A 50641-nucleotide genomic window follows, 5' to 3' on the forward strand; every position below is an offset into this window, starting at 1 on the left:
TTTCACAATTACTGGTATTAAGCTAACTTTCACACAATCTGTACCCGTGTAGTTGATTTTTCTTGTCTAAGTTTAAAACCTTACTTTTATTTACACTGAGTTTCATTTTGTTAGATAGGGCCCAATGTTCAAATCTGTTGAGATCCTTTTGGATCTTGAGCATATCTTCTGGGATCTTGGCTATTTAATGAGTTTCCTTTCTATTCTCTCATCTAGATAGTTTATAAAGATATTGGGTTGAAAATGGAACATTGTGGTACGCCACTGCTTATTTTCCTCCATGTGGATTTAGTTCCACTAATGATTACACATTGAGTACAGTTTATCAGCCAGTTGTAAACCCAATTTTGTTCTATGCTGAGAGTTTTTTTTTGGTTTTCTTGTTTTTTCCCCAGTGGTATTGAGCTAGACTGGGCTTTTATAATAATATTTTTCAAAGTTTCCCAAGCTTTTTGAGTTGATTTCCCCTTTAAGATTTTCCTCCATGGGATCCTTCCCAAACTCCCTTTGACTTTGTTAAAATCATCTCTTTTAAAGTCTAAGACATTGTTTTGATTATGTTCTGTTGCTTGTATCTGCTTTATATTGAATTCAAATATGAAATGGTCACTCCCCCCAAAGTTCCTGTAACTTGCTTCACACTTCACTCAGTCAAAACCACATAAACCATATTACAATTGAACACAATGTGTGAAGCGATTGAACATGATGCATGTGAATGTGCATATCAGAACCTGAAAGCTCTCCTTATTTAATACTAACAAATTTAGGAAGAACTAATTGGAAGTAGAGAAGCAACCTGCAAAGATGTTTAATCCACCTGTTATTTCTCCACTTCAAACATACTTCATTTCTTTCCGTGGAATTCCAAGTGGGTGCTTACTAACAATGCCTGGATATATAGAGGGCACTTGAGAGGCATGTGGATCGAATATGGTTCCTTTAGTCACATCCCCAAAGGGATGTTGCTGTAAAAAAATTAAAATGACTTCTGCCTTTTCTGCATGGAAGACACAGTGAGCTTTGCGCAGTGAAAGAGATATGATTTTATTTACATTTGTATCAAACTTTCATTATAGAGATTTTGTATTTTATCCATTAAAAATTTTTTTTTAATTTTTTTTTTCATGAAAATCTGTCTTTTTTTTTTTTTTTTTTTTTGCTGATGTTGTCCCCAATTCGGGTCTGAGCCTGGTGCTGAGGAGATGAAGAACACCAGACACGAGGTGCAGATTTTGTTATCTTTTATTGAAGCGCTCCAAGAAAAGGGATCCTGGCCAAATGCCAAGGAACCTCAAACCACAGAATTAGTAAAGTTTTATATATTTTCTCTGAAGTAGAAGATGGGATAAGGTGGGATATATAAGAAATATCACCTAGTAAACATTTCAATAATAATCTAACAGTTGTTCTATTGGTCTCTAGCATTCCCTATTCCTAAACCTTGGTTAATGAATGCTTCAGGAGTTATCTAATACAAATACTATTTGTTCCAGGCCATCTCTATTCCTAGCTTCTAGCTGAGCTTGCAAGATGACTAAGTCTTTTGTTACTTTTATCAGCTTTTTGACCACACAGAATTGTTACAAGCTTTCCACGTGCACATTCCCTGTAAATAAGCATTCTTTGTTCTTGCCAGACAAACTCTCCAATTACAGGCTTCCTTTCAAGTGTATGCCATAATCTTGCTTTGTTTTGACAGGCAGCCCATCACTGGGAAAGCTCATTGTTTTTTTATGCTAATCTGTTAGGTGCTTTTCCTGTCTGAAAGGAGCTGTTTAAGTTCCACCTGTAAAAGTTTAATTTTGGACTATACCAAAATATAATCAAAATGCAAGCAATATATCAAGATAACACTTATTGGGAAATTTGGGGAAACAGAATACTTTTTAACCTACAAGTCCAACTTGAAAATTTGGATAAAAAGCTTGATAAACTTTTAAATCAATTCAAAGATGTTAACCAGATGCAAGTAAACGGCAGTACAACAAGATTTACAATTTGACAGTTTGGAATGTAATTTGCTGTTGTCAGACCTAAAAGATGAACTGGGCTTGGAAAATGCAATTTGGTTGGAGGTCTCTGAGAAAGGTTTGAATTTGGAAGAAAGTCGATAGAATTGACCAGTGATGAACTTGACTTTTTCAAGAAGATTGAGGGATATTGGGGAATGGGTTTATTATACCCAGTTGGAAAACAAGTGTTAAAAGATATTCTGTTATAACTTATGGAAGACTTTTTGTGCAATAAATGCTGTGGAGATATACACAACAGAGACTTATGACTTTCGGGAATAAAATCCAATTGTTATGAAAGATCCTGATTAATATCTTAAGAAAAAGCTTAATTATTAAGAATCAGTTGAGGATATTTGATCCTGGATCAATCAGAGACAATGATTGTGGTAACTTATGGTAGTCCAGAAGCCATTGTGGACTTTCTACGTGTGAAATACAAAAAAATGGCCTGTTAACAGAGAGTTTTGAAGTTTAATTTAGCCATTGGTTTTACCTCTTAATTATGTTTCCATATAGTAGATAGATGTAGGCTAAATGGGTTGGATAAACAGTGTTTTAGACATTTATAAATTGTGTGCCTGCTTTACAGGGGGCGGAGGAATTATTTTTGCAATATATTTATCAGTATTCAACTGAGGGGGGACAATTTATATATATGTCTGTTTTGGTTTTTTTCATTTTATGCACTCTTTTTTGTGTAGTCTTGTTGAGTTGTGTTTTCCGGGGGAGGTGTTGCATTTTTTTTTCTTTTTGGGAGTTTTATTTTAATGTTTTGAATAAAAATAAAAAATGATAAAAATGCCATTTGGAGGTTTACTATATAAATTTTCATGAAAGGTCTAATTCTGTCTTAAAAAATTTCTTTTTCCCAAGTTTTGAGATATATGCTTTTGAGATATATATGGGTCAGGAGGGACCTAATGGATAGATCAATTTCTATAGGACATATTTGGGAGAAATTAAAAATAGTATCTACCCAGGGTCTTATTGAATACCCAAATGTAATTATTTCTCAAGTGTAGATTATAAAATGTCCCATTAATGAATTGCTTACAAGTAAGATATTAATTTTGTAAACCAAACAATAAAATAACCATTTAAATTTGCTTATATATCATTTTAAAAGAAAAAAGTACCTTCAAAATGCCATTACAATTGTAACTTTGGCATTATGGAATATCAGATGCAAGTTTTTTAACCCCTGGAATGTGCTTAATTAAGATTAATTTCAGCCAGGCCTTTCCTGTCCTTTTATTATCTCTGACCAATCTTCATGAATAGCAAATGTGTTCTTCTGAAAAATATTTTCATCCTAATCATGCTGATTTTGTTCATAATTATGCATATGTTCCCATTAATTTGAAATAAAGTGCTCACAAACGCAGTATTATAAAGTTATACTGATTTTAATTGCTCTTCTTATCTAAGTCTGAATGCTGTAAATATTGTATATACATGCAGGGATAGGGAGGAGAGAAATTTGAAATGGGACCTCACAGTAGCTTCAAGGGAAATACTTAGAAAATGAAAAATAGGAATATCCAGAGCTACTGTACTGTATCTGGTGGTAAACATCAAAGTAATTATAGGATGAGTATAAAGAGACCCAGAAATTTCTAACTCTCCTAAACTGCCCTTCCTTCCATTGACAGCAATTCATTAGAAAGAAAGGAAAATATTCCTGTTTGGATGATGCCTTGTTAGAAGAACATACATCTAAGATGTTGCCAACCATAAAAAGGGTAAATATGTATTATGCAGTGAAGCACATTCCTTTATTGCTTGTTGCCCTTCTTTCTTTCTTTCTTTCTTTCTTTCTTTCTTTCTTTCTTTCTTTCTTTCTTTCTTTCTTTCTTTCTTTCCTTTCTTTCCTTTCTTTCTTTCTTTCTTTCTTTCTTCATTAATCTATCTATTCATTTATTCATTTCTTCACTTAGCATTGTCTGCTTCATGAACCATGTTGAACCAAGAGAGAGAAGACAAATAATCCACTGTGCTGTTTAAGGAAGGACCTCATTAATTTCCTCTGAAATTCCCTGCTTGCTCAAACTCCTTCCCCCCCCCCATGTACTGATTAAATATTCCAAGGCTGTGGTCCTTTACAGGGTAATGAATTTCCTTGCAGGTGGCCCCAAACTATTTGGAGCTTTCTCAGAAAATCCAATATATCCCATGACAGGAATAAAAATATTATAATCATCAGTAAGGGGAACTGACAGACCCTGAAGTTCTAAGCTAAGGAATTGTCCTTGAAGACAAGAACCTCTTGTTCTCAATTATGGCTGGGGGGGAGATGCATCTAAATTATTACCATTGTTAAGCATACTATTTTTGAAGCTTCAGAAACTTCCAGAAAACAATCAAGTTGGATATTTAGACAAAAGCCACCCCACATTGTTTATTTCTGATGTCTTCAAATAACCTTTCACCATCATGGCTAAGACTTCAGTGACATACAGAGTGGCTTGCCTGCTTGTTTTGAGAAAACAGTTATTTTACTGGAAAACCAGATATGACTTTGAAGCAGGTGTACAGTATGCGTAACTAAATGATGTATGAGTGATAGCAGCAATGAGGCTGACTATATTTCTCTGGTCCCAGTATGGAGAATCAGTTACTGAAAAAGCAAAAGGCAAGAGAAGGTGATTTCTCAGTATACATATAACAACTCTTATTGCAGGAAAAAAAGTTAAGCTGTCAATTCTGGTCTCACTTGGGAATGCAAACAAACTCTCTGTAGGTGTAAATCCAAGGCAGGGCCATCCAAGAGAGATGCAAAAAACTCAACACTATGCTAGATGGGGATTTTGTTAGAGACTTGAAGTGGAATCTAAATCTATTTGTTGTTTTTAAAGGAAAAGAAACTTAAACACTATATCTACAAATAGAAGACAATTTTTAAGCCCTTTGGAAAGGTAATTGGAAGAGCAGGATCTGTGTTGGCTGTGTGTGTGTTCAAGTGGTATTATAAAGAGTGAGGCTTGTGATTTTAGACAGGTCCTCCTATCTTTTCCTCCAGAATATGATCCTCAATGGCTAGTTCCTTGATAGGTCTTAATAAGCAGAAATGTAGGAAGGGTTTTGTTAGTTTTGTTTGTTTAACAATAATGACAGACTTTATCTTCTTGCAGGAGTGCAGTGGCTCACATGGTTAGAACGTTGGGTTGTAAATTAGCAAGCCTGTGTTCGAGATTCGAGTGCTGGCATGTGTAGGGTGAGCTGCCATCCATTGCTCCAGCTCCTGCCAGGGACATGAAAGGAGCCCCAGACTGGGCATCCCCCAGGCAATGGTGATGTCACCACCTAATTATTTCTACCCAGAAGCACCTCTGTACTTCTGGCATGAGTGTGATGCGATCTTCTCTTTGAGGCAAACCACACTAGAAATCCATGGTCTGGCTGCCTAAGACATTGATTTAATGAATATATAAAGAAGTGTTTCTTTTTAGTTGAGGGCATGCATGTGTGTGTGTGTTTGTGAGAGAGAGACAAGAAAAAAAAAATAGCCATTTCCAGAATTTTTGACACACCAAAAAGTTCACCACCATTGTCTAGCCAGGAAGGGGTGCTGTAGATGCCCATCTTTCACCAGAAAGTCCCCTTAACATGGCCTTCTCAGTAGCAGCTTCTTCACTTTGGAGCAGCTTGATCCCCAAGTTATTATCATTATTTTCTCTGTTGCCTTGCAAGTAAACTGAGTGCTTCAGTATGGAGATACATTCTTTGTGTGTCTAATCACACTTGGCCAAATAAAGTATTCAATTCAATTCATTTCAATTCAACTCAAATGCCTATCATTCAGGAGGAAAGGGAAAACTGTCTTTTAGGGCTTCTGGAATGGGAGACCCCTCATTAGACGGGAATAATTTGCATGGATTTGAAAGGATTGATAAATAAATACATAAATAAATGCAATTTCTAATACTGTTTGTGTTATGTCCCGAGCCTTGCAAACGGCTCGGGCGTTTGCAGGCAGTCCCGGGCAGGTGCAAAGCTGCCCGGGACCAGACAGGCTGTCGCCAGCGCCGTGCGCATGCGCGGGTGCTGGCGCGGGAAAAGTAACCCATTTACCCGGGAGTTGCCTATATAAGAGGCTGTGAGGCGTTTGGGCTGAGCTGAAGCCCTCTTCCTGTAAGCTGAACGCTGAATAAAAGAACCTGAGAACTCCAGCTGCTTCTCGTGTCTGTTTTCCCGCCAAGGACGCAACACTGGCGACGAGGATGGGATGACTTGCACTACCTGGAAAGGAAAAAGTGTAAGCTTACCCAAGGAGTCCTGAGCGGCGGAAAGAGGAACGGCGTCGACTCGGCAGCTGCCCGCCAATCCGGTGCGCATTCGGGGGTAGGCTGGCTGATAGACCCGTCTCCTGAAGATCCGAAGATGGCAAAAATCGGAAGGCTTTCGGAATTCGACGTCTCACATCCAGAGCGGTGGGAGTCCTACGTATCCAGAATGGAGAACTACTTCAAGGCAAACCAAGTGAGGGACGATAGCTTGAAGGCTGCCACCCTGCTTTGCGCTTGCGGCCAAGACGCCTTCGAAATCGCAGAAAACCTTGCAGCACCTGTTCCAGTAGAGTCTGTAAGCTACGCAGACCTGACGAAGCTGCTGAAGGACCACTTTCACCCCAAGGTGTCCGTTATCTCATGGCGCCACACCTTCGAGCAGAGGGATAAACGGTCCGGTGAGTCAGTCAAGGAATACATCGCCGCGTTACGGAAGGCCGCCAAGCCCTGCGAGTTCAAGGACCTCGAGGAACGACTGAGGGACCGATTCGTGTGCGGGTTGATGCATCGAGAGCTACAACAGAGACTTTTCGCTAAGGAAGAATTATCCTTCCAAGACGCTTTAAGGGAAGCCACCGCGGAAGAAGCAGCAGGCGGCGCCGTCAAGAACATGCGGCCGATCAGAAGCAGTGCAGAGGGTGCGTCCGTGCACAAAGAAGACGTCCGACGAAACTCCGAGGAGGATCCGGACGAAGAAGTCGACCGTCTACACCCCGCGAAGGGAGAAAATCAGAAGGAAAGCTCTTCAGCTCCGCTCACGTGCATCGGCTGTGGAGGTCGCCACAGGAGAACCGACTGCAAGTTCCGCTCCGCTACCTGCCGGGCATGCGGCAAACTAGGGCACATTGCAGCTGTGTGTCTGGGCCGACGAAAGGCACAACCTCAAGAAGAACGCCTGAAGGGTACCAGAGTCCCCAGCCAGAATAGGGTAGGTTTTTGCGCTTCGCGTAGAAACATGTGTAGGACAGGCACACACAAGCCCATGAAGAAAAAGCTGTCACTCAACGTGAAGCTACAAGGGTTTCCATTATCTATGGAACTAGACACAGGGGTCTGCCCTTTCCATCATTTCATTGCATACATTTAGGAAGATTTGTTCCAGTAGTGGGACTAAGGCCAAGTTAAGGCCTTCTGATATTGTATTAACTGATTTTCAGAACTCAAGAGTGTGTGTTAATGGGGAGGCCACCCTTAACGTGCAATACAAGAGTTTTGAAGGTCCACTAGACTTATTAGTAGTAGGGGCTTGTGAACGACGAGTCTCATAGGACTCGATTGGTTTGAGGCCCTGGGGATACTACGTCCACAGACTCTAACAGCTACAACCACTCAACCTACAGAAGTCTGCAAAGAATTGACAGATGTTTTCAGCCCCAGCTGGGCACATTCAAAGGACCACCGTGTCCTTAAAGCTAGACCCACTGTTCATCCAGTAGGATAAAGCAGAAGGGTCCCTTGTTGCGTAAAAAGAAGATGACACTGAATTAGAACAAATAAATATCCAACAGGAATCCTAGAACCTGTTGATCCAGCCCGGGGAAACCCCCATTGTCACGCCTCTAAAGGAAATGGGGACATCGCATTGTGCATTACAAAGCACACTCATAAGGCATGCAGAAACATGCCATCCCTGTTCTGTGGTCGTACATCCTGGCCTCTCTCAAGGGGGGGCGTGTTTTTGCAAAGCTTGACCTAGCTCCAGCATATCAACAGCTGCCTGTTGATGATGATGCTGCCATAGTTCAGACCATTGTGACCCACAGGGGAGCCTTTAAAGTAAAAAGGCTACAGTTTGGAGTGAATGTCGCTCCTGGGATTTTCCAAAGCGTAATGGAAAACACACTACGAGGTATACCAGGGGTCTGCCCCTATTTTGACAATGTCTTGATTGCAAGCTCAGAAAAGACAAATGCAAGCTTGGGGTGCCTTCTACTGAATTTATGGATTCAAAATTGATGCTGCTGGGATTCATCCTGCTGAATCAAACTAACTGCTATTTTAGAAGCACCCAGGCCAAAGTCTAAGGCCGAACTTCAGGCCTTCCTAGGCCTCCTGAATTTCTACAATTCTTTTCTTCCACATAAAGCTAGTGTAGCTGAGCCTCTTCACAGGCTACTAGACAAACAAGCTGTGTGGCTGTGGTCACAAGCACATGAGGCTTGCTTTAAAGAAGTCAAGGCCTTGCTCACTTCTAACAGTGTTCTTGCACATTTCAACGAGTCTCTCCTGTGTGCATCGCTTGTGATGCGTCCCCCTACGGGGTTGGAGCTGTCCTGAGTCACCTCAGGTCTGATGGAACTCAGGTTCCTATTGCATACTACTCCAGAACACTGTCTTCTGCCGAGCGCAACTACGCTCAGATAGACAGGGAGGCTCTGGCTGTTGTTGCTGGAATTAAAAAATTCCACGATTTTCTATATGGCAGGCATTTCACGGTCTTCACTGACCATAAGCCTCTGCTGGGACTGTTTACCACACGTAAGCAGACTCCCCACATCATTTCCCCTAGAAGCTTAGGTGGTCTATTTTCTTGTCTGCATATGATTTTTCATTACTCCACAAGCCTGGGAAAGAAATGGGCCATGCTGATGGCCTCAGTAGAGTGCCTCTGCCAGTAGTAGAAGCTGACCCCACGCCAGCTGTCAACATTCTATCAATCCAAGCCTTGCCCGAGCTCCCTCTTAGTGCCAGGGATGTTACCGCTGAAACAGGTACAGATCACACACTTTCACGTGTCCGCTCCTGGGTCCTGTCCGGGTGGCCTGAGCACTTCCCTAGTCCTGAGTTTCAGAGTTTCTGGTCCAAAAGGAACGAACTGTCCCTTTCTCAGGGTTGTCTGCTTTGGGGAAACAGAGTTGTCATTCCCACCTCAATGAGGACTAGGGTCTTAGAATCCCTCCACGAGGGTCATCCTGGCATTGTTCGTATGAAGGCTCTTGCACGCAGCCACTTGTGGTGGCCTGGTTTAGATAAAGATATTGAGGCTAAGGTACACGCATGCCACCTGTGCCAACGATCTCGCCCAGAGATGCCCCAAGCTCCTGTGCATAGATGGGAGGAAACACAGTCCCCATGGTCTAGGGTGCACATTGACTACGCTGGGCCCTTTCAGGGCCAGTTCTTCTTGGTCCTTGTTGACAGCCATTCAAATGGCTTGAGGTTGTGCCTGTCTCTCCACCACCACTGCAAAGACTATTCAGGTACTGAGGGGGATTTTTGCTGCACACGGGCTGCCAGATGTCATTGTGTCCTGACAACGGCCTCAATCACTCCTCCGAATTCCAAGCTTTCTTAAAGGCAAAACCTGATTCGTCATGCCACGTCTGCGCCCTTTCACCCTTCCACCAACGGTATGGCTGAACGCATGGTGCGCATCGCAAAGGACGCCTTGAAAGAGACTCACCTACGGGGACTGGCATCACAGGTTGGCTGACTTTCTCCTTTCTTATCGCACCACACGTCCACTTCTACAGGGAGAAGTCCAGCTGAACTCGTGGGGGCGCAACTTACTACTAGACTTGACACGGTTGCATCCGGACAGACTGCCTTCATCTACCTCACATCCTAGGGCACCTAGACAACTACTTGTGGGTGCCCCGGTTTGGGCTCGCAATTACGGGCCTGGTCATGGTCCCCGCTCATGGGTCCCCGTTCTGTGTCAGGTCACAGGTCCTCTCTCCTACGAGGTGCCCTGGACAACGGTCGTGTCCTGCGTCGGCACATCGACCAACTCCGCTCTAGGCGGGACTTTTCTGATGAGACTCCTGGGTCTTTTCCAGGGGGGAGGGGGGACCCTTTGGAGCAAAGGGAAGGGCAAGAGTTACTGCCCATCTCCACTGAGGGAGCCACAAACGGCCCGTCCCAAGATTCCGCAATTGCTCCGAAAAGGAAGTCATGGAGCTTACCCACAGGCATCCACGCCTACTCCAGCCAGGGAGTCACCCCGGGGGCATACTCACTTTCCACACACGTCACACAGCACTCCAGTCACGGAGGATACCCGGGGGCATCCCAACAAATCATTCCCCGCAAGAGAGCTGGCACACAATCCCCAAAGTTGGCCTGACCTTACCCCAAATCCTACAGAGGGTCCAACATACACAGAGCTAGTCGAGGAACCAAGTCCCGACTACAACACCCCTAGCACAAATCAGGGGACACCTGAGTTTTGGGAGAGTACAGAAACCCACACGAGCCCGAACACAGAATGGGGTTCAGGGAATGGACAGCCTCCTGACAGGTCTTGGACTGACCTAGGAGGTTCTACAGAGACGCCCAGCAGCGGCTATCACTTCAAGGGCCCGAGGGTCTACAGCTAGGTAGGTCAACCAGGTCACAAAGCAACAGAAGCCCTGGCCTGACGAGCCCGGTGGGCAAGCAAGCAGGCCAGGCATCGGGGCACAGTCCTTGGAAGACACCAGGGCACAATAGAGAGAACAGGCTCACGCCTCCCTCCAGTCAGGGGACTTATGCCAGTAATCCACAGCTAAGAAGGTCACAGAGAGCAAAGAAATCTCCTAAGTACCTAGAAGATTACATAACATTGCTGGCAAGGCAAAAGCCAGTAAACAGTGGGAGTACTGGGGAGCAAAATGTCATATAAATAAATGTTGTATGTTGATAGTAGTTTTAGCCCGGGGGAAAGGGGTGTTATGTCCCGAGCCTTTGCAAACGGCTCGGGCGTTTGCAGGCAGTCCCGGGCAGGTGCAAGGCTGCCCGGGACCAGACAGGCTGTCGCCAGCGCCATGCGCATGCGCGGGTGCTGGCGCGGGAAAAAGTAACCCATTTACCCGGGAGTTGCCTACTTAAGAGGCTGCGAGGCGTTTAGGCGAGGCTGAAGCCATCTTCTGTAAGCTGAACGCTGAATAAAAAGAAACTGAGAACTCCAGCTGCTTCTCGTGTCTGTTTCCCGCCACGGACTCAACACAGGAGCCGCCTCAATTCTTGTTCCTTCAAAGTATTGCCTTGATTTTTCCTCTTCTGAAGTGAAGTTGGGGTCTCTGAGCAACAAGGAGGTTAAAATCCCTCCTATTTCCAAACACCCCAAAATAGGCAGCAACTCTGGTCAGAAGAAAACAAAACCATTTATTTTCAGCAAGCAATTTTGGCATTCTTGCACTATGTGTGCAATGATTAGTGGAGAAGCAGCCTGGCTATGCAATCAATCTCACCCTTCATTTTTCCACATCATGAAAATCCCATTAATGGCAATCTGGAAAAAAATCTGAAAAAAAAGTGAATGCTATAGTCGGTATAATGATTGTTTGTCCAACTTGGATGATCAAATATATAGTCCATTAACGATGCAATTTTTATTTTTAAATTAAAATATATTAACTATTTTAAGTCAGATACCTTAGAATGCACTTTAAAGAAATTATTGAAGATTACTGTTATGCATTATACAATAATATAAAAATAATATTTGCTAAGCCCAGTATGATTCATTTTCATTCCATTGTAATGCACGCATAAGATTTTCTTTTCTCCTCTGTTCCTCAGTCGTAGTACAAAATGTTATTGATTCAACGAGAAAAGCAACGAGAAAAGACCCAAATATAGCCTGGTTCCAGCATCTTGTGAAAGGTCCTCAAAGGCTTCTCCTAAGAGTCCAGCTTAATTCAGAAGAAGTTTGATTCCCCTCTTCTTTCCGCTCCCCTTTCTTTTTTCTTGACAATTTTCTATTTCATTCAAAAGATGAAAATACAAAATCCAGAAGAGAAAAATTAGATAAAACAAAGCTAAACAAAAAGATTTGAAAAAAAGTGAATTAAAAAAGGATAAAATCACTAAATATCGCCCCTAGTTCAGTGTTTCTCAACCTTGACAATTTTAAGGCACGTGGACTTCAACTCCCAGAATTTCACAGCCAGCAATGCTGGCTGTGAAATTCTGGGAGTTGAAGTCCACATGCCTTAAAATTGTCAAGGTTGAGAAACACTGTCCTAGTTGAATACTGGGTTCCCCCCTTGCAAAGCAGGTCTGAACTTTATAAGCTTGCACATTTATTTGCAACCTATTTCACCTATCATACATTACATGTATGAAAGAAAACATTGTTAACAGGTTAAACAGCAGTGCAGTTAAAATCCAAAGTGCAAGTATTATATTACTGAAACCTGGTGGGATGAAACTCATGACTGGAATATACTGGTGGAAGAATTCAAACTGTTCAAAGGAAACAGACTTAACCTAAGAGGAGGTGGGGATTGCATTATATGTAAGAGATTACTACACCTCTACAGAAATGCAGAAACCAAGAATGAAAGCCTCCTAAAATGCAATATGGGTCAATATAAGGAAAAAAGAATGACATTGCCCTAGGTCAGTGGTTCTCAACCTGTGGGTCGGGACCCCATTTGGGGTCGAATGACCATTTCACGGGGGTCGCCAAACAATGCAGTCTGCCATTTTTTCCCCCTTTTCCTTAGCTGTGCTACTCCCTTTTATTCTATTGGCTTTTGAAAGCCAGTAGAATAGACTCTCTTGAATAGAGTCTAATTCTATTGGCTTTCAAAAGCCAATAGGAATTGTCCAGGCTGTCTCTGCCCTGCTGAGCCCTCCAAAAGTCCCATTCTGCCAACGGTGCTGCACCAGCTGAGTAGTCCTCGACTTACGACCAGTTGAGTAGTCCTCGACTTACGACCGGTTGGGGTCGCGGCATTAAAAAGGTTGAGAACCACTGCCCTAGGTGTATACTACAGGCCACCCAACCAAGCAGAAGAATTAATTGAACTTTTTGCTAACCAGTTAACAAATGTTATGTAGGAAACACGCCATAGTAGTAACTGGGGACTTTAACTACCCTGACATCAACTGGGAGACGAATTCTGCATCGTGGGAGATTGAATAAGTTACTAACTAACCTAGCTGACAACTTTGTCATCCAAAAGTTAGAGGAAGTAACTAGAAGGACAGCTATACTTATTCTTAGTAACAGAGAAGAAGTGATAGAAGGGGATGAAGATGCCGGAACTTTCAAGTTGAGTGACCATGTCATATTAGAATTCAAAGTCTTTGACTAAAAAAACAGCTTATTTTAACAAATTCAGAAGGACCTTGGGAAGGATTCCATAGATGAAAATCTTAAAGGGAAAAAGAACTCAAGAAACTTGGGAAACTCAGAAAAATATTATTATAAAAGTCCAGTCCAGCTCACTACCACTGAAAAAGAAATGCAAGAACAAACCAACATGGTTACACAAAGAACTCTCTGATGAACTGAAAGACAAGGGAAGGGGGACAGGCCGCCAGCACGACTGGTGGCTGTGCTGCCAGTGGCCATGGCTTGAAAGGCCACTGTATATTGCTGGACAATATACACAGCGTTAAGAGCAGAGTGGCGGGAAGATATTTGTAATGAGGGAGGAAGAAAAACAGGCATCCCTAAACCTGCCTGGGCAGATGCAGAGGCAGCGGCGAACACATGCGCCTAGCATCCCAAGTGACTGTTTTGCCATGTAGGCTGACCGTGTTCAGTGCTTCCCTTTCACCCAGGATGCCAGGGATCAGGCACATGCACTCGCCGCCTCCTCTGTGCATGCCCAGGCAGGTTCAGCTTGTTGCCGGTTCGCCTCATCCGGCCCAGTCTCTCCGCACAGGGAGAACACGCTGCTACCTGCTGAAATTGGGCAGGCTGGGGGAGAGGCTGGGTGGTGTAGCGCAGGTAGCGTACTCTCATGCTGCCACTCTTCCCCAGCTGCGTTTCTTAGTTTGTCGCTACCACCTGTTTGTGCGCCCAGCCTGTTTTTTGTCCTCTCTTCTCTCGTCCATCCTCCTCCTCCTGCTCCTCCACCTCCTCCTCCTCCTTTTACCTTTGGTGCAGCTCCATCTGACTCTTTCTCCTTCTCCCATGGCTGTGTCTTTTTGTCTTTCCCTCTGCCACCCAAACTGCCTCCTTTTATATCCCTTCCTGTCTCCACCCCCCTTCTCCTCCTTTCTGTTCCTGGTGTGCCGGAAGTGCCGATCCGAGGCCTTTGCCTTGCCCCAAGCAGCCCTGCAGCTCCTAAAGACTCTCTCAGGGCAAGTCTGCGCTACTTTGGCTTGTTCCCTCTTCCGCTACCCGGGGCTGAACTGGGCAGGGCTGCGTACCACCTGCTATGTGCCAGGTGCCACAGGTGGTATGTCTACCACCAGTTGAAAAGCCCTGGTGTAGATCATAACCTACTTCTTGATGGCTTGAAGATGAACAGAAGTAGATAAGTTGTATCAGCTCCCATAGGGAAAGGCGATTTTTTTCCCCGTCTCAGAGTTAAAGAAAGGGGAATTTTCGCATCAAAAATTAAAAGGTAGTTTTCAAGGCTCTTTTTTAAAAAAAGAAAAAAAAAACTAGAAAAAAGCAAAATTCATAGTATAATCCTCTGTAGATGTAATGTAAGGCCGTAAATGTCTAGTTAGGCCTTATAAAATAAGTTAGAAGTCAACTAGTCATAAATCAAAAAATTGTAAACATTCAAAAAATGCAATTAAAACCCAGGCATGCTTAAGAAAGACAAGCAGCTGAAGGGAAAAGATGCAAAAAATTACATATCGAGATGGCTCTTTGCAAGCATCCAGACAAACACCCCCCCCCCTCCCCCCGCCGCCGATGATCGTCCAGAAGTCATCCTGGATCTTTCTCCTTCAAAAAACCAGGAGCAAAGCCACCAAATGACCAGCTTTGGTGGCAAAATCAGCTGTTCATCAGAGGGAGAAAAAGAATCCCTGACCGTTCAACATGCCATCTTGAGGGAAGAGTCCTTTCTTCTCTCCTTATGCTGGGACTGTCCATCCGTGCTGCAGAGAGGAGGGAAAAAGCAGGCAGGGTCCGTCTGGGAGGGAGCCAAGAGGAGGAATCCCAATGTCCAGGCTGAGGGATCAGCAAAGTTCAGCCCAGGGAAGGAGCAGAAGCAGCAGCCTCTAGGGCAGTGGTTCTCAACCTTTCTAATGCCGCGACCCCATAATACAGTTCCCCATGTTGTGGTGACCCCCAACCACTTATACATCATCGGGTGCCAGGGGCATGGCCAAAGGGGAAAAAATGGTGGACAGCATTGTTTGGTGACCCCCGTGAAATGGTCGTTCGACCCCAAATGAGGTCCCGACCCACAGGTTGAGAACCACTGCTCTAGGGAGGGATCAGGTGGGTGGGATTTTCAGAGTTACAAGAGGGAAGGGGCAGGGCTGGGAATGGCTCCTGAGGTGGGTGAGAACCTCAGTTCAAGTCAATTTTGCCCCAGAGAAAAGCGCAAAAGGATTCACAGCCTCCAGAGAGCCCAGGTCTTCCTTCAGCATCTGGAGGGTGGTATTCTCAGTCAGGCTAGGATGGGAGAGAAGCCCCCTCTCCATCCATGACTGCAGGACCCTTAAGAAGTCCTTCATTTCCCCCCTCCCTCCCGCTTACACTGGGGACGCTCCAATCTCCCCTCTGTTGTTCTCTGAGCCTCCTCATCCAGTTAGATCCTGGGAGTCTGGCCTTGGAGATTAAAAGTTTGGGGGCAGGCAGACCCCTTCCCACAGCCCCTCTTCTTATTTATTTATTTATTTATGAGACTTATATACCGCTTTAAGTGCAAGCACTCTCTAAGCGGTGTACACCAGTAAGCAATGTGTATATATATATATATATATATATATATATATATATATATATATATATATATATATATATATATATATATATATTTTACATTGCCCCCAACAATCTGAGTCAACCTTGAGCCGGTGAGATTTGAACCGCTGACCTGCTGAACACAGTCAGCTAAAGTGGCCTGCAATGCACTCTAACTGCTGCGCCACCTCGGCTCTTCTCCCCCAAACTCTTCACCCTTCAGTGTTTGAGATGAATAATAGAAAGAAGAGGGATTTCCCCAAAATATCTTCACCATCCTTGGTCATTCAACCTCAAAGCTCTCTCCTCCCCCCCATACAACCCCCAACAGTCCACTCACCTGCGAGGGGGCTGCTAAATGGCCTGGTTGCTCCCTGCATTGGAGAGAAAAACACAGAATGAGTCTCTGCCTGGTCCTCTCTCTCTTCACCATTCGACCTCTAAGCTTCACGCATTTCTCAAAGGAGACCAGGCCGTGCCACCCGAATGGTCTCTAACCGCTGGGGATCTTGGCATTGCCAGCGGTTTGCCTATTTGTGTTGGTCATTACCTTTAAAGCCCTATATGACTCAGGGCCAGGCTATTTGCGAGACCTCCTACTACCTCATAGTTCCCTTCATCCGGTTAGATCCCACAGGCTGGGCCTCCTTCGGGTCCCGTCGGCCAAGCAGTGCCATTTGGCGGGGCCACGGAGGAGGGCCTTCTCTGTGATGGCGCCCACGATTTGGAACCAGCTCCCCTTGGAGATTAGGACCGCTCCCACCCTGTTGGTCTTTCGTAAGCTACTTAAGACCTGGCTTTTCCGGCAGGCCTGGGGTTTATAAAACCTGACCCCTGGATGACTGTCTTTGTACTGTTTGTTTTGTTATGTTTTATGTGTTTTTTATTGTTAGCCGCCCAGGGTCCTTCGAAAGTGGGGCGGCTTATAAATTTTAAAAATAAAATAAAATAAATAAAATATTTCCCTGCCCTAGGACCAAGGGGCTCTTTGCTCCAAAAGGGGGTGCCCTGCAGGCTCTTAGGCTACCTTCTCTGCCTGAATGAAGGAGGGTGGACATCCAACAGGGAGAGAGTTTTTCCCTTTCTCCTCTGCAGGAACAAACCAGGGCGAAGAAAAGTGAATTCTGTAACATGGTTAGAAATCAAGGAAAAAGAGAGGAGGTGAGAATCAAGTGAAGCCCTGGATTTTGTACAGAGTGAAAGGGGGAGCAAGAACAAAGTGAGAACAAAACTATCAGAATTGAAGGAAAATGGAGACTTTGGTGGCCCCTCGGGATAAACAAACAAACAAACAAAAATCAGTATTTTTCCATTTGTCCTTTTTCCATGAGGAACCTTTTCTCCTATACCAGGGTAGGCAACCTTGGCTCTTTTATGACTTGTGGACTTCAATACCCAGAATTCCTGAACCAGCCACGCTGATTCAGGAATTCTGGGAGTTGAAGTCCACAAGTCATAAAAAAGCCAAGGTTGCCTACCCTGTCCTATACTATTCATATGCTGAGGTAAATTAATGCTAATTAATGTTAATGTTAATTCTTCATGAACAATTGTCCTTTGGGGAAAAAAAACACAATTTTCCCATCAATCTCTTAATTATAATGGATGGAAAAATATGAGAAATGACCTTACCAATTTAAGACTCAATCTCAATAGTAGTAGTAGTAGTAGTAGTAGTAGTAGTAGTAGTAGTAGTAGTAGTAGTAGTAGTAGTAGTAGTAGTAGTAGTAGTAACAACAAAACAACAACAATAATAATAAAAGTTGGAAGGGACCTTGGAGATCATCTAGTCCAACCCCATACTCAGGCAGGAAACTCTACACCATTTCAGACAAATGGCTGTCCAGTCTCTTCTAAAAAACCTCCAGTTTTGGAGCATTCACTGCTTCTGGAGGCAGGTTGTTCCACTGGTTAATTGTTTTAACTGTCAGGAAATTTCTCCTTACTTCTAGGTTGCTTCTCTCCTTGGTTAGTTTCCACCCGTTGCTTCTTGTCCTGCCTTCAGGCGCTTTGGAGAATAGCTTGACTCCCTCTTCTTTGGGGCAGCCCCTGAGATATTGGAATACTGCTATCATGTCCCCCCTCGTCCTTCTCTTCGTTAAACTAGACATACCCAATTCTAGCAACCGTTCCTTATATATTTTAGCCTCCAGTCCCCTAATCATCTTTGTTGCTCTTCTCTGTACTCTTTCTAGGGCCTCAACATCTTTTTTACATCGTGGTGACCAAAACTGATTTATAAATCTTTTGTTCCAGTCCTGTCCAAATATATTTGGTTTCACCAGAACTGCTCATAGAAGGAGCACACGGAGGATGTATTAGGAGACCCTCTAAAAATGGGGGGGGCTCTCTCTTTCTCCCCTCCCTGCCAAAAGGTCTTGATAGGAAGCAGAATGGCTCTTTTTATTTCAGGGGGCCTCCCTGTGACTTACCCCAGTCTGAACTGTTGGATCCTTTGTAACTTGCTAGAAATGAAAGAAAAGTGGGAAGGTCAGTCTCTTGGCTGATAGGAGGAAATGAAAAAACTCAAATCTTTCTGACCCCCCCCCCCTCTCTCTCTCTCTCTCACACACACACACACACACACTCAAATACATTCAAAAGGTTTAAAATCAAGCTGCTTTAGCTAAGAGACCTAAGAAAGAATGCTGAATATGTATATGGACAGATTAATATTTATGTGTATATACATATATATGTATGGGATACATGTATGTATGTGTGTGTGTATATATAGGCACACACATACATACATGTATATATATATATATATATATTTGTGTGTCTTGAGTGTTTTCTTTTTTTTTTACAATGCACCCTGTCGGCCCAAATATGGGAAGAAGAAATTTATTTATTTATTTATTTATGAGACTTATATACTGCTTTAAGTGCAAGCACTCTCTAAGCGGTGTACACCAGTAAGAGATGTATATATATATTTACATTGCCCCCAACAATCTGGGTCCTCATTTTACCTACCTCGGAAGGATGGAAGGCTGAGTCAACCTTGAGCCGGTGAGATTTGAACCGCTGACCTGCTGAACACAGTCAGCTAAAGTGGCCTGCAGTACTACACTCTAACTGCTGCGCCACCTCGGCTTATTTATCTTTTGCCTGTATCAGCCCAATCTAGGGCTATCCACAGGCAGCAGTCATTACTGCGACAATCATTTTTATGTTACGTTTGGATTGCTAACAAAGAGTTAAAGGGAGAGTGGCATAGCTATTTCAAGCTACTTAGCTCTCATCATCAATGAGATGGTGAAAGATTTTTCATGAGCCTGAGGTAGATTGGCCTGTGTAGACAACATAATGCTATCTGTTGTAGGAATGGGAGGAGGATTTCCTTTGGCTCATCTTAATGAGATGAATTATCTCTCATGGAGCTTAAAAATGGAAAATGTTGTTGTGGAAGGAGGATTTGTGAACAGTTGTAAGCAATCCTCCAGCACAGTGGTTCTCAACCTGTGGGTCGGGACCCCATTTGGGGTCGAACGATCATTTCACGGGGGTCGCCAAACCACGCTGTCTGCCATTTTTTTCCCTTTTCCCTAGCTGTCCTACTCCCTCTTACTGGTGGCCACACCCACTTGGGGGTCACCACAACATGGGGAACTGTATTATGGGGTCACGGCATTAGAAAGGTTGAGAACCACTGCTCCAGCACATGTCAATGAGGAAGAGCAAAAGCAAAATGAAAAAGCACTACCCAGCACAATTTTCTCCTTGGAAAATAGTCAGCTAATGCATATGCTAGAGAATGCTGGCTTGCCTTACACAGAATTTATGTAACTGAGATGGCAAATAGTAAAATAACTCTCACCAGAAAACTGTACAGAGCCAGGCTACAGTCTGGAGAAAGTTTTGTCAGATCACCTCCAATTCATGAGAAAAAACCTTCTTTTAATTAAAATAGCAAGGAATGGCATTTTCAGAAGCAAACAGAGTGTATGTTGTACTGAGTTCTCTTGATCAAGGCTTTTCAACCAGTGGTACGGGTACCACCTATGGTACATTGGCACCTGGCAGGTGATACGCGACCATCCTAGAAAAGTGGTAGCGGGGGAGGGGAATGAGCTGAACCGGTGGCAGCACCGCACAAGCCTGAGCGAGAGACGGCTGGAGCTGCAGGGCTGTCGGGGCTCAGCGGAAGCGCCAGGATCAGCACCAGGCTCAAGCTGGAGCTCGGCGCTGATCCTGGCGCTTCTGCTGAGCCCTGAAGAAGCACCAATCAGCTGGAATGTTGCAGCCTCTCCAGGGTCTTGTGATTTACATTCAGATGCTTGGCAACTGATTCGTATTTATGACAGTCACAGTGTCCCAGGGTCATGTGAACTGACCAAAACCTGCTGCAACCATCCATCAGATGGGGGGAATAAAAACCAAACACCCCCCCCACCCCACCCCCACTGCCAATCCTCACAACAATGAAAACCTTGGACAGGAGGAAGAGCGCCGCCAGGTGGGCAGGCAGGTGTCTTGCTCGGCTGTGGCTTAGGGGGCACTTTTTTCAGTGCCATTGTAACTTTGAAGAGTCACTAAGCGAACTGTTGTTAGTCGAGGACTACCTGTACTTTATCATTTTTTTCCTTTTTGGGGGGGGGGTCATCAAGTTTTTGACATCTTGCTAGGCGACTGGTGGTACTCGGATATTGCCATATGCTAAAAGTGGTATAATGGGTGAAAAGGTTGAAAAGCCCTGCTCTTGATGACACATGGGATGTATTAATAGCAAGCCTCAGTCCATGAACGAATGTGAGTTAACTATGAGTTATGTAACTGGGAGACTTTTGGAGGAAGAACAGAAAAGATTAGAGAAGCGGGAGAAAAGAGAGATATTTACAGCTTTTGGAGAAAGAACAGAAAAGAGAAGCGGGAGAAATGAGAGCAATTTACAGCTTAGACAGAAAGGAGCCACATTCCAAGGAGAGAACAAGGTGGAAGAGAAAGTGTGTGTAATGAAACGCTGCTTTGCCCGTGGATCCATTCAACATATCCAGAGAAATTGCCCGGGAGGATGACTAAAAGATACAAATAGGAAAGAGACAGCACAATAACTGAAGAAGGGACAGAGATTTCTGTGGTGAAGGCAAAAAACAAAGACACTAAAGACATTTGGTTTTGGGACAGTGGGGAAAGTGAGCATACTGTAAATAATCCATAACTTTTTCCTAGTCTGGAACCAGCTGACCAGGAATATGTAAGCCTGGGAAATGGTAATCATTTGTACAGGGAGAAAGAACAGTATATGTACCATGTATTGGTAAGTCGACCATAAGAAAGGCTGAGCACAAAACACCATAAGAAAAGCTGAGTGCCTTTGAACTATGGTGCTGGAGAAGACTCCTGCGAGTCCCCTGGATTGCAAGGCGATCAAACCGGTCAGTCCTAGAGGAGATCAACCCTGACTGCTCTTTAGAAGGCCAGATCCTGAAGTTGAAACTCAGGTACTTTGGCTACCTAATGAGAAGGAAGGATTCACTGGAGAAGAGCCTAATGCTGGGAAAGATTGAGGGCAATAGAAGAAGGGGATGACAGAGAATGAGATGGATGGATGGAGTCCCTGAAGCAGTAGGTGTGACCTTAAATGGACTCCAGAAGATGGTAGAGGACAGGAAGGCCTGAAGGAACATTGTCCATGGGTCGCGATGGATTGGACACGACTTCACAACTAACAACAACAATTGGTAAGTCGTTTGATAAGGTTTTAGGTGTAGCAGATTTACTACAAATATCACTATTCGCTGAGTGTGTCTTGCTTAGTCAATGAAGGGCAGGAAGTAATTTTTGCAAAGGATACATGCAAGGTCATAAGGAATTAACAGGGTGTGTGCACAAGGTCTGAAACTGAATAATGTATATATTTTGAACCACACGGAAAGTGGTGGCAGTGTGCAGACTATCTTTTCTAATGAACCAATGGGTGTGCACATATATTACACAGGAGGCTGGGTCATGCAAGGTTAAAGTATTGCAGAAAATGCCTGACCTGGCTGTAGGTGTGACTGTGAATGATTGTGACAATTATTTGGATTGTGCTATATGCAAGGAGACAAAATCAAAGACATACCCTGTCAGTAAAAGATGTGATAGGAAATCTGAAAGGATTGTTCAGTTAGTACAGGCTGATTTAATTGGCTCTCTATCTCCATTAATGGGAGGGGCCAAATTTGCTTTCAGTTGCCATATCCACAGCTAAAAAGGAATTCATGGTATTATCAGAATTTTGTTCAGAGACAACATGGTTTATACAATTATTAAAAAATCTGGATAGTGAATTGAAAGGAGCTATACCAGTATTTGAAGATAACACAACGTATACACAAATGGCAACAGGGAGAGAGAATGAAAACCAGAAGCAAGCATGTTGATATAAAATAATGTCAGGGAAGAAGTGAAAGAAAATGTAACAGATTTTATTTATTTTTCATCAGAAAACAATTTAGCTGACCTCATGACAAAACCATTAAGTAGACAAAAACACAAGGATCTAATAAAACAATTTGGTTTAAATGATGTCTGGCTATAAATTGAAGGTGTGTTAGCATATTGAATTTACAGTAGTAGCTGGAATAATAGAATGTACAATAGGCCAGAATACACAGTTATAGTTGATTGGTTGGGGATGCTGACTCATGCATGAGGCAATCTACGCTCTGATTGGTTGCTATAAATATAAAGGGGGAATTTCCCCTTTCCCTCCTTTTTCTTCTGTGTGTTCTGTATACTATTTGATTTGCCTCATGATATTCCTGTATTTCTCACTATCTTGCGTTCCTCTTTCTGGATGAGGGCAAGGACTTCATAAACTTTATTGTCATTGTATGTGTATATACATACAATGAAATTTCCGTGACACCCACAGACCAGGTCCCACACACATAATCCACAAACACACTCCCACCCATCACAATTCCCCACCCCTAAAAGCACCCAAACATCCACCCAACAGACCAAGTAATACTGTCCAACAATTCAGTGATGGTGGCCCTTTAGTTCATTATTAAGTGCAATTATAGCTCTGGGATTAAAAACTATTCAGAAAACGCGTGCTCCGAGTTTTAAACGTTCTATGTCTTCTGCCAGAAGGCAACAGTCCAAAGAGATTGTAAGCAGGATGGGAAGAGTCTCTGAGAATGTTATGCAACTTCCTCAAACAGCGAGACTGTTGTAAATGTGAACGATAAATATATTTATTTATATAAAAATACTGCAATGTTTTGTTAATGTCTCCGATGTCATCTGGACAGCTGTTATGCAACTCCTTGACAATACAGATGGATCCAAAGTTACTTTTTCCAATCAGTTCATACTCAAAAGAGCCTTGTGGCGGGAGACCAAGAGGACATCCAGCTGGTATCCACCAAAGCTCCTTTTTTCTCAAAAAGCCTCTTTTTATCACTATTTTTCCAGAGCTTCCCGATCATGTTATAGTCAAGCCTTTCCTTTCCGCCCACTTGGAAAACAGAGCAGCTTCTCAGTCAGAGGGATCTTACACTCAGCTGGGTCTTCTCATTGTTTTGAGAATTTCTCATACCAGATGTTTCTTCTTACAGTCTCCACTCACAAGAACAGCCTGACCCATCCTCCTCAGCTTAGTTCTTGGGGTCTCCTCATTGTTTTGTGAGGTTCTCATACCAGATGTTTCTTCTTGGGGTCTCCACTAACAAGAACAGCCTGACCCATCCTCCTCAGCTTAGTTCTTGGGGTCTCCTCATAGTTTTGTGAGTTTTTCATACCAGATGTGTCTTCTTGGGGTCTCCACTCACAAGAACAGTCTGGGCCATCCTCCTCCGCTTAGTTCTTGGTCCTCTGCAACTTCATGAGCTGCTAATGGCATTTTGGATTCACACAAACACATTCACACTCCTCATCTGATGCTGCCTCTGATCCCTGCTCTGAGTTGCAGCTAACATGTAAAGAGGAGAAAAACACTCACTTGGTGCTGCTTTGTAGTCATTCCAACGTTTCACTGCAAGGGGGAAAAAAAAATCAATGAAAAAAAAACTCCGCCAGAGATCATCCAATCTCTCCCTCTGTAGGGAAAGAGTCCCGAGAGAGTCTGTGAAAAGTCTTCACAGGTGGTGAGTCACCATCTCTCCTACCGATTAACAGACACAGAAAAATCCACAGATTACAAACACACCACTTGATTTTCTCCAAGAGAGACCTGCTGCCTCTGAAATGGAGGAGAAATGGGAGGAGGAGAAGCAGCGAATTTTCACTGAAGTTCTTCTCTGCTGCCCTTTCACTAAAGCTTTTGAAAAAGACAGAACCATGATGCCTCTTCCCAACTCAGAAGAAGACAGGACTGTCGGAACCTCAAACTCAGCGGAGTTGAGACTGAAGCCCTGACAAGGGGCCCGAGATCTGAGATACTCCCAAAGATAGCTGGGAATATCAAATAACAGAATAACAAGAGTTAGAAGCGACCTTGGAGGTCAATTAGTCCAACTCCCTGCTCAAGCAGGAGATCCTATATCATTTTAGACCAATGGCTGTCCAGTCCCTTCTTAAAAGCCTCCAGTGATGGAGCATCCACAACCTTTGAAGGCAAGAAAACAGAAGGAAGCCCGGAAAAAGCCTCCCAAAGGGAGAGAGTTGGGAGGACTCTCCCCATCACCCAAAAAAAGATACTTACTTAGGAATGCCAAGATCCCAACAATCGCACACATCAGGAGAAGACCAATAACGCAGCCAATGATATGCCCCAGGTTGGATTCTGAAACTGAATTGGAAGAAAGAGCAGATAATTGAAGGAGAATCCCAAACAATCACCCCAATTGGGGGAGGGACCTAATGAAGCCAAAGGACTGGAAATTCCCAAAGTTAATAAGTCTAAGGGGGTCATCTTCATGTCCCTCTAATGATAGAATGAAGACACCTTGCTAACCACTGTTAGAGGACATGTCCTCATGACGCTGCTTTGTCCTCACAGCAGTCCAGCATGAAGGCAGCTGACATTTCTCTTTAACTGTTTAGCTCAGTGGTTCTCAACCTGTGGGTCGCGACCCCATTTGGGGTCGAATGACCATTTCACGGGAGTCGCCAAACAACGCAGTCCGCCATTTTTTTCCCCTTTTCCTTAGCTGTGCTACTCCCTTTTATTCTATTGGCTTTTGAAAGCCAATAGAATAGACTCTCTTGAATAGAGTCTAATTCTATTGGCTTTCAAAAGCCAATAGGAATTGTCCAGGCTGTCTCTGCCCTGCTGAGCCCGCCAAAAGTCCCATTCTGCAAACGGTGCTGCACCAGCTGAGTAGTCCTCGACTTACAACCGGTTGAGTAGCCCTCGACTTACGACTGGTTGGGGGTCGCGGCATTAAGAAGGTTGAGAACCACTGGTTTAGCTTAAAAGCAGCAGTTTGCAGTCTTGGGACTCTCAGTACTTTACAGAAACAAAAACTTCAACAACACAATCATATATATATGATTGTGAAACATGAAACAATAAAAACATTTTTGCTTTTTATAGACTTCTCCAGTATGTCATAACTCTGGACAGAATTGAGCATTTTTCCCTTTATGCTTGAATATTTGCATTTTATTGCTTAAAATAAAAAGGTTCATACAACCTGCCCTTTTTTTAAAAAAAGTATAGAGTCTCATTTTGTTTGTCTCTTGAACAAATGAAAACCAGTTTGGTCTAGTGAAGGTACCAGGCAACGAAACAGGAGGCACTGAGTTCTAATCCTGGAAGGGGACAACTCACGAGGGCCATCTGGCCGTGGCCATCTCACCAAGGCCAGCGTGCCACGGGAAAATTCATCACAGGATAATTCAACACTTTTATTTAATTATTTGAAATAATTAAAACATTGCTTTCATGGTTGTCATTCACGTTTCATTTTGTCCCTTCTTTTGCATCCTTCCATTTCATCACTTCTTCTATATTATGTAATTTTTGTCCTGTGGCAAGTTCTCCCGCAGTGAGTTAGTTGTGACAAATTGTCCTAGAGTGAGTTGGCCATGGAGAGTTGTCCTAGACCAGGGGTATTCAAACTTGGCCCTTTTATGACTTGTGGACTTCAACTCCCAGAATTCCTCAGCCAGGCATGCATGCCTGGCTGAGGAATTCTGGGAGTTGAAGTCCACAAGTCACAAAAGGGCCAAGTTTGAAGACCCCTGACCTAGACCCTCTAGATCTGCCTTAGCCCTGAAAACCAGATGGGTGACCTTGGACTAGTCCCTCTCTCTCAGCTCAACCTGCCTCACAGGGTTGTTGTTGTGGGGAAAAATAGGAGGAGGAAGGCAGTGTTGGATATGTTCCCTTCCTTGAGTTGTTTGGGAAAGTAATAAAGGCAGGATGCAAATAAATACATAAATAAAGTTAGCCTGTCCCCCTGAAGGAGAAGAAAGGATTGAATGAAGTTTTTAAGAAGAGATTGGATAAACATTTGTCTGAAATGGTATAGGGTTTCCTGCCTGAGCAGAAGGTTGGACTAGAAGACCTCCAAGGTCACTTCCAACTCCGTTATTCTCTTCTCTTCTGTTCTGATCTGTTCCGCTTCATTCCGTTCTATTCTGCCTTTGCATTAGGAGCTTTTAAGTGCCGGGAAGGCAGCGGAATATGTGAGAATACTCTTCTATCACACGTATTCTGGGGTTACGGGGGCCTATGATGTGCCTATCACATCACTCTTTTCTCACAACTAAACATGCTTAGCTCCTTCTGTTTATTTACAGATGATTTAGTATCTAGTTCCTGATCAGCCTTGTTGTTCTACTGAGGGAAGTTAGCCCCCCAGAAGGAAATATTAAAAAGGAAAATATATTTTTCCTCAAGGATTTTTTTAAAAGTATTTTTTGAAAAGCAGAAACCAAACCTGGCCCCAAATTTCTTTGCCTCAAGCAAGAGCTAGCCTCATAGAAATACAGATATAAGACCATTAGGAAGTTGGAGCCAGGGAACTCAAGACAAAGAAACTCTTAAGAGTCATTAGCCCAGCCCCAGGGAAGCAGGAGATGACTTTTGGGATATAATAGGACTAACACATTACCATCAAGTATACCATAGAGGCACACCTAAACTCAGGTCAGAATACGTGACACAGGAAATAGTTTCAAAGTTCATGCTACAGGAATAGGAAACTATTCCAAACAAAAGGCTAGAGGGGGTATAAAAACCTACTACACCATGTGCTCAGCCCTTCTCTACTTTGCTCTTTCCTGAAGAACCATCTTTCTGCAATAAACTGTAACCTTCTTCCCAAAGCAGTCGCCATATTTGCTTATTTATTCCCGGCTTGGATGAACCAGGATGAAGACTTTACTTCTAACACTACTATGAATCTTTTCCATTTGCTCCGAATCTGTATTAATGGGTGTTGCCCAAGAACTGGGCCTTCTGCTTGAGGCTGGCTCTGCTCATAGCAGAACACGGGGAGAAAATTACCCTCATTGTTTGTAAGCTACAATTTATTTGACATAGCCTAAAAATTGGTCCTTTGGAGGTCTTTGATGTTCTTACTCCGTCTTCTATTAAACCAGGTATCTCCCACCCAATATTTTTGCACTTTTGATTTTTGTTTCCTAAGTGAAGAACATTGCACTTGGACTCGTACAGATGGAAGGAAGCAACCAAAGAGGCCATCTAGTCTAACCATCTGCTTGGTACAGGATCCATGAAAGGATTCAGCCAGATGTTTTTTAGTACCTCATTTGTGATTCCCATCCTTCCTGGACACTGTTTACTTCCAAGTTTTTCTTCCGTTTCTTTCTGTTCCTCTCTACCCATTCTGAATTTCACTTCCTTTTTTTGAGAATATTAGCTAACTCAGCCAGTTTTATATGCTCTTCAGTTGGATAACTATTTGCTCTATCAATTCCTCCAGGTCACTAAAGGCAATATGGAAGAACAGAGGACAACGGGCTGTTTCTTATGGCCCCCATTGGATATATTCATCCTGATGAGGAACCATCAACCTGCAGGGAGATTTTTGAGCCAGCTCTGCATCCTCCTTCATTGTCCGGCTGTCCGGCCTCCTTTTATTAGTTGAAGAGGCCTTTGACTGCCTCCAGATGTTTTTATGAGGCAAAATTTACCATACAAAATTAGCCCCATGAAACATTCAGATGATCCTGTCATCTTTTAGAGATCCTTTGATCTGTTTTCTATCTCATTCAGATCAACCATAAAGAAAAATCTGCTGATCTAAATGTTTCACTGTAACATTGGGGGGGGCACATCAATATAGTGGGATCTATGTTGACCCCTCCCCTTATTTCTGGAGGGAGGTGAGGAGTTATGGTCCATCCTGAAATGTCAGAAAATGGACTTTTTGTGCTTCCAGAATTTCAGGATGAAAAAAATGGAACGTAATGATATCCAACTTCTGGAGGGCCTCTCAAATGGCCAAAACTCCGAGATAGGATAGCAAACAAATGTAAATAAATGAATCAATAAATATTGGGTGGGTACTTCAAGGGGGAAGGTTTGAGGAGAACTTCAAATTTCTCTTTAATGGAACTCAGGACTCCCAATGAATAGCAGCCATGGGGGTTGTGTGAATTGATACTTAGTAAAGGGATATTTTATTGTACCTTAAACATCAGCATAGAAACAAAATTTGAACATTTTTAGTACCATGGTGACCATTATCAATCAAAGATTGATATTCGGTGCTGTTCTCTCCACTACCCCCGCTATATACTCCCCCTGCCCAAATTTCTTTGGTCCCCCAAAGAGTGAGATGCAGTTCACTAAAGGTATGTACATTTTTTTTTTATTTAGAAGATTTGTATTGCTGCCTGCTCACACATGGCGACTCAAGGCAGCTTACATAAATGAAAAACACCCTATAAAAAACTAAAATAAGAGGAAGTATAAAATAATATAATCCCCACCCCTCTCCCCAGTGACAACACACATTCATACTAGCCATTTAACGGGCTCCATCCCATTAAACCAGATCTTCAGCGCCTTCCGGAAGAGTGTTAGAGTGGGGGGCAAGTCTAATCTCTGAGGGAACGATGTTCCAAAGAGAGGGAGCCACCACAGAGGAGGCCCTTCTTTTGGGTCCCACCAGATGCATCTCCTTAGGGGACGGGACCACCAACATTCCTTGCCTCCCCACTCTAATGGGTCGGGTAGATGTGACTGTCAAAGACGGTCCTTCAGATAACCTGGTCCCAAGCCATGAAAGGCTTTAAAGGTGACAACTAGCACCTTGAATTGCACTCGGAAGCAAATCGGCAACCAATGCAGCTCCCACGGGAGATGTGTCACATGTGCACACCGAGGTCTGCACAAAACCATGTGGACGGCTGCATTTTATACCAACTGGAGCTTCTGGATACTCTTCAGGAGCAGCCTGAATTTGTCCTTCGAGAATATGTGCTGCCACCTCCAAAGTTGGTCTTTATCCCTCTCCAGCCAGTCTGGGAGAAGCTGTGTGTTCTTCAGGCAGAACCAATCTATGGAAACTTCATCCTCAGTCTGTTCCCCATATCAGGTAATACAACAGGGGTGGCTGGACTCACTTGTCCCAGCAACGGTCCTTCAACCACACAGGAAAGCTGATAACATTCCAGACTCCAATCAAGTTCCTTCCTCAAGCCGACAGCAAGGCTTTCATGGAGACCACCTCTGAGATTACATCCACCCCAACATTCTTTCTTCTGGAGGTCAGATTCTCAATTGGCTCCTTCACTGGCTCCCTCTGTGGTTTCTTGACTAGGCCGAACTTCATGGTTTGGGCGGCTTTGTACAAGTACGTCTGTAGTGACCTGCAACCCACACAGTTATAACAGATCACGTGCCTCGGCGGCTTCTCAGCTGAGGTGGAAAAGCCTATTTCCCCATTAGCCAGCCCAGCCAGGCCTCCATTCAAGGGTGAACCACCTCTTGCCATCCACAAGGCCATCGTCTCCATTAGATGTGATATTTGGTCTTCCATAGCAGTGAGCCGGGCATAGACATCTCCAATTCTCCTCACTCCGATGCCTGGGGACCAGTCTGGTGGCGAATCAGCTGTGGCCTTTTCTGTTGCCCTAACTTTCCTCATGAGCTCATGATACCCCCAGGTGTTCCTCCGGGCCAGGGACTTTAGCGGATTCAGTCTGGGCCTGAGAATAAAGCACCCTCCCCAAAAGCTGCTTCTTTCTGGCCCGTTCCACTTCAGCTGGCTCCATTCCCTTCCTCTCCACAATTTGACATAGCGACCTGTTCAAGTGTCTGATGTACTCTGATTGCCTTTCACTTCTCTTCTGATACCTTTGCTCAAACCAAAGCAGCAGACTAGAAACTGTTTCTGCAGGCCCGAACTCATCCTGCAGTAAACAGAGATAATCATGCAGCGTGAAATGCCTTTGGCTGAATGTTAAGCTTCTAATGGCTTCTGCAGCAGGACCCTTCAGACTCTCTCTGACTCTCTGCTTCTTTTGGGTGTCTGATACATCCCTTTCTTCACCCATTCCATCCAGGCTTTGTATTCTTCTTTCCCTCTGGCACTGGTGGTATCCCCCAAAAGATACGCAGTTTCTTGTACCCAGACTCTGCACAGTGGCTGCCAGTCTGGGTTTGGATGGGTAAGAGGTTTCCCATAGCCTGGGCAGAACCTGCCCCTGCTGCCCCTATGGTAACCAAGGTGCGTGTCTCCTCCTGGGTGCTCAATGTCTTCGCTAAAGGCAGGGCCCCTGGGGACGGGTGTATCATCATTGTCCTGATGTCCTCAATCAATTGAAAGCTTTCAACTCCAAAGCACTCCGGGTTCCACTCCAATAGTACATAAGAGTGGGAAGAGTACCTGTCCCTCTTTGTGTCTACCAGGTATATCCTCTGATCTGGGGCACGGGCCCTCACTGCCTGTAGAATGCACCCTTCTGGCCAAGTATCTCCAAAGATGTCAATTGCTTCACTCCCATTATTCTGATCCTCACACCACTTAGTGAGGGTGGTGGAGTCCATTTTGCTCAATTGGCTCATGTCCCTGGATGGGACCACCCCCCTGCGGAAAAAAGCTAGAAGGAGATCCCAGATAAGCCCCTCCCCTTGTAGCACTACCCCTAAAAGAGCCGCAAAAGTCTTGCTCCTTCTGTCCCTTTCTCCCAGGTAACTTGCTTTTCCACTCTCAGTCACCGATCTACCATCTCAGGGTCTCTCGCTCTGATGGCTCACTCAGCCACTTCCACTCACTCAGCACCTCCGCTGTCCTCCAGTGGGTCAACTTGCCTCTGCTTCCTTCGGGTGTGTCTGGCGTACTCTCTGGACACTGGATCGCTCTCTCGCCTGGATCGGCTCTCTTCTGCAGTCTCCTGGTACATCTGGCACCCGCTCTGGTCACTGGATCGCTCTATCACCCCTTCTCTCTGCGTCGGCTTCGCGCTCTCTCTCTCTGGATCAGCTTCGTTCTTGTTCTCCCTCTCTCCCTCTCCCTCTCTGACTTTTATCGCCGCCCACACAGTCCCACCAATCAGAGATCAGGAGGCAAGGTGGTGACAGGGCAAATTGATCAATGCTTCCTCCTCTCTCTCTGCTCTCCCCAGCTCCGCCTCCTCCTCCACCTCTTCCATTTGCTTTTGCCTCCGTCTCCACTGTCTCTTTTCCCCCTCATGCTGCTTCTCTCCTTTCTTTAGTCTTTCTTTCTCTCCCCCCTTCTTCTCCTCTTTGTTCGCTCCTTCACCTCACAAGCCTCCTCTCTTTATAACCCCCTTTCCCTGGGCTGCCCCTTCCCCCCTAATTTCCGCCGGGTCTCCTATACAGCAGTCATCCACTGGATGAGTTCCACCCCTGCAACCATCCCGAGCACCCAGGTCACTTGGAGCCGCCTCTGAGGATGTCCCCAGCAGTTGCTGCGGAGCCCAGGCCTCCAACTGAGCCCCGGGGTGCCGGCAACCAAACTGCTCAGCCGTCCCATCGCTGGAGCGCCGTGGCGATTGGGCCTGCTGTCCAGCTGACTGGCGATTTGCACCAATCAGCTGTGTGCTTGCCGTCGCTTTCCAGCCTCCAGGATGCCCCCCTAGAGCCTGGCACATCCGTGGGGTGCCGCGCAGCAATTAGGAGCCCCAGGATGCCGATGGCTGCACCACTCAGCTGCAGCCTTGGGACAGCCATGCTGCTCAGCTGGCTGTGGTGATTGGCGTGATCGCATGGTCAGCACTGCTCTCCCCCACGACACTGGCATTTGGCAAAACCGCACCCCTCTTGATTTTTGTACTTTCGGAATTCTCTAAGCAAGAGAAAATGCTTCTAGTGCTCAGCATAATTGCTGCTTCTCTGCTGGAGGCAGGAAACAGGAGAGAGACAGAAGCTAAGAAAGGATCGATGGGCATTTCATCAGAATCAACCAACTCTTAGGATGGGATTCTGTGGCTTCCTTTAAGTCAGCAGCCCCCAATCTTTTTGATAGGAAGGACTAGCTTTGGGGGAAACAACTTTTTCACAAATCAGTGGCAGTGGTGGGGGAATGGTTTTGGGCATTACCTGGTTGTGTGCGTGCAGGGATGAAACTTCGCTCGCTTATGTGGCCCGGTTAATAACTGCCACAGACCTGTACCCGTCCATGGACCGGGGGTGGGGGGGGGTAGGGGAACCCTGCTTTAAATCACCTGAAGCCAATTGTACGGACTCTTCCCCGCAGCTCCACCAACCTCAAAACAGAAAATTCCAGTTGTTTAAAACTCAAGTATGATCACATCTGAACACAACTGGGGTCAGATTTCTCTCCCAGCATTCTCCAGCCTGCCAAAGAGCCCGGCTTTTCCATCCCTGCAGCCTCTCACCCTTTAGAGTCATTTCCAGAGGCTCCTGCAGTCCATCATGCTCCACGTGACACCGATAGCGGCCCCTGTCTTTGGGATCGATCTGGATGCTGAGCCAATAGTGGTAGGTCCCATCCGCGTTGGGGGCTACGGACCCACGGAAGGTGTCTTCCAGCCAGACCTCCCCGTCCCTCGTCCAGGAGGCATCGATCTCCCTGGGGTAGAAGCCGTGGATTCGGCAGACGTGCGTCTCCATGCTATCATCGGCCTCCATCTTGCTGCTCATCGTCACCACCGGGGGCTCTGCAGAAATGGCATCGCTGGGATTAACACTGAATTTCCATATCAGCTGAATACATTTAGGTTTGATTTGTGTCTTTTTCCAGGAACTGCCGAACCAGTGTACACAATTTTGGCAATGAAAAAAACAAACAAAAACAAAAACAGAGCTGCTTGAAGTATTTGCTCCATCACCTCTCAAGGCATCTTTTTGCCTTTGGAACTGAAGTGCTACACAACGCTCCCCTGCGATTTAGGAAAAGAGGTTTAACACTGATTGAAAAATCTTTTCTAAAAGTTGCCTAGAAGAGGGATTGTGAGAGATTGGGGCGTGTCTGGGAAAGGAAAGAGAGGGCAAGTGAGTGACTTAGCAGATTTTGTTTGTAACTAGGTCTGCAAGCCAAAGGTGCTTTTTTCCAAGAAGCAACTGGACTTTGTTTTTCACTGAAGATGCTTCCCTTCTCATCCAAGAAGCTTCTTCAGCTCTGACTGGATGGTGGGGAAGGGAAGGATTTAGGCTCCGCAGCCATTTGCACTACAGGTAGTCCTCAAGCTACGAATGAAATGGAGCCTGCCTATTCCATTCGTAACTCGAGGACTTGTAGGAGTGAATCTCATACCTTGAACGAGATCGCTCCCACCTTTCGCTCACTCAAATGCACAGTTGGTTAACTACACATGCAGTATCTTAGGGTGGGGAAGGCCATGGGGGGACCTAGTGATAAAACAGGCCCCCAAGGCCTCCTGGACCCACTAAGGTACCTCATGTTTCCCCAGCCCTTCCTGCCATGCCAGACTCACCTTGAAAAAATGTCTCCTTTCTGCCACGGTTTCTGGCTTTGAGGGAGAGGAGACTCAATGGAAGCTCCGGGGTGTCGTAATATCGTGCGAGTTCAGGCACCTATCCTCTTTTGCAGAGAATGGTGCCTGAACTCTTGTGAAATCATGGACAGAGATGTTGGGGAGCCTGGAAGCTGTCTGTATGCAAATGGGGGTGCTTGGAAACAAAGTGATTCGCTTCATTTCCAAGCACCTCATTTGCAAACAGACAGAGCTTCCAGTCTTCCCAAGGTCTCCATCCAGGTAAAAAGTGTTTGAGCTCCAATGGGACGCTTGGATATGGAGCGATTTGCTCCATTTCTAAACATCCCATAGACATTCAAACACTTTTTTGCCCAGATGGAGACTAGAAGCTTCCGTCGGTGTACAGACGGGTGCTTGGAAGTGAAGCGATTTGCTCTGTTTCCAAACACCCCATTTGCACGCATCCAGTCTCCCCAAGGTGAAAAGTGTTCCAGCGGTGGAGGAAAGGAGTTGGAGGGGAACAGGAAACAGGCACAGTGAACACTTTTCGTGCTGAAAAGGAGAGTTTCTGGGGTCCGTGATCTCACGAGAGTTCAGGCACCCATTCTTTGCAAAAGAAGAGGGGTGCCTGAACCTGCACGATATTATGGCAGCCGAGAGCTTCCATCGACTCTCCTATATTTCAAAGGCAAAGAAACTGTGGCAGAGAGGAGTCAGGTTTTTGTAAGGTGAGTCCGGTGTGGCAGGATGGGAGAGGGAAGCAGTTGTGGGGAGTGGAGGGGGGGAAATAGGGTAAATGTTGCAGAGCCTCTGCAGTTGTTCGTAAGGGCAAACAACTGCTGTGGGACTTGCAAATTTTGGGACTTGCTCGTAAACACTAGGGAGCGCTTATTGTGTAACTTCGAACAAGCGCTCATAACTCGCGGATTAGCTGTATTCAGGTGACTCTGACAACACAGATAAACCTCCAAGTGGCCTCAACGACTCCTTAGAATGCAAATCACCTGCTTTCTGCAAGGAATACGTATACATCCTTCCATTCCCCACCATCTAATCAGAGCTGAAGAAGCTTCTTGGATGAGAAGCGAAATGTCTCCAAAGGAAAACCAGAAAATCCAATTGCCTTTTTTTTAAAAAAAAAAAAAAAAGTATCTTACGGACATCGTGACCTGGATGACTGAGGATCTCTATAGACGTTTAGGCCTGCAACCAATTTATTCAGCAACATTTTTACTAATCACAAAAAAAGATAGAACTGAAAGAATGCTTATCAGAAGTGCAAATGACACAAAACGGACTATAAAGGGGGTGCCAGCCATCCCAGGTAGACCAGACATAAAACAGGCCAGATGAGCTACTATTTTATTTATACTGGTTTAAGTGAATCTTGCATGTCTGAAAATACTAATTTCCCATTGAATGCATCTTCGGCTATACACCTTACTGAGATCCGGTGTAACTTTTTAACAAGCAGCCACCAAGCTTTATATTGCTTAGGACAGCGGTCCCCAACTTTCTGGCTTGGTGTCCCAGTGGGAGGGGGAAGAGGGAATGGTTTGGAGAGAGTGTCTGGCATGTGCAGAAGCACACACAACTCCATTTGCACAAGCAGCAGAGGGGAGTGCCCACAGCTCCCGCAAATGGGAATTCGCGCAGAAGTGTGAGTGCCTGCTGCTTGCACAAGTGGAGCTTCACACACTGGCGCAAGGGCCAGCCTCCCATGCAAATGGGGATTTGCGCAGAAGTGCGAGCGCCTGCCGCTCGCACAAGTGGAGCTTCACGCAGGAGTGTGAGTGGCTGCCACTCATGCAAGTAGAGCTGTGCGCACACACGCTCACGCGGCATGTTTCCAAACGGGTCACAGCCCAATAGTGGGCCCGGGTCCGGCAACTGGGACCCCTGGCTTAGGGCAACGCTTCTCAAGCTTGGCCACTTAAAGTCGTGTGCCTGGGGAATTCTGGGATTTGATGTCCACACATCTTCAGATTGCCAAGGCTGAGAAACAGAAACACCTCATCTACTATAAATCCAGCACTGTATTTCCCCTCCCCTGGGATACGCACCTGCCTTCAGCAGCATCTCCTTCCTCCTATACGACAGGTACTTCTCCAGCCACTCAATGCATTCCTTCTCCAGGTAGACTTTATTTCTCCGGGACCACGGCACATTAACATCCCAATTCCTCTTGGTGATCTGGGCCTGAGGCTCAGAAGCCACCCAGCTCAGTGTCTCTTTGTCGAAGGTGAGGAAGGTCCTCCCGTCGTAGCCGTACTGTGAATAACCATCTTTGCTCCCGTTTCCTGTGAACCCACAGCCATAAGTGACCTGCCAAGTGTGAAACCCTGAGGGGGAAAAAAGTCACAAAGGGGATGAAGAAGGGCCCGAGTAGCCCCTCCCCACAAAAGAGGTTGTCCACCAAAGGTAGACAACCACAACTTCAGGAAATAAGCGATTCCCTTGCTTAATAGTTCTTGACAGTCAAGATTTTCCACCCTCTGAGACTGGATGGCTTTCTGTAAAGCTTCGACACGTTAGACCTTGTCCTACCTTCACGCACTATGGAGAATAAATCTACATCTTCTTAATTTTATTTATTTATTAATCTGGAGTCAATCCATTTATTATTATTAATCCATTTATTATTATTAATCAGAACAGAGCTGGAAGGGACCTTGGAGATCTTCCAGTCCAGCCCCCTGCTCAAGCAGGAGACCTATACCCTTTCAGACAAGTGACTGTCCAGTCTCTTCTTAAAAACCTCCAGCGATGGAGCGCCCACGATTTCTGGAGGCAAGCTGTTCCACTGGTTAATTGTCCTCCCTGTTAGGAAGTTTCTCCTTAATTCTAGATTGCTTCTCTCCTTGATTAGTTTCCTCCGTTGTTTCTTGTCCTGCCTTCTGGTGCTTTGGAAAATAAGTCGACCCCCTCTTCTTTGTGGCAGCCCTTCAAATATTGTAAGACTGCTATCATGCCCCCCCCCCCACTCATTCTTTTCTCTAGACTAGCCAAACCTAGTTCCCGCAATCGTTCTTGATGAACGAGGTGGGCAGTAAGAAATGTGAAATATAAATAAATGAATAAATGAAGCATTCATTCACTCATTCATTTACACAACTGCCCCTCGCACACAAAACAACCCTTGGGGCAATGTACAGCAATCAATCAAACATATAGACCAGGATTCTCCAAACCTGGCCACTCCCAGAATTGAAGCATGACTTGCTGAAGAATTCTGGCCATTGAAGTCCACAAGTCTTAAAGTTGCCAAGTTTGGAGACTCCTGATATAGATCATAATCATTATAAAAATACAAAAAAGGTTATGATTAAAAATGAAAAAAAAAACCTATTAAAAAATTAAAACACGTAAACTGCACAGAGAAAATAAAAAAAAAAATCAAGCACAGTGGAGCCATTTCTTCCCTAGGACTGCCCTCAAAAAATGGTCACCTCCGTACAACCGTTTATCCAGAAATACACTGAGCCACCAGATGTTGCTATTGGACTTAAAAGACATAAAGGAGAGGGAGTGAGAATTACCGGACCAAAAATTCTTGTGGGCAGCAAGACCAGCATCTCCCTTTCTTTGTGGGTGGGGGGCTGCCCTCATTCTTCCTCCCCTACATCCCACATGCCCTCCAATATGCAAGAGATCGAAGGAGGAGGGATCGCTACTCACTTCCTTCTTCTAAGGCAGGGTGGGCAACTATGGTCCCTTTACAACCTGTTGTCATGGCCCCATTGGAGCCTGGTTCAGAGGAGGAGGAGGAGGAGGTGGAACTGGGACTATCTGACAGGGGTAGCATGTCTCCCCTAGCATGTTTGGATAGGCCAGAGGCTAGGACAGTGGTGGTGAACCTATGGCACGCATGCCAGAGGCAGCACTCAGAGCCCTCTCTGTAGGCATGCGCGCCACCACTGCCAGCAGCTTGCGCAGGTCCATTAGGCCACTGCTGCCACCCAGAGCAGCAGCCCCACCCAGCGCAAAGGAGGCGAAGCGGCCAGCTAGCAAGCTGAAGTAGAGGTGGTGGAGCATGCCCATACTGGATCTCTGTCAGATCCATGGCCCCCCCAGTCCTAGCTAGGATTGCGTGCCTCCCATCTATGCAGGGCCTCCTGCCCACCGCCCCCGGATCTCCCCCAACCCTGCCCGGCCCCCACAGGCGTCCCCCCATAAACAACATCGGGGTGGCCATGCCCACCCCAGCCACACCCACCCAGTCTGCCGTGACAACCGCAGCCATGCCCACCCAGTGGGCCACACTCACCCAGTGGGCCGCACCCCCATGCCCGCCCTGAGGGCACCACAATGCTGATGCGGTCCTGGCACTTTGCGACAAATAAGTGGGTTTTGGGTGGGTGGTTTGGGCACTCGGTCTCTAAAAGGTTCGCCATCGCTGGGCTAGGATGATGCTGCCGTGGCCCCCTCAGACTTTAGGGGAGGTGGTCAACCAGACAGCCTGCCTGCACAGATACAGGGGAGGATCAGCTTCTGACAGGCAGTGGGCTGATAGGCAGCCATCCCCTCTGATGAGGAACAGCTGCCTCCCCCGCTTGATCCAAGGGCACAGAGAGCAGAGCATAGGCAAGCTCAGAGAAGGGCTGCAAGGCTACTCGGGAGGTCGCCCCACCCCTCCTCACAAGGAACCCCTGGAGTGGACTGACTTAAGGAGAAGCCGTGGGAAGTTAAGTCTTTACCTGGAATAATTGTTTGCTTTGGCTTACACTCCCCCCGGCTTTGACTCGTGTCCGTTGCTGTTTGCCTTGCCTCGCTTGGAAGATGGCTCTTTGCATTTTCTCTTGGACCTCGCCCTTCTCTTGTGGCCTGCGTTTGGCCTTTGCTTCATTAGGGCTTCTTTTCTGGGGTCCGTTTCGTATCCTGAGGACTGTCCTGGTCTTGTGCCTGGACCCTGCCTGGTGGATTGGATTCGGAATCCTGGACCTTGTCCTATGAGCCTGCTCCTACTCTGTGGGCTTTCTTTGTACCATAGGGGCTGTTGTATGGGGGATTGAGGATGGTGGCCTTCAGGGTAGTAGGGGGTGGAGCCTTACCAGTTGTTGAAGGGCCATTTGCTGGAACATTAGTTGAAATAAAGGACTCTAGAGCAGACATGTCAAACTCGCGATGTCACGTGACGTCGCACGACATATCAGAACTTTTCCCCCATTGTCGGCAATGGGGTGGGAGCGGTTTTGTCGTGATGCGTCTGGCCCGCGGGCCGGCAGTTTGACACCCCTGCTCTAGAGGCCTGCCTTGCCTTAACCGCCTGGGTCATAACACCTGTGGACTTCAACTCCCAGGATACCTGAGTCACTCAGAATTCTGGGAGTTGAAGTCCACAAGTCATAAAGAGGCCATAGTTGTCCACCACCCCCGTTCTATTCTAATTGAAGGAGAAAAACCCGAGTGACGAATTCGGGTTTTGCAGACCGATTATTTCTTCACACACGATTTATCAACCCTTATAAGCCAGAGGCCCCAATGGCCGATTCTACCTTTGCTCACCTTCTTTCTGCTTGTAGCGGTTTTGAACATTCCTCAGATCTTCTTGGAGCACCCGCTGAGTGGCCCGCAAGATTCTGCTTCCGTCCTTCCAGTAGTTGGCATCCTCCTTCTCCACCTCCTCCATCCAGGACACCTTCGGCACCTTCTTCTTTTTCACACTGTCATAGTAAGTGATGACCTGGCCATCCAGATAGCCCACCGTGAAGAACTGGGGCAGTCCATCACTGGGATCGGATACCACCACGTACTGATACTGCAGAGAGTGCCCGACAGAGCCTAATAAGGGAGATGAGAAATGTGACCTTCAGCTCTGGACATTCCTCCAAGCTTCACACAGGGGCCCTCAAACCAGAGGACTGCCATCTTTATGCTTCGAATGGAGAGCTTTACAATTCTATCTCTAAATCTGAGAAATGCAGATTTTGGTTAACGGTAAAGCCAAGCTAAGCCGTCTAGTCAGAGAGAGGTTCTGGGTGCTCTGGTTTGAGCTGGGTTGTTTTTCTGCAGATGTTTCGTTAGCCAAACTAGGTGAACCTCATTGAGCCATGAGGGTGCAGTGGTTAGAGTGCAGTATTGCAGGCAAACTCTGCCCACAGCCCCGGATTTGATCCTGATGGGGCTCAAAGTTGACTCAGCCTTCCATTCTTCCAAGGTTGGTAAAATGAGGACACAGATTGTTGGAGGGCAATATGCTGACATTGTAAACTGCCCACAGACTGTTGTACAGTGCTATGCAGCAGCATATGAAGCCTAAATGCTATTGCTATAGATATCATCATTAGTGGCATTTCCCACCCGTAAGATTAGCCAAAATGGGTTCAAATATTTCACCCCTATGCTGGAAATGTAAAACAGCATTAGGTTCATACTACCATATAATAATAATAGTAGTAGTAAAGTTGGAAGGGACCTTGGAGGTCATCTAGTCCAACCCCCTGCTCAGGCAGGAAACCCTACACCATTTCGGACAAATGGCTGTCCAGTCTCTTCTTAAAAACTTCCAGTGTTGGAGCATTTACCGCTTCTGGAGGCAGGTTGTTCCACTGATTAATTGTTCTCACTGTCAGGAAGTTTCTCCTTAGTTCTAGGTTGCTTCTCTCCTTGATTAGTTTCCACCCGTTGCTTCTTGTCCTGCCTTCAGGCGCTTTGGAGAATAGCTTGACTCGCTCTTCTTTATGGCAGCCCCTGAGATATTGGAATACTGCTATCATGTCCCCCCTTGTCCTTCTCTTGGTGAGAATGCCCAAAGATCTGTGAGTATTGGAACAGGACATGAAACTGGTTGAGGGATATATTAACACTGGACTTAGAGTTAAAACTTGAACTCTTCTTGTTGGGAATAACGACAGAAAAATACGACAAGGGAACAATATACCTGCTGCTACACATCCTGACTGCAGCTAGGCTTGCTTTTGCGCAAAAATAGAAGAGCAAGGACATTCCCACAGAGGAAGAGTTAATACATAAAATATGAGCATGTGCGGAAATGGACAGGCTCACAATGATATTAAAAGATAAATGTGGATCAGTTTATTATGAAACCTGGGATAAATTTTATCACTGGAGGAATTTGAAGAGGACAGTCAGGATTAAAGATGTTAAGATAGAAATAGATGTTATTTTAGAACAAGTATTGTATATAAAACTTAGATGTATATGTAGAGTGAAGAATTGATTGTAAAAAGTGGAATAATCTGATAAGAATGTATATACTGGAATGTCACGTCAAATCCAATGTTTGTTTGTTTTTAATTGTATTATAAATAAAATTTGTAAAAAAAAGATATCATTATTAGAATTAGAATTATTAGAATTAGAATTAAAAATTCCTGTAGTCCTGCAAAGAAATTGCACTCCCGGTGTGTGAAGATTCTTTGTTTTCCCAAGGATTGGATACACCACAGCATAGAAGAGCACTGTATACAATGCTTTATCCCAGAACCCACCTTTCCCTAGAGCAGTGGTTCTCAACCTTTTTAATGCTGCGACCCCCAACCGGTCGTAAGTTGAGGACTACTCAACGGTCGTAAGTCGAGGACTACTCAACTGGTACAGCACCGTTTGCGGAATGGGACTTTTGGCGGGCTCAGCAGGGCAGAGTCAGCCTGGACAATTCCTATTGGCTTTTGAAAGCCAACAGAATTAGACTCTATTCAAGAGAGTCTATTCTATTGGCTTTCAAAAGCCAATAGAATAAAAGGGAGTAGCACAGGAAAAGGGGGGGGGAAATGGCGGGCTGCGTTGTTTGGCGACCCCCCGTGAAATGGTCGTTCGACCCCAAATGGGGTCCCGACCCACAGGTTGAGAACCACTGCCCTAGAGCTTCGAACGGGTGTTTAGTGACTGTTTGAAATTATCCTCAAAAATGGTGCTTTATGGCTGTAAAGCACTTCTGGCCAATGTAAAATGTTATGCTGTAGAATAAAATAACAGAGTTGGACAGGACCTTGGAGGTCATCTAGTCCGACCCCCTGCTCAGGCAGGAAACCCTATACTATTTCAGACAAATGGCTGTCCAGTCTCTTCTTAAAAACTTCCAGTGTTGGAGCATTCACAACTTCTGGAGGCAGGTTGTTCCACTGACTAATTGTTCTCACTGTCAGGAAGTTTCTCCTTAGTTCTAGGTTGCTTCTCTCCTTGATTAGTTTCCATCCGTTGCTTCTTGTCCTGCCTTCAGGCGCTTTGGAGAAGAGCTTGACTCCCTCCTCTTTGGGGCAGCCCCTGAGATATTGAAACACTGCTATCATGTCACCCCTTATCCTTCTCTTCATTAGACTAGACATCCCCAATTCCAGCAACCGTTCCTTATATGTTTTAGCCTCCAATCCCCTGATCATCTTTGTTGCTCTTCTCTGCACTCTTTCTAGAGTCTCAACATCTTTTTTTATAATGGATGCAGTATTCTAGGTATGGCCTTACTAAAGCTTTATAAAGAGAGGTTGACCGTCTCTTCTCTGTGACAGTCCCTCATATGTTAGAAGACAGCTATCAATTTAGTCCTTCTCTTCATTAGACTAGACCAGGGGTAGGCAACCTTTCTCTTTTATGACTCGTGGACTTCAATTCCCAGAATTCCTGAGCCAGCCATGCTGAGGGGAAAGGGAGAGGTTTCCAAGCTGAGCCATGCTGGCTCAGGAATTCTGGGAGTTGAAGTCCACGAATCATAAAAGAGTCCAGGTTACCTATCTCTGGACTAGACATACCCACAACTGCTCATCATAGAGTTTAACTGTTCACTATAGAGTGCAATAAAACAGTGGGAAAAATCAAATGCAGTCTTTGTGTATGTTCTTTTAAGAAAAACCCTCAGGATGTCCATTTGGGGGAAAGAATGAGTTGAATCTTGAGGAAGTGGGGTGCACAATTCCAAGCTGTGACAGCAAAACTAGAGATCCCCTTTCCCTCCACAAGGTGGCAGCACCTGAATGAGTTGTCAATTCTATACACTAAGCAGGGTTAAAAGTTCTTCTCAAACATGACATCTTTAAGACACGTGGAACAAGATCAAAAGATGCAGCCAGCCGAAAAGGAAGAGAAGCAATTGCAGAAAAAGAAAAGAAGTATCAAAAGTGATCAACAACTGGCTCACATGAAAGAATGAAAGAAAGAAAGAAAGAAAGAAAGAAAGAAAGAAAGAAAGAAAGAAAGAAAGAGAAAGAATGAGAAAGAGAAAGAAAGAGAAAGAAAGAAAGAAAAAGAGAAAGAAATAGAGAAGGAAGGAAGGAAGGAAGGAAAGAAAGAAAGAAGAGAGAAAGAGAGAAAGAAAGAGAAAGAATGAGAGAGAGAAAGAGAAAGAAAGAAAGAGAAAAAGAGAAAGAAATAGAGAAGGAAGGAAAGAAAAAAAGAAAGAAAAAAGAAAAAATGAAAGAGAAAGAAAAAGATAGAAAGATAGAAAGAGAAAGAATGAGAGAGAGAGAGAGAGAAAGAATGAGAGAGAAAGAAAGAAAGAGAAAAAGAGAGAAGGAAAGAAAGAAAGAAAGAAAGAAAGAAAGAAAGAAAGAAAGAAAGAAAAAGAGAAAGAAAAAAGAGAAAGAGGGAAAAAAGATAGAGAAAGAGAAATAGAAAAAGAAAAAGAGAAAGAGAAAAGAGAGAGAGAAAGAAAGAAAGAAAGAAAGAAAGAAAGAAAGAAAGAAAGAAAGAAAGAAAGAAAGAAAGAAAATCATTTTATGATGTAGAAAAGATGTTGAGAAGATGCAGAGAAGAGCAGCAAAGATGATCAGGGGACTGGAGGCTAAAACATACAAAGACGGGTTGCAGGAATTGGGTATGTGTAATCTAATGAAGAGAAGGACGAGGGGGGACATGATAGCAGTGTTCCAATATCTCAGGGGCTGCCCCAAGGAAGAAGGAGTCAGTCTATTCTCCAAAGCACCTGACTAATCAAGGAGAGGCTATATTCTGTGTATCAGTCTTGTCATGGAGATGTGGTTGCTAAGAGTCAACAAGAAATTTGATCACACAAAATCAATCAACCAGTTAACTAGTCTTGAAGAAATCCAGCAGCAGCAGCAGCAGCAGACAGCAGGACAAGAAGCAACGGATGGAAACCAATCCAGGAGAGAAGCAACCTAGAACTAAGGAGAAACTTCCTGGCAGTGAGAACAACTAACCAGTGGAACCACCTGCCTCCAGAAGCAGTGAATGCTCCAACACTGGAAGTTTTCAAAAAGAGACTGGACAGCCGTTTGTCTGACACTGCTTCACCCTCTGCCTCTCCCCCCCACCCCTGCAAAGTCTTGCTTGGGTAAATACCAAATGCGCAATAAGACCAAAGGTTCTAACTTTTCCTGGATATCTTAATTATCAGAGACTGTCCCGAGTCAGAACCCAGACAGATCCAGCATGGGAGAAGCAGCATCTCACGAGGCAAAACAATGGTTTATTCCAGAATCCAACGCTGGGGATATTCGCAGACAGAACAGCAGGATCAAATCCAAGGACGACAGTCCTGAAGGATTCTTCTTTAGGAGGCCTATTCAAGGAGACTTTCCCTATGGCAGTTGTTTCTCAACCTTGACCATTTTAAGGCATGTGGACTTCAACTCCCAGAATTCCACAGCCAGCAATGCTGGCTGTGGAATTCTGGGAGTTGAAGTCCACATGCCTTAAAATGGTCAAAGTTGAGAAACACTGCCCTATGGGGGTCAGGCACGCTGGCTGAGGAATTCTGAGAGCTGAAGTCCACAAGCCATACAAGGGCCGAGTTGCAAAACCCCCTGCTGTGGGTTCTTCACCCGCATTCACACGGCAAGCTTAACCCGCTCGCGCAATAAGAACACGCGCGCGCGTGGGGGGGGGGAAGGGGAAGGAGATTTCCTGAATAAATTCCGGGCCAGCAAAACAAGGGTCTGCAAAGCCCCGGGGCACCCCAGAAAACGCTTACCGGAGGAGTCCCCCAACAGGAGGGCCGCCAGCAGACACAGGGTCATCCAGCAGAGCCCCATCGCGTTCCCACGCTCGACTTTCTCCTAGTAGTCGAAGCAGTCTGGAAAGAGAAACGGGGTTGGGGAAGAAAGCTGGGTTCTTAAAAGCCCGGCGTTGCTCCGCCCCTGTGGGGTAATTCGAATCATGCACTGTCGGTTAAACTGCGGGAAACCGAGAGTGGATCGCCTGGGAAAAGCGCTTCTCGGAAATCAGCTGTGTGGCGGGAAAATGGGGGGGGGGGTTGCCAAAAGGAAGAAACGGGGGGAACCCGAAGGGCTTGCAAAGTTGGAAAGGGACGGGGGGGGAAGGGGCGAGAGGGAAAACCGTAAGGATGCAAAGGAAGTAATGGGGGGGAGGGGCAGAAGCAAAAATGTGGGGGAGGCTGTCTGGGGGGGGGGGGGACAGGATAGCAGTCTTCCAGTATCTCAGGGGCTGCCACAAAAAAAGAGGGAGTCAAGCTCTTCTCCAAGGCGCCTGAAGGCAGGACAAGAAGCAACGGATGGAAACTCATCAAGGAGAGAAGCAGCCTCGAACTAAGGAGAAATTTCCTGACCCTTAAGAACAATTGATCAGTGTCACCACCTGCCTCCAGAAGCTGTGAATGCTCCAACCCTGGAAGTTTTTAAGAAGAGGCGGGTTAGTTTCCATCTATTGCTTCTTGTCCTGCCTTCAGGCGCTTTGGAGAATAGCTTGACTCCTTCTTCTTTGTGGCAGCCCCTGAGATATTGGAAGACTGCTATCATGTCACACCTTATCTTTCTCTTCATTAAACTAGACATACCCAATTCCAGCAACCGTTCCTTATATGCTTTAGCCTCCAGTCCCCTAATCATCTTTGTTGCTCTTCTCTGTACTGATGAAAATTAGCCCAGAGAAGAAATATTAAAAAGGGCAGAAAAATATATTTTTCCTCAAAAGGACTTTTTAAAACCAAACCTGGCCCCAAATCTATCTCTCTGCCCCAAGCAAGACTTTAGCCCAATACAAATGCAGATGTAAAACCATCAGAAAGTTGAAGCCAGAGCAATCAAGAAGACAAAAGAGAAGATCTGCATACCCCACCCAAACTCTAGGAATCAGCCCCATCACCTGGGAAGCAGGATATGATAATAGAATTAAACCACAGATCTCAAGGCCTAGACAAACACTCAGAAACAGCCTCAAGGTTCATGCCACAGGAACAGGAAACTTCCAAACAAAAGGCTAGGGGGGTATAAAACCTACTGCCCATGTGCTCAATCTCTCTGTTCTTCTCTCTCCTCTGCACTTTCCTGAAGAACCATCTTTCTGCAATAAACTGTAACCTTCTTCCCAAAGCAGTCGCCATGTTTGCTTATTTATTCCCGGCTTGGATGAACCAGGATGAAGACTTTACTTCTAACAGTACTCTTTCTAGAGTCTCAACATCTTTTCTACATTGTGGTGACCAAAACTGGATGCGGTATTCCAAGTGTGGCCTTACCAAGGCATTGTAAAGTGGCATTAACACTTCATGTGATCTTGATTCTATCCCTTTGTTAAAGCAGCCTAGCACTGCGTTGGCCTTTTTGGCAGCTGCAGCACACTGCTGGCTCATATTTAAGTGATTGTCCACTAGGACTCCGAGATTCCTCTCACAGTTGCTACTATTGAGCAAGGTACCACCTATAATATACCTGTGCATTTGGTTTTTCTTTCCTAAATGTAGAACCTTACTTTTTTCACCATTAAATTTCATTTTGTTAGATAGCGCCCAGTGTTCAAGTCTGTCCAGATCCTTCTGTATCTTAAGCCTGTCTTCTGGAGTGTTGGCTATTCCTGCCAGCTTGGTGTCGTCTGCAAATTTGATGAGTTCCCCATCTATCCCCTCATCCAAATCGTTGATGAAGATGTTGAAGAGCACTGGACCCAGAACGGAGCCTTGGGGCACCACACCACACACTTCCCTCCATATAGATGCAGTTCCATTGAGGACCACACGCTGAGTACAGCCAGTCAGCCAGCTATGGATCCATCTGGTGGTGATGCTGTCTAATCCACATTTGTGTATCTTATCAAGTAGTAAGTTGTGGTCCATTTTATCAAATGCCTTACTGAAGTCCAAGTAAATTATATCCACAGCATTCCTCTGGTCCACTAAATTTGTCACCTGGTCAAAGAATGCAATAAGATTTGTCTGGCATGATCTGTTTTTGACAAACCTATGTTGGCTTTTGGTTATGACTTTGTTTGCCTCTAGGTGTTTGCTGATTTGTTGTTTATCTTTTTCAGAATCTTCCCAGGTATTGAGGTCAGGCTGATAGGTCTGTAGTTTCCTGGATCCATTCCCCCCCCCTTTTTTTTGAAGATGGGAACTATTTCATCTCTTTTCCAGTCCTCTGGTACTTCCCCAGTGCTCCAGGATCTTTGAAAGATATAGTTCAGTGGTTCTGAGATCACATCTGACAGTTCCTTCAGAACCTTGGGGTGTAGTCCATCTGGTCCTGGTGATTTGAACTCATCTAGGGTGGGCAGGTGCTCACTTACCATTTTCTTGCCTATCTTAACTTGCGTTTCTAATCTGTTTTTTACAGTACCGTTTTTGATAGGTTGGACTGTTTTTTCCCTTTGTGTAAATACGGATGCAAAAAATGAGTTGAGTAGTTCTGCATTTTCCATGTTGCTTCTCACCTTCTTGCCACTTCCTCCCACTAATGGACCAATCATTTCCTTTTCTCTTGTTTTTTACATGTTGAAAGAAGCTTTTTTTTGTTATTTTTGACTTTTGTTACAAGCCTTAGTTCTGTGGTGGCGAACCTATGGCACATGGGCCACAGGTGGCACGCAGAGCCCTCTCTGTGGGCATGCATGTCGTCGCCCCAATCCTAGGCCTTCAGCTGGGTTTCATAAAACCTTTTTACTTTAGGCCTCTGCCAGCATGTGCAAAAAAAAAAAAAAAGGTTCAATCAATCAATCAATTTCAACTTTTTGTGGGGAAAAAAAGATGTCGCAAAGTTGGAATTGATTGACTGAACTTTTTAGTCCCACCCAGTCTGCTGTTACCACTGCAGCCACGCCGACCCAATGGGCCACACCCACCCAATGGGCCACACCCACCCGGCACACAACAATACATAAGTGGGTTTTGGGTTGCAGTTTGGGCACTCAGTCCCTAAAAGGTTCGCCATCACTGCCTTAGTTCATTTTGAGCCTTAGCTTTCCTCACTCCATCTTTGCAGGCTCACATCTGCCAGTTCCTTCAGAACCTTGGGGTGTAGCCCATCTGGTCCAGGTGATTTGAACTCATCTAGGGTGGACAGGTGCTCACCATTTTACTACTACTATTATTATTATATCTGAGAGGGAGGGACAATGAGAGAGGGAGAGAGAAAGAGAACAAGACAAAAGGTGAATAAGAATTGAAAAAGAACCATAAAAGCTCAAGCACATTAATTTATGAATCATAAGCATTTCCTCTGGATCTTGCTCATTCAGTTTTCTGATAATTGGAGACAGAATTGAATTTCCACTGCCGCCTTGTGATAAATTTCCAACTATGACTCAGTCTAGCTGGCTGAGTTTCACTTTCTCCTGTTGGCCTCCCATCCTGTCTGACACACCCACTTAGCTTTTTGAAATGGACCAAGATAATCTATGTGATTGGAAACGGTGCTGTTCATTTTTAGCTCTCTCTAAAAGTTTTTTGGGGGGGGGCACCAAAAGGGGTTGGGAATTGCATTCCCCCTTGCAAGGAATCAGTCTAAAGGATCCCCTCTGGGAGGTTCAGAAATGAGGATTAAAAAAACTAGCTGACAGTTTTTAACCACAAAAGCTTGCTCATAATAACAACACTAACTGCTCATGCCTGTGCAGGTGCGTTCCAACAAAACGGAACCTGTGAGCCAGGCAAACGTTCACACACTGCTAACAGAGAAACTTAGGAAAGGCCAAAGCCAATGGGGAACTAGCCAAAGGGTGGGGAGGAATATAAACACGGGTGGGGGATTCACATGGGTGAGTTAGGCATTCTGGTTAGGGTGTAAACCTTGTGGTCCTTGTCAAATGGCGTTGCAAGGGAAGGACTTTGGCTTCCGGCCTGGTGAATAAAATTATGCCGAAATCTCTTTTGGGCTGTGCCAACTTGCTAGCCAGCCGCTCTTGCAAGAATATATTTTTCAATAAACTGCTTGCTGTCAACTCTACCATGAGCCTGGCTGCAGCCATCTTTCTCGTCATTCTAGGTTGCCACACCGGAGGGAGGGAGGGGGGCTTACCCAGGTGCTTCACTAGTCATAATAATCTTCTGTCCCATGGGAACCAAGGTCATCTGCTGCTCCCGCAATCATTTGGTGGGCGTTGTATTAGAAAGCCCACCAAATGAATATTATGATTATGATTAATAATAATAATAAAGTTGGAAGGGACCTTGGAAGTCATCTAGTCTAACTCCCTGCTCAGGCAGGAAACCCTATACCATTTCAGACAAAGGCTGTCCAGTCTCTTCTTAAAAACTTCCAGTGTTGGAACATTCACAGCTTCTGGAGGTAGGTTGTTCCACTGATCAATTGTTCTTAACGATCAGGAAGTTTCTCCTTAGTTCTAGGTTGCTTCTCTCCTTGATTAATTTCCATCCATTGCTTCTTGTCCTACCTTCAGATGCTTTGGAGAAGAGCTTCACTCCCAAAGTTTTGAGTTTTGCACTCTGTTTCCCAGAATGACTCACATTATTTCATCTGTATTGACCGTGTTTCGTTTCTCAGCTGAGGTTTCTGACCGGAAGCAATGCAACCGAGGGGAAATCTCTGTTATTCTCTAAGGCAGGCCCTAGGGCACCAGAAGAAGTCATAAGAAGTCATTGGGTGGGGGAGCTGGTTAAAGAGAAAGTCAAGCTAGAAGCAAGGAGAATTTTTCTGACAGTGAGAACAATCAGTGGAATAGTTTGCCTCCTGGAGTTTTGGGGGCTCCATCACTGGAGAGTTTCAAAAATAGACTGGACAACCATTTGACCAGGATGGCGTAAGGTCGCCTACCTTGATCAGGGGTTGGACTAGAGAACCTCTGAGGTCCCTTTCAGCCTTATGGTTCTATGACTCCATGCAACTTTTCTCATTAACTTACTAAATTCTCCACCGACAGGTTTTTAGAAGGGCATTTAAATGATCATGCTTAGTATTGTAGAGCCAAAAATAGATTGCTTGAGGCTAAATTTAACCACAAACAGGAGGTGAGAAACCGCCGTGTCATCACTGCAACAGAAACTTGGTTAAAGGTCTCTGTCCCAGATAGTGCTGTTTGCTTGATGGGCTTTTCAGCATTTCGGCTGGACGGGAGTTTTGCTCTTAGTGGCAAATCCCGGGGAGGGGGGTGTCTATGATGTGGCACGTTCTTCCATAATTCATTGTCTTACTGGCCATTCCAGCTAGATATCTCCCTACTGCCTTAAACTCCGTTTAGATGAGATCAAGATGATAAACTTTGCTGTGGCTGGCTCACTTAAAACAATCACATCATTTTGAAGATAAAAGTGGTTCTCATTTAACGCCCGTTCGTGATCTTCAGGACTTGATGACCTCCAAGGTCCCTTCCAACATTATTATTATTATTATTATTAATCATTGTACATTCAGCCAGATGTTCAAACAGGATTTGGCATTTTTTTCTACCTATTTTTCTACCTATTGAGTCCTTCCCAAGGGCCTGGGATAGGCAGATGTGGATGTTTGATGGTATTACAGATATCATCACAGGATGGAAGCAGTTCCTAGTAAGGCCGCCTTTTGCAATTGACTAATGGCAAATTTGTCAATGCCAATGGTGTTCAAGTGGTGCTCTAGTTGTTTTGGGATTGCACCCAAGGTGCCTATGACTATTGGTACTACCCTTGCTTGCCTTTGCCACAGTCTTTCTATTTCTATTTGTAGAAATTTCTATTCTATTTCTACTTTTACTTCTAGTTCTATTATTATTATTATTATTATTATTATTATTATTATTATTATTATTCTACGATTTTATAAAGCAGTACTAATACTTTGCGTGATCTTGATTCTATGCCTCTGTTTATACAGCCCAGAATT

The 50641-nt window shown here is 45.1% G+C and overlaps 1 protein-coding gene across 4 annotated transcripts; it reads right to left on the bottom strand.

Moving 5' to 3' along the window:
• Window positions 1-11369: 11369 nt before the first annotated feature.
• LOC120315356 (major histocompatibility complex class I-related gene protein-like) lies at window positions 11370-44702 on the bottom strand. Of its 4 annotated transcripts, XR_005558665.1 has the most exons (10): window positions 44566-44702; window positions 39183-39458; window positions 35741-36019; window positions 32616-32897; window positions 24535-24621; window positions 23833-23865; window positions 18326-18358; window positions 16234-16267; window positions 15013-15079; window positions 11370-11985 (listed from the first exon to the last, which is right to left on the bottom strand). XR_005558665.1 is itself a non-coding variant. In XM_039359589.1 (9 exons), the coding sequence occupies exons 1-8, from the start codon at window positions 44624-44626 to the stop codon at window positions 16248-16250; spliced, it is 1071 nt and encodes a 356-aa protein (XP_039215523.1). In that variant the 5' UTR covers window positions 44627-44702; the 3' UTR covers window positions 11370-11528; window positions 16234-16247. The 4 variants fall into 4 exon arrangements, 3 of the variants coding, with proteins under 3 accessions (XP_039215523.1, XP_039215524.1, XP_039215522.1); XM_039359589.1 differs by lacking the exon at window positions 15013-15079 and having other exon boundaries at window positions 11370-11528; XM_039359590.1 differs by lacking the exon at window positions 15013-15079.
• Between the last annotated feature and the right edge of the window lie 5939 nt (window positions 44703-50641).

This window comes from Crotalus tigris, unplaced genomic scaffold (genome assembly GCF_016545835.1).
Source record: "Crotalus tigris isolate CLP2741 ecotype Arizona unplaced genomic scaffold, ASM1654583v1 scf7180000019079.287715, whole genome shotgun sequence".
NCBI classification, from domain to species: domain Eukaryota; kingdom Metazoa; phylum Chordata; class Lepidosauria; order Squamata; family Viperidae; genus Crotalus; species Crotalus tigris.

Bases quoted from the DNA above. Each gene is read 5' to 3' on its own strand.
- LOC120315356 (XM_039359588.1), bottom strand. From the start codon at position 44,626: ATGGGGCTCTGCTGGATGACCCTGTGTCTGCTGGCGGCCCTCCTGTTG. The intron at 32,898-35,740 runs GTGCGTATCCCA...CCATTTCTGCAG, and splicing joins GGAGATGCTGCTGAAGGCAG to AGCCCCCGGTGGTGACGATG. The intron at 24,622-32,615 runs GTGAGAGGCTGC...CTTCCAATTCAG, and splicing joins TCTGGAAATGACTCTAAAGG to TTTCAGAATCCAACCTGGGG.